This window comes from Coptis chinensis, chromosome 4 (genome assembly GCF_015680905.1).
Source record: "Coptis chinensis isolate HL-2020 chromosome 4, ASM1568090v1, whole genome shotgun sequence".
NCBI classification, from domain to species: Eukaryota; Viridiplantae; Streptophyta; class Magnoliopsida; order Ranunculales; family Ranunculaceae; genus Coptis; species Coptis chinensis.
In genome coordinates this window covers 6,683,020-6,755,108 of record NC_141459.1, presented here as the reverse complement: position 1 = coordinate 6,755,108, position 72,089 = coordinate 6,683,020, and the positions used below count along the sequence as shown (strand labels likewise).

The 72,089-nt window shown below is 35.6% G+C and overlaps 4 protein-coding genes and 4 long non-coding RNA genes across 8 annotated transcripts in view; 4 read left to right on the top strand and 4 right to left on the bottom strand.

Moving 5' to 3' along the window:
* Window positions 1-826, bottom strand: part of LOC147501532 (cytochrome P450 CYP82D47-like) — a 2,387-nt gene extending 1,561 nt beyond the window's left edge. Inside the window, exon 1 of the mRNA XM_086606587.1 lies at window positions 1-826. This exon is cut by the window's left edge and continues 388 nt beyond it. Coding sequence (XP_086462713.1) covers window positions 1-563 — 563 coding nt within the window. The 5' untranslated portion in view covers window positions 564-826.
* A 200-nt stretch (window positions 827-1,026) lies between these two features.
* LOC147501531 (uncharacterized) lies at window positions 1,027-3,229 on the top strand. Its single transcript, XM_086606588.1, has 2 exons — window positions 1,027-2,372; window positions 2,632-3,229. Exons 1-2 carry the CDS (start codon window positions 1,679-1,681, stop codon window positions 2,667-2,669), a joined length of 732 nt encoding a protein of 243 aa, XP_086462714.1. The 5' UTR covers window positions 1,027-1,678; the 3' UTR covers window positions 2,670-3,229.
* Window positions 3,230-12,450: 9,221 nt separating this feature from the next.
* On the bottom strand, window positions 12,451-13,387 carry LOC147501530 (uncharacterized). The gene is made up of 2 exons (XR_015219828.1): window positions 12,888-13,387; window positions 12,451-12,697 (listed from the first exon to the last, which is right to left on the bottom strand). It is a non-coding gene; the product is annotated as an uncharacterized LOC147501530 (long non-coding RNA).
* A 7,330-nt stretch (window positions 13,388-20,717) lies between these two features.
* Window positions 20,718-21,293, top strand: LOC147501529 (uncharacterized). Its single transcript, XR_015219827.1, has 2 exons — window positions 20,718-20,800; window positions 20,929-21,293. It is a non-coding gene; the product is annotated as an uncharacterized LOC147501529 (long non-coding RNA).
* Window positions 21,294-24,376: 3,083 nt separating this feature from the next.
* On the bottom strand, window positions 24,377-24,850 carry LOC147501528 (protein FAR1-RELATED SEQUENCE 7-like). Its single transcript, XM_086604330.1, has one exon. The coding sequence runs from the start codon at window positions 24,848-24,850 to the stop codon at window positions 24,377-24,379; it is 474 nt and encodes a 157-aa protein (XP_086460456.1).
* Window positions 24,851-34,383: 9,533 nt separating this feature from the next.
* LOC147501527 (uncharacterized) lies at window positions 34,384-36,530 on the bottom strand. Its single transcript, XR_015219826.1, has 3 exons — window positions 36,344-36,530; window positions 35,975-36,263; window positions 34,384-34,686 (listed from the first exon to the last, which is right to left on the bottom strand). It is a non-coding gene; the product is annotated as an uncharacterized LOC147501527 (long non-coding RNA).
* Window positions 36,531-36,831: 301 nt separating this feature from the next.
* LOC147501526 (uncharacterized) lies at window positions 36,832-43,278 on the top strand. Its single transcript, XR_015221405.1, has 2 exons — window positions 36,832-37,385; window positions 42,663-43,278. It is a non-coding gene; the product is annotated as an uncharacterized LOC147501526 (long non-coding RNA).
* A 21,925-nt stretch (window positions 43,279-65,203) lies between these two features.
* Window positions 65,204-67,136, top strand: LOC147501525 (protein PIN-LIKES 6-like). Its single transcript, XM_086603803.1, has 4 exons — window positions 65,204-65,343; window positions 65,718-65,770; window positions 66,189-66,377; window positions 66,821-67,136. The coding sequence occupies exons 1-4, from the start codon at window positions 65,264-65,266 to the stop codon at window positions 66,940-66,942; spliced, it is 444 nt and encodes a 147-aa protein (XP_086459929.1). The 5' UTR covers window positions 65,204-65,263; the 3' UTR covers window positions 66,943-67,136.
* The last annotated feature ends 4,953 nt before the right edge of the window (window positions 67,137-72,089 follow it).

The window sequence follows — 72,089 nt, the reverse complement described above, 5'->3', positions numbered from 1 at the left end:
TGTTTCATCTCCACCAAAACCGCTCCATTTGCTTTGTCGCAATTTACTTGCCACAATTGGTACAACTCTTTTATGGAAGTGCTCACCTCAGAGATCCGAACATGTCTCAGCGACTGAAGCCGTTGGTTTGAGAGAAGCTCAAGTACAGCGATTTTGCGTGCTTCACGCCAATACGATCCGTATGGTCCAAAGGCAAATAAGGCATAGTTATAGCCCATTATCTTTGCTGCAACAGAACTAGGACGGGTAGCAAGGACTTTGTCATTGGTAGTGAAACACTCCTTGGCCACCTCCCAACTACTCACCACCAATGCTTTATGCACACCAAGCCGAATAGTGAACGCTGGCCCGTATTTGTCAGCCAACGCGCCCAGTACTATATGGGGGATTCGGGGTTCGAATAACATAGGCAAGTGACCTATGAAAGGCCATGCACCAACTGGTTCAGGTGCTTCTGTTTTCTTTGCTTTCAGTTTTCTCTTCCATGGTATGCTATAGAGGAGTACGAATATCGCAAATACAGTACCCAAGAAAATTGCAAGATACTTTTGAATTGAATCCATAGTCTTTAACTGTTTGTGTGTTATTACACAACGCCATTCCAGGCCAGTATATAAAGAGTTGAAGTGAGACCGTGATAGTTTTGATCATCTGTCTAAAATTCAAGTTTCCTTGAAATTTTGTGGCTGGCATTTTTTACCCAGTCATTCTATTCCTCGATATTAATTGTAGTCTTCAAGTAGCATTTAAGATTGAGATCGGATTAGTTCTCCCTCAATTATTTCCGTTGAATTTAGATCGGATTAATTTTCAGTAAAGGTGTCAACAACAGAACACGATGTAGAAAGCTGTATATATATTAGTTTTTATGTATAGAGCGCGACCTGCGCTCAGATAAAGTACAAATGGAGTGCGACCCGTGCTCGTCTCAAGTAACTCACTACACATTTAAAAAAAAAAGACAAAGCTACCGACACTTTTGTTTTGTCTTTTTGTGAGTACGCCCACCACGTGTCGTTGAACTCCCCTAAGCGTCGGATCACATTATCACATTATCAGATAAAGTACAAATAGAGTGCGACATGCGCTCGTCTCCAATAACTTGAGCGCGACCCACACTCGTATCTAATGTAAACAGAGCGCGACCCACGCCCTGTGTTTCTCAAGCCACCGACTATTTTGTTTCTATTTGTGGTAACCTCTATATAAACCAAATTGTAATCTCTTAGAATTCAATCAAGTAAATAATAAACTGAATTGAATCTCTGAATCTACATGGTATCAGAGTCAAACCATTGAAATCCGCTGCATTGAATCCTTGAATCGCGAACCCATTATTGAATCCTTGAATCTTAAACCCCTCTCAAATCAGTTTTATTTTTTATTTTCTTCAAAAACCTAAACCGTTTTTTTCTACAATGGCTGAATCTGACAACAATTCTTCAAGCATCATTCATCACCACTACACCCCACAAGACAACTCAGCGTTCCTAAAAACTGTTCCATTAGATGAGTCCAACTATACCATATGGGCTCCTCTCATGCGGATGCGGATTGGAGCAAGGGGAAAGCTTGGTTATTTGACTGGCGCAAAAGTTGAACCGCTTATGAATTCGTCCGAATATGAAATTTGGCAACTTGAGATAATGAAAAGGTAAAAAGCTGGCTTATTGATTCTATGGAGATTTCTCTTATGAACCGTTATATTCGTCTTCCTACTGCAAAAGATATTTGGGAGGCTGTGGAGAAGACCTTCTTTGATGACTCTGATGAAACTCGAATTTTTGAATTGAATACGAAGTGCTTTGAAGCGAAGCAGAATGGGAAACTTATTCCTTCCTATTACAACGAGTTAGTGACTATGTTCCAAGAGATTGATCAGAGGGTGACCTCCCAGAATAACAGTGTTGAAGCTGTAGTCCATGAAACGTCCACGATGTCCAGAATGCGTGTTTATATGTTTTTACATGGACTAGATCAGGAGTATGATCAGGTGCATGGAGAGATCCTTCGGAAAGAACCTAAATTTTCCTTGGAACAAAGCTATGCTTACATTCGTAAGGTACAATCTGAGAAACAGGCTATGGGGCGCTCTGTATCAACTAAATCCTCTGTCTTGGCTGTTCATAGCAAGACAACTCCTCCATGTTTTTCTGGTCCTCCACACCATCCTAAAGGTAAATCAAATCCTTGGGCAGATAAAAAGTGCGGTGTTTGCGAAGATTTGGGTCATAGCAAAGAGAGATGTTATGAACTGATTGGTTATCCTGATTGGTGGGACTTCTCGAAGAGGCCACGAAAGAATTTAAGCAAGGCCGCCATTGCTAATGTTGTGAATGGAGACAATGCTTCGGCGAGTGTCGCACAATCAGGTATGAATGGTAAGGTTATTTCGAATAGTACATGGATAATTAATTCAGGTGCATCTGACCATATGAAAAATGACCCTAACTTTGTGAAAAATCTTAGAACTTCACCTCAGACCAATGTTTCTACTGCTGATCTAAAACCCTTACTCTTGAATCTGTCTTAGTTGTTCCATCCCTTGCCTATAACCTATTGTCTGTTTGTCAAATTATCCTCGCACTTGTATGTATTGTGACATTCTATCCATCTTTCTATGTTTTTCAGGACATTCTGACTCGACAGATTCTTGGTTATGGTGTTAGAAAAGGGAAAATGTACTACCTGGATTTGATAGAAACTGGCGAGAAACAAAAGAATTTTCTGGGGCAAGTTATTCAGGTCAATAGGGTCGAGAATGCAAAAGAAGTTGTGTGGTTATGGCATCGTAGGTTAGGTCATCTATCTTTTAGTTATTTGAAGAGGTTGCAACCTCAGTTTTTTTCAGTTGTTAGTGAGTCTGAGTTTCATTGTGACATTTGTGAACTAGCCAAGAGCCACTGTATTTCATATTCACCAAGTATTAATAGATGTCATGTTCCTTTTATGAAAATTCATTATGATGTTTGGGGTCCTGCCAAAGTTTCTTCTTTTTCTGGAGCTAGATATTATGTGACTTTTATTGATGATTGCACTCGCATGACGTGGGTGTCGTTACTGAAAAACAAAAGTGATGTATATAGGCTGTTTACTGATTTTTACAAAATGGTGGCAACGCAGTATCAACAATCTATCAGGGTCTTTCAGTCTGGTAATGGTGGAGAATTTGTGAATGGCCTAATGTCTGAATTTTGCCGGTTAATTGGAATTCGTCATCAAACCTCCAATTCTGGTACTCAACAAAATAGTTTAGCGAGCGAAAGAACAAAGCAGTTGTTGGAGGTTGTTCGTGCTTCCTTGTTTGGCATGAATGTACCTCAATCCTATTGGGGTGAAGCAGTGAAATCAGCAGCCTATGTTATCAACCGTACTCCCTCACAGGTAATTGAGTTCCAGAATCCTTATCATAAACTCCATACACTTTTGTCCATCCCATCTATGCCTAACTTGGAGCCTCGGGTGTTTGAATGTACAACTTATGTTCATATCCCACAACCAGAACAAAGTAAACTTGATCCTAGTGCGAAGAAGTGTATTTTTGTGGGTTATGCAGAGTTTCAGAAAGGGTATAGGTGTTATGATCCGATTACTGCGAAGATGTATATATCTCTTGATGTCTCATTCCATGAATCAAACCCGTATTACTCAAAGGGAGTTTCCCAGTCTTCCCTTCAGGGGGAGAGTGGCGGTGAAGGGAATCTTGATGTCTTTGGAGAATTGGAACACTTGGAGGAACGATTTGAAGTTCCTGAAGCATAAATTGATCCTGTAACAGTAGAGACAGAAGCACATGATCCGGATGTATCTGAAACTGTAGTACACGACATTTCCCCTTCTACATCAATAACTGAAGATCTCAATCAGAATGTTCCGCCTCAGGTACCTCCTATAACCTTTAATGAGTCTGTTGGGGTAGAAAGTCTTGAACCTAGACAATCACAAAGAGCTAGTAAGGGAGTTCCTAAGAAACAATATGAACTAGACATTAAAGACAATGCTAAATACCCTATAGCTAACTCTATGTCTAACCATAGCCTTTCTGAAACCCATGCACTTGTCATAAATCAATTGTCTACTGTATCTATTCCTAGTAACGTGCAAGATGCTTTGAAAGATTTAAAATGGAAAAAAGCAATGAATGAAGAATTGGAAGCCCTTTAAAAAAATGTAACATGGGAGGTAGTTGATATGCATGTTGGAATGAAGACTGTTGGATGTCGTTGGGTGTTTACCGTGAAGCTTAATGCAGATAGAACTATTGATAGATATAAGGCGAGATTGGTTGCCAAGGGATACACACAGCGTTATGGAATTGATTATGAGGAGACTTTCGCACCTGTAACGAAAATCAATACAGTCCGAATTTTAATTTCACTTGCAGCAAATAAAGATTGGCCATTGCACCAGCTTGATGTGAAGAATGCATTCCTGAATGGGAACTTGGAGGAGGAAGTATACATGGATATGCCTCCAGGTGTGAAGAACCATCCCAAAGATGTTGGGAAGGTGTGTAAACTGAAGAAGACTTTGTATGGCCTGAAATAGTCTCCAAGAGCTTGGTTTGGAACACTTACACAGTCAATGAAAGTTTTTGGGTACAAATAGAGCAATTCTGACCATACCTTGTTTATCAAACACAAGGATGGTAAGATTACAGCTCTAATTGTGTATGTTGATGACATGATCGTTACAGGAGATGATCCGAAGGAAATAAATGAATTGCAGAAGTATTTGTCGAAGGAATTTGAAATGAAGGATCTAGGACAACTGAAGTATTTTTTGGGTATTGAAGTTGGAAGGTCTAAAAAGGGGATTTCACTCTCACAGAGGAAGTATGTCCTTGATTTGCTTGCTGAAATCGGGATATTGGATTGCAAACCGATGGAGACACCCATTGAGATGAATCACTGACTCACCATTCATTCTGACCAAGTTCCTATTGATAAAAACAGGTATCAGTGTCTTGTAGGAAGGTTAATCTATCTCTCTCATACTAGACCTGATATTGCTTATGCTGTGAGTGTGGTTAGTCAATTTATGCATTGTCCTAGTGAAGAACATATGGATGCAGTCTTTCGTATCCTGAAGTATTTGAAAAAAGCACCTGACAAAGGTTTACTATTTGGAAAGTATGATGCATTGGATATTGTCGGATACACAGATGCAGATTGGGCTGGTGATAAAATTGATAGACGGTCTACATCAGGATATTTCACTTTTGTTGGTGGAAATCTTGTAACTTGGCATAGTAAGAAGCAGAAAGTTGTTGCCAGATCGAGTGCAGAAGCTGAATTTCGAAGTATGGCATAGGGAGTATGTGATTGTTATGGATCCGTACTGTCTTGATGGAATTAGGCTTTGAGTTTCAAAAGCCTACGTATTTACATTGTGATAATAAAGTCGTCATTCAAATTGCACATAATCCAGTTCAGCACGATAGGACAAAGCATGTGGAGGTTGATCGTCATTTTATTAAAGAAAATCTTGACAGGAAGGTTATTCGTTTTCCGTTTGTAACCTCAGAGGAGCAATTAGCTAATGTTCTTACCAAAGGTGTATCCCACAAGGTGTTTGACAGCTCAGTTGACAAGTTAGGCATGATTGACATCAATGCACCAACTTGAGGGGGAGTGTAGAAAGTTGTATATTAGTTTTCATGTATAGAGTGCAACCTGCGCTCAGATAAAGTACAAATAGAGCGCGACCCGCGCCCCGTGTTTCTCAAGCCACCGACTGTTTTGTTTTTATTTGTGGTAACCTCTATACAAATCAAATCCTTAGATATATATTATAGCTATACCCTCTTGGCTCTATTTTTCAAGGCTTTACAGAGTCTCAAACTTTTTCTAAACTCTAATACTAATTACAGGAAAAAAAAAATCCAAATCTATTTTTTGGAGCACTTTAGAGACTCCAATTTTTTCTAAACTCTATTACTAATTATAAAAAAATAGAATATAAATAAATAAACAATCTCATCTAGAGTTTTACAGAATGTCCAACTTTTTCTAAAACATATAGCTAATTACGGGAAAAAAAAACTAAATTGCAAAAAATAATATTTTCAACAAAAAACGATTTTCCTAAAATCCTTACGCCACAAAGAATAGTTTCCACACTAATCTCAGATGAAGTTTAACATAACAAAATTTATTTCTAGAAAATGATAACGAAACAATGAAAGAACAAAGGAAAAAATGAATTGAGTTGCTTGAACATTTACTTTATGCATTTGTTAACCACACATGTAACTGAAAAAAATAGAAAAAAAATAAACTAATCATAAAATAAGTAATAGTGTACACCAAAAACAAATAAAATTGTATTGTATGCAATATATATATATATATATATATATATATATATATATATATATATATATATATATAACAAATAAAGTTGAATCAATTTGAGGTGTAAAATTTAGTCATAGTTAAGGATTTCAAAAACCACATGCCACAATAATTACGATATATTCTAATTTAATTTATGAATTTTATAATTTCCAATTTTAGCGGAATAACGAGATTCAGTTAAAACGGACGTTGACTTAAATAAATTATATAACTATTGATTTAGTTAAAATAGACGTTGGGCTTAAATAAATTATATACCAAACCAAACCAAAACAAAACAAATTACACGTGGAAAATTAAATTATATAAAAAATAACATCACAAAATATATAATAGCAATTGAAAAAAAAAAACCCCAATAATAACAAATATTTTCAAAAATATATAATATTGCATGAAACTAACGTCAAAGAACAATTACCGAGAAACATAAAACTATATGCAAATGCATTGAACTAACTTCAAATAATATTTAACAGGAAATCAGAAATTGGATGCACATGCAAACATTAAACTAATAAACTAATCTTAAAAATTAATTAATAGACAATCAGAATATTGATACAACTGCATTAAACTAACCTCAAAAAATAATTAACGGAAAATCAAAACTTGGATGCAAATACATCAAACTAACCTCAAGAAATAATTAACAGAAAATCAGGAATTGGATGCAAATTCATTGAACTAACCTCAAACAATAATTAACGGGAAATCAGAAACTAGATGCAAATACAACATCATCGAATAATAAACGAGAAATCAGAAACTGACCGGATGCAAATGTATTAAACTAATCTAAAAAAATGATTAATAGAAAATCGGAAACTAGATGCAAATGCATTTAACTGAGCTCGAAGAATAATTAGCAGTAAATTAGAAATTGGATGCAAATGCATTAAACTACAACAAAGAATAATTAACAAGAAATCGGAAACTAGATGCAACTACATTGAATTAACCTCAAAAAATAAATAACAGAAAATCAGAAATTGGATGCAAATGCATTGAACTAACCTCAAAATATAGTTGTGTTATATGTTGTGGGAATGTCTCGATAAGTATAGTTTTGCATTTAAAACGGTGTTTATCTAATCTTTTTTCTTATAATTGGGAATACCTTAGCTTACTATTCAAGTAGCTTCAATATGAACTTTATCTTATTAGATAATTTCATAAAACTTCAATCAAATTTCTATTATTAAACAACAAATGAAGTTGAAGGGTTTTATCAATGGCAAGTTATTTTTTTTTAATAGATAGTACGTGAGGTTTTCATGTTATAAGAAATTTGGATGAGTGAGCAATATAATATCTGTATATAATAGTTATGCATATACAGTTGAATATATTTTTCAGAATAATTAATATGACAGGACTCATTCGTAGATAATCTTTGAAGATCCCACATAGTGAGTCAGGTATATAATTTAAAGAATAATTAACGGAAAATCGGAAACTGGATAATGTTTGATGATCCAATATAGTAAATCAAACATAATTTATTTTTATGTCATGTTTGCAAGGACACTACATATGGATAAGTAGAAAGTTGGTATTACACACCACATTGGATAATTAAAAGGAAATCGAAAACTGAATTCAAATACATTGAACTGAGCTCAAAGAGTAATTAACGGGAAATTAAAAACTTTATGCAAATGCAATAAACTAAACTCAAAAAGTAATTAATTAGAAATCGGAAACTGGATGCAACTGTATTAAACTAACGTCAGAGAATAATTAATGGGAAATTAGAAATTGGATGCAAATGCTTGAAAAATATTTAACAGTAAATCGGAAACGGTATGCAAAAATGCATCAAACAAACCTCAAATAATAATTAACGATGAATCAGAAACTGGATGCAAATGCATTGAACTAACCTCAAAATATAATTAACATGAAATCAAAAACCAAATGCAACTGCATTGAACTAACCTCATAGAATAATTGACGGGAAATCAGAAACTACATGCAAATACATTAAAATAACCTCAAAGAATAGTTAACGGGAAATCAGAAATCGGATGAAATTACATCGAACTAATTAAAATCTCAAAGCATAAATAATCATAAATCATAAACTAGATGCAAATGTATTGAACTAACCTTAAAGAGTTATTAATGAAAAATCGAAAATTGTATGCAAATATATTGAACTAATCTAAAGACTAATTAACGAATATAGAAACATAAAAAAATGGATGCAAATGCACTGAACTAACCTCAATGAATAATTAACTGGAAATCATAAATTTGATGCAACTGCATTGAACAAACTTCAAAAAATAATTAACGGAAAATCGAAAACTTGCTGCAAATGCATTAAACTAACCTCAAAAAATAATTAATAGAAAATCAGAAATTGGATGCAACTGCATTGAACTAACCTCAAAGAATAATTAATGGAAAATAGAAAATTGGATGTAACTGCATTAAACTAAAATCATATATTAACTAACAGGCCGGGAAATCAGAAATTGGATGCAATATCCTTGATGAATATTTAACGGAAAATCAGAAACTGGATGCAAATGTATTAAAATAACCTTAAAGAATAGTTAACTAGAAATCGAAAACCGGATGTAACTACATCGAACTACCCTCAAAGCATAAATAACCGGAAATTGATTGGAAACTAGATGCGAACTAACTTCGAAAAGTAATTAACAGGAAATCATAAACTGGATGCAGATGTATTAAACTAATCTCAAAGAGTAATTAACGAAAAATTGGAACCTTAATGCAAATGCAATTAACTAATCTCAAAAGAGTCATTAACGAAACATTGAAAACTAGATGGAACTGCACTGAATTAATTTTAATGAATAACTAACGGAAAATCATAAACTTGGTGCAACTACAGTAAACTAACCTCAAATAATAATTAACGGAAAATCAAAAATTTGATACAACTACATTGAATTAATCTCAAAGAATAATTAATGGAAAATCGGAAACTATATTCAACTACATACATTGAACTAGCCTCAAAGAATAATTAACGTAAAATTAGAAATTTGATGCAAATACATTGAAATAACCTCGAAATATAGTTGTATTATATATAGGGAGAATATAATATCTCGACAGGTATATTTTTGCATTTTAAGTAGTGTTTATTATAATTATTTTATTATGATTGAGAATGTCTTGCTATTTAAGTAGCTTCAATATCATCTTCGCCACATTGAGCATTCTCACAAAATTTCAATCAAACTTCTATTATTAAACATAAGAACCAAAATAAATCGACGGGTTTTACTAAGATTTGGTGTTTTCGTTTGATAGAGAGTGGTGCAAAATATTTAAACAAGTGATTAATATAATTTTCATATCTCATAGCTATGAATAGTTGCTAATATTTTTTAGAATAATTTAATATAACGACACCCGTTCGTAGGACGGGTTCGAAAGCTAGTTGTAATCTCTTAGGGCATCTCCAATAGAGAGTGTATATATACACCTCCACATAAGTGCCACATAGGTGCCATTAGGATTTTATGGCCCCTCTTACACATTAATAGTTTCCACATCCAAAATGGTATCCAATGCAACAAAGTTTAAGAGTGTGTAAAATTAAAAAACTGAGAAAAACCGACGGTCAAAGTCCGTCGCAAGGGGTTTAACAAAAAAAAAACAAACCGCACGTCACTTTGAGTAACGTCCGAAGTTTATTAAAACTGGGCCAACCAATAAATGACGGTCTTTACCCGTCATAAGCGTTACAATTCTAAAAAAAATAAAAGCAGAGGCGTGAGTTTAAGTGGCGTCGAATTTCTTTTAATTGGGACGTTACTTCAAGTGACGTCCGAAATGTTTATTAACTAATAGCCGGATGGGGAATTCCCCACCCCCTCTATTAGCTATTAGCTTATCACCTGGGATTTACACCTCCCATTGGAAACATGTTTTTGACATTTAGAGTATAAATTTTACATTTTAAACAATTTACACCCTCCATTGGAGATGCCCTTAGAATTCAATCAAGTAAATAATAAACTGAATTGAATCTCTGAATCTACACACGACAGTAATATTGTCACACCCCGAATTTCGACAGAATTCGGAAAAACATTATTTGTCCCCGACTCCTCGATCTCCGAGGTGTGACGCACTCTCCACTCCCAAAAACCCATAAACAGTTTTAAAATATGCGGATAATTAAAAACCAATAAAATTTTTAACTTAAACAATAGTCATCTTCATTACCAAAAACAATTTACAAATGAAAATGCAAATAACTTTATCTCAATTGAAAATCTATATCACCTCAAGGGAAAACAAAACTTATCCTGAGATGCAACGCTAACGCAAACCACAAGCAGCAACCGATCGTCTTCAACACTAAACCTGTCAAGACTTATCAACTATGTTCATATAATGAACACACCCGATAAGCAAACATGCAAATCGGGTCAGCATTATAAACAATGCTGGTGTGAGTAGCCCTTAAAAATACAAATATACTTATACATATATATACACATTACATACGGCAGTTAGTTCCTCCATCGAGGCGCCTTAACTTTCAACGACTAATATACATCCTTAAATATAATAATTAAGGCAGGTAGTTCCTCCACTGAGGCACCTTAACTTCACATTAACCACACAACAAACTATACACATAATGAATAAGGCATGTAGTTCCTCCATCGAGGCGCCTTAGATTCTAACTAAACAAATAACCAAACAAACGTATTATATACGTACCTCATTTCATGCTCAATCACAGAGTGGGTCGTCTCTGCCCAAGTAATTAGTTTGACCCACCCTTCTGCAAAACCATATATAATCATCTATCTAAAGATATATCATTAACAAACATATTACCATAATGATATTAATTAAGGTTTTCTTTGCGTGTCCCTAAAATCACGTCGTATCTATGTCTTACCTAGTTTCCCTGGCTACCACAATCGCTACCCAACGCCGAACATGTACATCCACATACCTCCCCTTACATAATGAACCACTCCGTGCGTAACCACCCTGAGCGGGATGCCGCACACCAGGTAAATCCTCACACGGAAGCAATTATGTAAGTACTGCCACTATTCGGCATAAAATATTGCGCATCATCGTTCTATTTTGCGAACGGAATAATCAAGCCACTATTCGGCTACGCCAGGAGGGCAGCCCGAAGGCCATTCAGATTAACTGAAACGCCAGAAGGGCCGCCCGAAGGCCATTCAGATTAACTGAAACGCCAGAAGGGCCAATCACATGAGTTGTGGTAGTCAGGTTCTAGGATTTTCGTTCGTAATTTATTCCGGGTGTCATACATTAATGACTCATAATCATATCTACTATATCGTGCGGGTCAATTGCCTTATTGCACTAAGCCACAATATATAGAAATATCTCAATTATATCTCATAGTCACTTTCATTCTTTCACGTGCCAATATATTATTGCACTACGCCACAATCCCGTGGGCAAATATTCACCGATACTATATTAGCATCTCACATATAAAATAATGGAGTGTATATACATTTCTCCAAGATATTGCATTAATATAACTATCCCAGCATATTATATCATGTCACAATGCTTCAACGTATCGCATACATCTTTATTATAACGTATTAAGAATATAATGTCTCCTAACATCTCAATATCATCACGTGTCAAAAATACACAACATCAATGTCAAATCTTTCTTAGATAATGACAACCAAATATATACTAGCTTCCACTGCATTTTATTACTATATGTGTCCATATAATATACACATAAAATGTAGCACAAATAAACAGTCCACAGTCCACAATCAAAGCCCAATATATATATATGTTTTACACACTACTCACGTCAAATCTAAATTAGATAATGACCAACCAAGTTATATAATCTCGACAATATTTTATATAATCAAATATGTGAAAAACTAGAAAAGTCAACCTTCCACAGTCAAAGTCAACGGTCAAAGTCAAAAGGTCATGGTCAAAGTCAACGTCAGTATGGCCTGGTCAAAGTCAAAGTCAACATGCCATGGTCAAAGTCAACAGGTCATGGTCAAAGTCAAACTGTCATCGTCAAACTGTCGATGGTCAAAATCAAACTGTCGTTTCCGTGTTCGACAGGTTTAGGGTCATAGCCATGGTTCATGGCTAAGGTCAATGTGCATGGCTCATGGGCTCATGACCAAGGTAATGGTTCGGACCCAACTGGCCAAGCCCAAACCTTAGAACCCGGAAGTCTAAACATTGGAAAACCCATATAGATCCATTTTAAGTCCAATGGACTGGCCCCAAGCAATATTAGAAACGGGCCCAAAACAGTTAAGTGGTTCGGTCCAAAAATACAAATGAAATGGGCCCATAGACTAATATTAGAACTGGTCCCAAAACTTACTTAAACTGGGCCCAAACTAAACTTAATATGAAACTGGTCCGAAACAAAGAATTAATCCGGCCCAATAACTAACTAGTGTTTAGGCCCAAAAACTGAAACTGAACTGGCCCACTACAACTAATTAGTTTGGCCCAAATCCGGAATAGAACTTCGCCCCCAACTAACTAAACTGAAATTTCGGTCCAACCACCATTGAAATTTCGGCCAAGCCAATAAAACATTTCGGCCCAACAACTTAAAATAGAAATGGGCCCAACACAACTTAAAAATGAAATGGCCCAACCAATCAATCTAAACCGGCCCAAACAAAAACCAAAAGGTTTTGGCCCAAGGCCCAAACCGAAATGGTTACTGTTCATCTTCCCCTCCACCAACAACCACCAAAATCCGGCCACCACACCTTCTACACAACCACCCATTTTGACCCCGCGGTTTTACTCATTTCAACAACCCATACAACTTTAATGAAACCGAAAATCACAAATCCTTAGATCCAACATCGCCAAAACTAGATCCGGATCTAGAAGCGCGCCTTTATTGATGGAGCTTCGAAGCTTCAATCGACGACCCCAACCATCCCCACTACCACCAAACATCACTCAACCAACCCACCACAACAAAACAGTTTAAACAATTTTAAACAACACATCAAAACAAAACCTCCAAGAATACACGGTAATGGGCGTTGGCGCCATGGACACTGTTCAAGGCTCCCAATGTTCCCCGTACTCCCTCAAACCCCCACTCATCCATTCTCACACCACATCACCACAAAACACAACAACCAATTTAAACCAAAACCACATTGAAAAACGGCGCCATTAACGCCTCCAAGCTCCATCGCCCCCACTCGACCCTCATTGATCCGCACCACCAAACACCAACAACAAATCTGAAAGTTCAACAAGTCAAAACACGATTTCGATACTAGTTTTGGGCGACGCCATTGATGCTATGTCGAAGCTTCGACAGTTTACCCAATTTTAACACAGTTTCGACAGTTTAATGACAAAAATCCGAAATATAACAAAGTTTAATAATACAAATGTCACTTAAGTCCAACACAACGATTATAATGAAGCGGTATTAATATTTTGAAACCTTAGTCGGTATACTCCGATACACGGAAAACCCGGTGAAATAGCAAAATAGCTACTCACCTGCATGAACAGCTCCTACGAATTTCTCCGAGTCCAGCCGCGATGGGCTCCTCCCTCCGAAATCTAGCTTTTCATCTGCCTCCATTTTTAATATTTTATTATTCTCACGAACCTATTTTCCGAACAACAATGTGTTTATATACTTGGGTCTAAAACCCAAGCCCAACACCGACTTCGGGCCCAAAACCGGGGCCGCGTATCCGAGTCAATCCGGACGAATTTTGAAAATAAATAATTAAATAATTAATTAATAAATATGTATTTTAAAAATACGGGCGTTACAAATATTCTGCCTACTAGGGGTGGGCAATGGGCCGGGTTGGGCTAGCCCGTCCCTAAACATTTAAAAGCCCTTTAGATATTAAGATCGGGTCGGCCCAGCCCTAAAGTCGACAGAGGGTCGGTAGGGCGGGTCCACAAGTCTAAATCTCAAGCTACGACCCTACCCTAAGCCCTCTTTAAAGGCTTTAGGGCCGGGCCTATATATTTTCTTCGTTTTACAAATGTCATTTTTCGGATAAAAAGTTGTTTTGGGTTTTACGTGTTACAAATGTCCGCTTCGTATTTTCGCTTTAATAGTGTGGGCCGGAAACCTTTAGTTAGACTTGGCTTGGATGTGAATAAAAATATAATTTATAAAGTAAGTGGGAAAATAAATTGAGAATAATAAGTTCTAGACTTTGATTTGATGATCAAAGGAATAAAGTCTTATTTTTTATTAGGCTAGTGCTCATTGTTGTTCTTCGTAGGTACATTAGATAGGTTGACAAGTTTTTGTTATATAAGACAAGTTATTGGAAGTACTCTTGGGTGTAAGTGATAAATTCCAAAGGACATTGTTATTTTAATTAAAATATTTAACAAAGAGTCGGACAATTATGGTACGTGTATTTATAATGAAAATGTAAAACTATAACTAGGGCTTGGTTAGGGTTGAATTAGGGTCGGGCCTATGTTTCAGAACCTTAGCCCTAGCCCTGCCCTAGAAGGCCTTAGGGTCGGGTCGGCCCTGCCCTAAACTCTGTGAGGGCTTTATAGGACTTAGGGTCGGGTCGGTCAGGGCCGGATTAGGATCGTTAGGGCCAAATTCCCACCTCTACTGCCTACAACACAAATTTTTCGAAAATACCAGACCCGCACGTATTTAAAGCTGAGTGGTGAAGAGGGGGTCCATTTTCTTATTTTATTTTCAATCTTGAAAATAGTGCAAGAGTGGACAGGGTTATCCAAAAATAAAAATGCATTATCTTCTTTTTTTTGGTAACTGCGGTTTATTTATCTTATGTTTCTATATGTACATACAGCAGTTTTGTCGTTAAACAAGATAAAAGCAGGACACAAAAGTAGGTGCTATATTGCACCATACCGATGTATCTCGAGATAACTCTGGTAGAATCTTTGCCGAGTGGGAGTGGGGTTTAACCACCAATTATGATTAGCCTTTGATCTGATCCAAATTTAGCAAACTTTGTCACCACAAAATTGCTCTCTCTGTAGCTCCAAACAAAGTTGAAAACTTGTGTGTTTGCTGCAAGTAGCTCCCCATGTCCGTGATAACTGCTTGAATCTCCCAAGGGATTTGGTGAGAAGTCTTCACAATGCAGTTATCAGATATTGTGAGTCCGTCTCAAATATCACATTTTCCATGTTTAGCTTATGAGCTAAATATAAACTAGTTCTCAAGGCGATCGATTCAGCTAGTAGAGTTGATCCTCTAGAGATTGGTGTAGCGAATCCTAGAAGGAAGGCACCATCAGTATTCCTTAATACACCTCCTGCTCCTGAGGGGCCTGGATTACCATAAGGCGATCCATCCACATTGAATTTTAGGTGTGTAGAAGGTGGTGATTGCCAAGAGATAGCAATAGGTGATACCTCGATCATTTGTGGTGGCGGATGAATGCACTCGATAATCTCGGTTTGTAAACTTTCGTGCTTTTTGGATAAGCTCCGAAGGGTTGGGTGGTCCGGTTGTTGGATGGAAACGATATTTGTTTCTCTCTAGCCATATGAACCACATAATCGAAGTGAAAAGCGTTTGCAAATACTCCGCCTCCTTATTATGGTTTACATACTGGTATATATGTAACAACCAAGACTTAAAGTGGAGTCTTTGAGCTGAATTAATGACTTGAGATAAATTGGCGCCATACCAAACTGCCCGAGTAAATGGACATTCGGCAAATAAATGGAAAAGTGACTCATCTTGTTGAGCACAAAGATAGCAGATAGGATCAACCAGAAAATTTCTAGAGGCCAAAAAATCAGCAGTTGGGATAACAGCTTGGGTACCTTGCCAAATGAAGAACGTAGCTTATATGGTACCTTCATGGACCATAATCTCTTATAAAAGGGCGTAATGAACATCATCATTTTGAATCGACTTCATGACAATGGTATATCGCTCTTGACAAAGTGTAAACTCCATGTTTATCCGGTGCCCTTAAGCGGGTATCTTCTTGTGGTTGGAATCTTAGAGGCGAGAGAGGGGATTTGCGAGCATAATTTTCAGGCCAATTGTTAATAACAAGCTCATGTTTCCAACAACGTTGAACGAGGGGTCAATAAAATCAGCCACTTTCGGTCAAAATTACATTCGGTGGTTGAGGTAAAAAGTTAGTGGGATTGGGGTATCGGGGACCCATGAATCAACCCATGCTCGTACCTTCATTCCATCCCCAATCTGCCGGTGAATGCCGTGAGCCAACAAATGCCTCGGTTTATATATGGACTTCCCGCAATAGATGCACTTTTAAAGTGGGCTCGAGAAAGTTTTTATTTGGAAAATATTTTGCTTGCATGTAAGTTGCCCACATAGTGCTTGGTTGTAGAAGAGACCAAGCTTGTTTTCCTAACAAAGGCAACATTTTGAACTTCTAGATCCTTAATACCCAAACCTCCTTGGGAGACCGCCCTGCATGCCAATTGCCATGAGAAGTAATGCATTTTGCGGTGATTCCTCTCATGATTCGGAAGAAACACTTTCGTACCTATCAATTCTTCTATAATATACTTTGGAAGGCGATATACGACATCACATGAGTTGGTAAAAGCTGTTAAACAGAATTGATTAATGTCTCCCCTTTGATAGTAGTGCTGATTTCCATCCGACAAGTCGAGATTGAAATCTTTGGGTTAAAGGAGCAAAATGATCTATAGACGCTCTTCCCGAATGGATGGCACTCCCGGATAAAAAAGGGAACTTTGTGGTACAAGGTACATGATGCTGGAACTATGTAGGCGATGTATAAGTTCTCGTGGCATGGCTTTGTGATGTATTAGTTGAGATTTTGATCTATTAATCTTCTGTCCAGATATGTTACAATATGGTGAATGGCTGTATCAATCTCATGAGACTCTTTAAAACTTTTGCAAAATTAAGAGATCATCTCAAGATACATCAAATGGCTTAATGGCTCACAATTTTGGGCGATTTTGAGTCCTCTCCTTTTTAAAAAGTATATTTGGTGTAACTTTAACGATAACACTTCCGCACAAAGGATAAAAATATAAAGGCGATAAAGGATCTCCTGGGCGGATGCCACAAGTGGGTGTGAAGAAACCCGAAGGTGTACCATTAATCAGGACCGCACAAGAAGGAGTGGTAATACAGAACATCATCCGTTGTACCCATTGGTCATGAAATCCAAACCTTGCTAACACTTCTTTGATGAAATTCCATTCCAGTCGATCATAGGCTTTTTGCATGTCAAATTTTAGAGCATAGTGGTGATGCTTTCTATTTGACTTGGCTCTAATCTGATGAAAAGCCTCATGGGCAAGAAGAACATTGTCATGTATTAATCTTCCCGGTAGAAAGGCACTTTGATTTGGGCTAATCAGAGCTTGCAGTATAGGTCGCAGTCTGTTCACCATTATTTTAGAGATGACCTTGTAGGTGACATTTATAAGGCTGATTGGACGAAAATGTCCTGCTTCAGTTGGGTTGCCAATCTTCGGGATCAATATAATATATGTCTGATTAATCTCCTTTGTAAATGATCCATATAGAAAGAATTCTTTCACCATAGAAATTAAATTGGGGCCTGCTTCTTTCCAGAATTTTTTATAGAAAATAGATTGGAACCCATCCGGACCGGGTGATTTGAAGGAGCCAATATTCTTCACTGCATCCCATATTTCGCCCTCAGTCACTGGGGCTAAGAGACTTGCATTGTCAGTAGCAGTGACCTTAGGAGGAATTAATTGTAGAATATCATCCTCCATTGTCGGTGTTACACTGAAGTGACTGAACTACAAATATGATCCACAAAAGCGACTTTCGTTGTCAACTGGTCGTCTGTCACTCACTTTTTCCGCAAAACTACAAATTTGTTCCTTTTCCTTAGTGTTTGTCAGTAAATGAACATAAATTGTTATAGTTTCTGTACAATTTCACTGCCCTATCTCTTGAAATCATCAAAATTTCGGCCAAATATACCATTTGATATTTGAAGCAGCTGAAAAACTTCCCATTTATAACTGTAGTTTGGCTGGTTTTCAGTAGTTTTGGTCATGGACCAAAATATCGCCGATATATCCGATATATTGCCGATATATATCGGTGTTTTAGTACACCGATATCGATATTTCCGATATATATCCACCGAATATAGAGCCTTTTTTTCCCGATATATATCGGAATTTCCGATATGAAACTTTATATTGCCGATATAATCGATATATATCGGTTGACTTTTTGACTATTTTAAAATATAAATCCGATATTTCTAATATATTTCCGATATATCTGATATTTCTGATATTTTAAATAGTTTGGACTGGTTACCAAAAAAATAGATATATCCGAAATATCCGATATATCCGATATATATCGGTTTTTGGGTACACCGATATATTCATCGATATCGATATTTTGGGCCTTGGTTTTGGTTATGAGTGTTGGAGAATTGTTCAGAGATGACGATTGTTGAATCGTTTTCTGGAAGTTCGGGGTATTTGGATTCATCTTCAAAAACAAAAATTTCCTACTTTAGTAATTCATACGTACTAAGGTTGATTATCACAGCTGGTATTGGTGGGCTATTGTTCGGTTACGACACAGGTTATATCATAATCGGATTAGTTCTAATCCGATCTCAATCAAACGGAAAAAATTGAGAAAGAACTAATCCGATCTCAATCTTAGAGTGTTTTGTTTGTGGCCCATTTTCTTTTATTTGCTTGGTTTTCTAGAAATAGATATAGCAATTAGATTTTGTTTGATTTGAGGGTCGGCTAGGCATGTCAAGATAGTATGTTAAAATAATATGTCAACGTATCCGGTCAAACATACAGTCAAATCTAGTCAAATATGTTGACTAACGGCTTTAGACAAACTTGTTAACCTAGTGTGACTAAAATCAAAATTTTAAACTTCGTGTGACTAAACTCAAAAGCACACTAATATAGTGTGACATACTATAAAAAGACCTTAAAATTTAAAATAGAAGCAAGAATATAACTGTTTAGAAAAAAACGATTAAAAGTCACATTTTTTTTTATTATAAATTTACTATTGTATTACTGTAGGTGGAGTGGGAATGTGGAATTTTTAAAACTAGCATAATGCATATGCTCCGCCACATATATATATATATATATATATATTAGAGGCTGGCTACCTTGACAGCCCCAATTGATAGCTTATCTTGCCATCTCGTCATGTCCGTTCGATTACATCTAATCCAATGGACAGATCACACACCCCAAACAACTAAAGAATAGAACGGGGGTAAACTAGTCATTTAACTTTCTTGTTGAATAAATCAAAAAAACACAAACCTCTTCCTTTCTTTCTTTGTCTCTCTCCTCACACCAACAATTGAGCAGTGAAGATGACGAAGTGGCTTCCTCCCCCTCAACAACAAAAATGAAATCCACTACCACTACAGAGAAATGACCAGAGAGACCCACCACCACTACAGAGAGAACCACCACCACTACAGATCGAGAAACTCATCGCCACTACAAAGAAACCCACCACCACGTTTGATTAACTCAAAAGATGTAAGTTTTTTTTTCTTCTATTAACTCTCTTTTCTTCTATTATGTAGTGTTTGAGATGAATGTTGAGTTCTAAATTGGATAAATTGATGTTTTGTTATGATAAGCGGTGGATTTCAATGCAATTTAATTTGATAATTTAATTTTTCGATGCTATTTAATTTGATCATTTTTTATTTTTTCCCTCTTTGATAAACAATGAATTTAAGTTGTGGGGTCTTGAAATTTTTGCATCTGGCCTAAACTAAGGATCTCATATTTCAATAGAGGATATTGACCAATGAAATATATAGCACCCGTCTGCATCCACACTATCCTAGGTAGAATGAACTATAAACCGTAGCTTTGTAGAGGTGCATATAAGCATATTATAGGAGCTTATAGATTTCTTCTTGCTAAAATAGTACTAATTGCAAACTGAAGCATATAAGCATATGGAGGTTTGAGTAAAATAGTACTAATTGCAACATTTCATCGCTGATAATAATAACTTGGTCAAACTTGTGAAGAAGCTACCGGATGAGCGTTTTCATGATGTAATGGTAAGTCTTCTTTACTTGACATTTGCACTATATGAAAATGAAGTGTTATGCATATTTGGTAGGTTCCCTTTGGCAAAGCAAAGCATTCTTTCCCGAAGTGGACTAATACACACGAATGAGTTTTTGGTAAGTTGTTCGTTTCACTACAATTGCTAAGTGTAATTTTTCCTTTTGTTCTTATATTATGTCTCGAAGGTTACGTTGGGAGAAGGGTACTATGATGAACGAACATCCAAGCAAACTGTTGATATATTACAAAGAAGAGGAAAGGCTTTGGACTCTTCAAGTCGATTTCCTTAAGGCTATAATGTTGGACCTTAAAAAACTTTTTTTTTTTTTTTTGGCACTACAGCATCTAAAGCTGCAGTAAGTTTCATTCTGACTTAATTTTAATGTATTACTTCACTTAGTTGTAACACTTGGTCATTTAGCTATTAAACTCACCGATGAGCCCCCGCCTCACGTAAGGTTGCTAAACTAACTGATCTACTCAGGCGCCGCTCATTCTTGGCTCGAGCAAGTTCATTTGTGCTGTAATATGGGCCGAGTCTGAACATGCTGAAATTTGACTTCCCGACAAAGTATTAGTGAACTTCGAGCTACTCGAGGTTCTACTCGTTTCTAGCTCCTTCAAGCTTGTTTCATGTTGCAATTTGAGCTGAGCTTAAATAACTTTTTTTTTTATGGGAATTAAGAAAAAGCAATGTTTGATTAAGAAAATCTAGCCATTTCTTGGTTTGTATTTTGTTACTGTTTTTGTGTAGCTTCAAGTATTTGATCAAGGTGTGTTAGTGTATACATTGAAAGCTTTGTAAACTTAAAGCTTTGTTATCAGCAATGTAAAAATAATTCAATGCTATGTTATTGTTTATATGGGTTCATTCATTATTGTTGTATTTGAATGCCAATTGGATCTGGTCGAAGCATGTTCTTTGTGGACTATGAACAAAGAATGTTCATAGCTCATGACTATGAACAATCAATGTTCATAGTCCAATTGTTCATAGTCACAAAGCCCACAATCTACTCACGAAAATAACAACTGAAAAGTAAAACCCAAATAGGCGCCCGCCCTCTTATAGTGCTTGGGATATAGGCTCACGCCCCTAAACCCAAATAGGCGCCCGCCCTCTTATAGTGTCTGGGATATAGGTGCACCCCTAAACCTAAATAGGCGCCCACCCTCTTATAGTGTCTGGGCTATATGCGTACGCCCCTAAACCCAAATAGGCGCCCGCCCTCTTATAGTGCCTGGGATATAGACGCATGCTGACAATATTGCACCAACTCATTGTTTGAATGATATGAACAAAGAATGTTTATAGCTCATGACTATGAACAATCATTGTCATGAGCTATATCATTGTACTATGTTCAATCATTGTTCATAGTCCAATTGTGATATGAACAAAGAATGTTCATTGCTCATGACTATGAACATAAATTGTTCATTGCTCATGACTATGAACATTGATTGTTCATAAGTATGGACTATGAACAATCACTGTTCATAGTCCAATTGTGATAAGGGTCCGGTTCCTGGGACTCAGGAATTTTTTACTCAATTTTAACTCAATTTTTGGACTCTTAGATCATCTCAATCTAATGGTTCCAAATATTAGCATGATAACATTTTTAAAACATGACATCACGTGGGTCCCTTATCATTTATTTAATTTTTTTTCCCTTTCTTCTCAAGTTTCTTCAACGTACTCTGATACTCCACACCAGCAAATCATAGAGGATCCCCCTTTTATCAAGGAAGAGCACCAAATGTTTATAAAAATATCCATATCTTGAAAGCTGAAATCTTAGCACGGTAGGACAACATTCTCAAACACAAAGGGGAAGGTGGTCAACCGAGTTTTTCGATCAATAAAACATCGTCGACCCATATAAAAGAATTCCATCCTTTAAACAAGTAGCCTTAGCCCTTCGATTTATTTATGTGGGTCTTCTAACCAGCATATGATTCCATATATAAGGTTTCCAATTTTTTTAATGATAACGACATAGATCCTTGCATGCAGTGATGTGGGTCGTTAAGCCACACGCTGAAAAGAAACTCACCTTCCATCTAGCTGGTTGTATATTCTTGACTTCACATAAAGCCAGTCAGCCAGATAGTAACTTTTATTGGATATATTAACATTCCCACTCAAAGGAGCATTGGTGAGGATGTAAAATATACCATCATGACGTTCCGAAAAAAATTATGTGCCATGCTCACGCTTCCATGCTCTCTGCAGCCCACCTGTTGGGTTGTTTGCATATATCTATTATGTAAACCTGAAACGAAAAAAAAATGGAAATGAAGAAACTAGAGAAGAAACAGTGGAGGAAAAAAAAATGAAAATAACGATAAAGGACCACATGATGTCATGTTTTAAATTACTATCATGCTAATATTTGGAACCATTAGATTGAGATGATCTAAGAGTCCAAAAATTGAGTTAAAATTGAGTAAAAAATTCATGAGTCCCATGAACCGGACCCTTGTGATAAAAACAAAGAATGTTCATAGCTCATGACTATGAACATTGATTGTTCATAGTACAGTATGGACTATGAACACTCATTGTTCATAGTCCAATTGTTCATAGCTCATACAATTGGGACAACAATTTTACTAATAAATTGAAAGGAAATAACTAAACCAGAGAAAGAACTCTTACAATTGGGACATCTTCTGGTTTCTTCTCTGAAAAAAGAGTATGGACAAACATGTTCAATGAACGATTATTCTGCACCAATTTAATTTGCAGATATTTTAACTTTTGAACTCACTACATAACATGGAAAACTCTGAGCACAAACCGAAAAAATAATTATAGTCTACAAACCATATCGATTATCATGGGCAAGATCAACATTTGAATTCAGGTTCCACACCAAATGATTTGGATCGTTCCTTGACAAGGAATTAAGTAAAAGGTTCTTAATTTTTCCTTGTGAAATATTTTCCGAATTGCTAGGTTTTAGACTCCCACCAAATCTTGACATACCACATCCGCTTTGTCCAAATTCAGCTACCTAAGCAACAATGTACATCCTCAAAACCGAAATTTCCCAAAATTGTGTCTACCCGTTCGGATCGGATGTTTCAAAATTGGGAAGTCCCATTTCTTCCAAAGCTACAAGGAAATTCCTCACATTCTCAAAATACTGATATGCAGACAAAGCTGCTCCATCAGGAACAACAATCGAATCACTCGGACTTTCTACAACCTAGGATCAGCTGCCTCATACCATTTTTCTAGTATCAATTATCCGACATAAAAAAAAAAAACCGAAATCATTGGTGTAAGCTCCCAAAAAATTGGATAGTTTTATAATTCTTACAATTAGAAAAAAAAAACACCCAAAAAAACAAGACAGTAAGAACATAACCAATGGTCTTTCCACACTCAACAAGCATGTCATTCCACACTATTGTTTTTTAATTTTTTGGACAATTTTCGAGTCGTGCTTAGCAATCTTATTACAAGATTTACACATTCTTCCCGGATTCTCTAAGGCTTCCTCCCCAGGGCCTTTCATTCTCTCGTTTTCTTCTTCCTCCCCTTCGTTTGAGAAATGTTGGGATTTAAAACCAAGAGCTGAAAAGAAGATTTAAGAGTTAAAATCAAATAGGATTTTTATCATTGCAAAGATAAAAAAACAAACTAAATAAATTACCTGTGAGGTATCAACTATAGGCTCTTCAACTGGAGGTGCTTCATTATTCATTGCATCCGTTTTGTTGATAGTTTCCTTGAGCTCGAAACTCCAATAGACATTTCACTCATCTTGAATAAAATATGCATATGTCTCAACACTAGTTGATGCATCATAAGCCAATTGAGTAGCAACCTTGATACAATGGGCAACTCTTAATGGCTCATGGTCTTCATGACCGCCACTAGTCCACCATCAAACACCGCTTCTGTATGTGTTTGCCTTTTAGGCCCACCGTTTCAAAATAAAATGATCCGGAATCTCTTCGATGTCATAACGCTGAAAAAGCTTTAAAATGTGAGCACAAAGTAATCCTTCGAACTGAAAATTCTTACATTCACAATCACCCTCCAAAGTTCCTCTATTAAAAGTCACTTTCCAAATTGAAGTTTGCTTAATGTCTCTTGTCTTCACCGTATAAATTCCTGTTCCATGTATGTCTATCTCTTCTCCAACAATTCTATACTTCATCTTAGCCTTTTCTAAATGTTTCTTGAATTTATTGAAAGCACTAATGGTATAAACTTTTGCATGCTTGAGGAGGAAAGCATCCTTAGCCACAATGCGAGAAGTATGTTCGGTACGGTAATCATATTCCCTTTCATTCCTGGCTATCGATTCCAAAGACCTCTCATTACCATGGACAAATTCCATAAGTGTAGTCGTCGAACTAACGAATTGATCATAATGAGAATTCATTGATTCACTTAAGCCCGGTCGTATGCATACCACAAAAAAATGTCATTGTGATAAGCGGAACCCAAGGCGTCACGTTTTTATATATTTGTCAACCAAGTATTTTCGGTCAAGTTATACTTCAACAAAGAGTGCGGACCACCCGCTTTCAAAATCAACAATCCTATATGACTTCCAAATAATATATGTAAGCTCGAACACAAAGCATCGAGCCTATGGTAGACAAATGACAACTTTCTCGAAAATTTCTGCATAATGTGCCAAAGACAAAATCGATGTCGAATAGTAGGGAAAACTCTTCTAACCTGCCGCAGATCATCGCTAAATCTTGGTCGATTAAGTATTGAAGTTGGTGGGGACCACCACCCATAGCTGCAAGCCATGTCCGAAACAACCACACAAATGTCTCTTTCGTCTCATCAAGTAGCAGGGGCACAACCAAACTGAATGGATGCATGTGGTGGTTGACTCGATAAAAAGGGCAAACGGCATACCGTAAACATTAGTTCTATATGTTGTATCAAAAGATCGACATCCCCAAAGTACTCATATTGGACGGGACCTTCCATCAACCCCAAAAGAAATTTACTACTACACCTTTTGTATCTAATTGAACGGCATAGTAGAATTGAGGATTTTAGCACTCTTACGCCTAAAATAGTGAAGCACGGCTGTTGCATCATTATCTTTAGGCATTTTTTTCGATCAAACCATAATGGTGGTTCCAACAATGCTTTCTCCGAAACCCAATCTCATCCCCATGGAAAACGCCTACCACTTTCCCCTGGGTATACCTTTGTCATGAAAAACCTCTGTCAAACTCTTTGCGGCTTCGGGCATATTTTTGTTACCTTTCATATATTGTCTCTTTGATGGAGTGATGAAACCATGGCTATGGCGATTTTCAGCCAAACTCACATCATATATATCTTCAAGTTTTCTTTTTGTAACTTCGCATTCTAGCTTGGCAACCACATCTAATAGTGAAGTACTTCTCGAAGCTACACCTTCAATTTCTTCTTTCTTGTTATGAACCCCTCGGCGTGAGCAAACCAATAGACAACTAGAAGGCAATTCCACACTGTTTGTTTTTATCCGTAGTCGAACACGAATCTCAAATCCCTCCTGTTTACCAAACTCTCGTAGTAAGTCTTTGCTTCATCAACACTATTAAATTTCATCCCTAAGTGTGGAGCAACTAATTTATTAACGTCATTACTTTGAGAATCAGTACAACAAGAAGAAGTGCCAACAAAAGCTCTAACATTTTCTTCCATTTCTAGCAAAAAAAAAACAGAGAAAATATCAAATGACCTTAAAATAGATATTAATGACTCCCATATATTAAATTGACAATTTTAACGTCTATTCTAATTAGCAAAAAACGATTATGGTATAAAAAGAGGGCTATAGAGCAATTCTTCGAGAACAAACAACTAAAAATTCTAATTCGAAAAAGAAAGCACTTAAGTTCAAAGGGACAATATCAAAGCAAAGAATATTAACTTCTTACAAATCGGAAAAACAAAAAAGAGCGATAAAATAAGATTAACTTACCTTGGTTTACGAGAGATGGCTAATTCCAAAAAAAAATAGTATAGTGATTTTTGTGAAAAGAAAGATAATGGGCTCCAATTGAATAGTCGGGTGATCTTTTGTGAAGAAGAAACCCGTGAGTTTTCTGTAGAGAGTGAGTGAGGAAGAGAGAGGAAGAAGAAGTCTCGGGTGTTTTGTTGGGTTTTTGTTTTTTTATGAATAGAAAATCAAAATGACCATTATACCCACCCTGAATTCTTTGTTTGATAAGGAATAGTTCTTGGGCGTTGGATGGGTTGTGATCAAACGGACGTGACGAGTGTCAAGATAAAATGTCAATTGTCAAGTAGTATATATATATATATATATATATATATATATATATATATATATATATATATATATATATATATATATATATATATATATATATAATTTTGAATCTAAATGACATATTTGTCTTTAATATTAATTCAAAATTTACTTTTAAACCTTTTGACTTGAGTTTGTGTAATCTATCTATTATAATAAAACAAAATGGATAGACAAAGAGTGGTCGGGATCGCGTGGGAATCTGAGTTAGATGTGTGTGGGAATTTGTATAAAGAGGGTTTTTAAATACAAATTCAATGCACACCTATGGGATAATGTGGACATTTGAAAGGTCTCCTAAATAACATTTAAAGTGTTTACTTAACACATTAAAATATATATATATATATATTACCTTTGACAAGTCTTCATCTATATTATGTATGATTTTGAAATATATTAAACCCCGAGATGTAAACTTAAAATACGCTCCAGTATTAACCAATTTAAGATTGACAGTTTGTAACCATGGTGTGTAAAGTCTACTAAATCAGACCGCTGCCAATCTAATTTGTAAAGTCTACTAATAGGAATTTTTATTTAAGGGATTCTAAGGTAACCACTATGACATTATTACACATGTTCACATGATGTTCATATGGATTATGGATTCTACTTAATCATTCTTTATAATGCGCATCAACAGGGTACTCACATCCATGTAGTGCTGCTTAAACTGAAACTGAAAAAAAATTAGGGCCTTACATCTCCCTCAACCCTAAAGGCCTTCCAACTTCATCTCTTTAGTTAAATTTATGCGTAACAACTCCACTAAAATTCAAACAAATCATGGGACTCTTCTCCTTCTTCAAGCACTGTAAATATGTTTCTACCCCTTGCATGGGCTTCTTTTATTAAAACACTTAATGATTTGAGAAGGGTGTGATTGAGTCTTCACACATTATTTGTTTGGATACAAATTGATTAAACTCATATTTAAATGTTACATAGGGTAAACACACAATGATGTCAATCAGTAGGCAGATGAGAAGGTGAACATTGTGTATGAGGGTTCAGTATTAGTGAAACGGTTGGGTTCATAACAATTGGGTTTTTAATTAAACCTATCATTCAGTTCATTCTAATTCAATTCCCTCCAAAAATTGCAAAACACTTCCAATACTTAAAACCTTCAAAAACGCATGACCTCTGCAAACCCCAATATCCTCTCTCTTCTTTACTACCTTATTACATAACTTCTCTCTGAAGTCCAAACCCTTTTGCACTCACGTCCAATGTAGTTGATATTATGAAGAGGATAAATCGAAAGGCTAAAGCTAACATTAGCAATCCTATGCATATGTAGCTTCAATTTTTATAACAACAGGTGAGTTGTTTCTCTCTTCTTTTTACCATATATGCATGTCATCTTTAACTGTAGAATTTCTAGATCTGAGAATCTAAATCTATTATAATAAAACAAAATGGGTAGACATAGAGTGGTCGGGATCGCGTGAGGATCTGAGTTACATGTGCGTGGGGATTTGCATAAAGAGGGTTTTTAAATACAAATTCAATGCATGCATTAGATGCCTAATGTAATCAATATTTCAATTAATTAAAAATAATTTGAGTTTAATGCATACATTGCTTATATATTGGATTCCTAACCGTAATTAATATTTTAATTAATAAAAATTTAATAGAGAAAAAATATTTTGTGTTCAATACATACATTGAACGTTTTTTTACACCTATGTGGTAATGGGGACATTTGAAAAGTCTCCTGAATAACATTTAAAGTGTTTACTTAACACATTAAATACACTTTTGACAAGTCTTCCTCTATATTATGTATGATTTTGAATTATATTAAATTCCGAAATGTAAGCTTGAAATACGCTCGAGTATTAACCAATTTAAGATTGGCAGTTTGTAACCATGGTGTGTAAAGCCTACTAAATTAGACCGCTACCAATCTAATTTGTAAAGTCTACTAATATGAATTTTTATTTATGGATTCTAAGGTAACCACTACGACTTTATTACACATGTTCACATGATGTTCATATAGATTATGGATTCTACTTAATCATTCTTTGTCATACGCATTAACAGGGTACTCACATCCACGTAGTGCTGTTTAAACCGAAACTGAAAAAAAACTAGGGCCTTACATCTCCCTCAACCCCAAAGGCCTTCCACCTTCATCTCCTTAGTTAAATTTATGTGTAACAACTCCACTAAAATTCAAACAAATCATAGGACTCTTCTCCTTCTTCAAACATTGTTAATATGTTTCTATCCCTTGCATATGGGCTTCTTTTAATAAAACACTTAATGATTTGAGAAGGGTGTGATAAATGACACAATAAATACTCGAAACTCTTGGGTTTTAGAAAAAATGCCGTACAAAAACAATCGAGATTGAGTCTTCACACATTATTTGTTTGGATACAGATTGATTAAACTTATATTTAAATATTATAGAGGGTAAACGCACGATGATGTCAATCAGTGGGCAGATGAGAAGGTGCACGTTGTGTATGGGGGTTCAGTATTAGTGAAACGGTTGGATTAATAACAATTGGGCTTTTAATGAAACATATCATTCAGTTTATTTTAATTCAAACCCCTCCAAAAATTGCAAAACACTTCCAATGCTTAAAACCTTCAAAAACGCATGACCTCTGCAAACCCCAATATCCTCTCTCTTCTTTACTACCTTATTACATAATTTCTCTTTGAAGCCCAAACCCCTCTTGCACTCACGTCCAATGTAGTTGATATCACGAAGAGGATAAATCGAAAGGCCAAAACCAACATTAGCAATCCTATGCATATGTAGCTTCAATTTTTATAACAACAGATGAGTTGTTTCTCTATTCTTTTTACCATATACTAGTAAATGGGCACGTGCGTTGCACGTGCTAGGAAGGAAAATTGGGGTGGAGAAAACTAAAAGAATGAACGCATGTATAGGGTTTAGATTAATATAGGTCAAGGTCTAACAAAAAAATTGCAATAAGGAAAAAACACTTCAATACGCTAGTTGTATTATTTGTATGATTCGATATTTGATGCTCTTGTATGTTGCGAATAAATATATTCGAAGATGTATTTAACTGCTTGTAATTTAGTCAATATATAATTATTAGAAAAAATATATTGGACACTGTTAATATTTGTTCTATAGATCTATTAAGTCTGATGTAATAGGTGGAGTGAATTGAATGTGTAAATAATAGATCTCCTGGAGATGCCTATGTGGCAAGAGAACCATTTCAAAACTATCCATATAATGTATAACTTATTTTATGTGTATGGAGATTGAATGATTAAAATGATGGAGTGTTATTTTATTTGTCTCACTCTATTATTAGTTGCACATTCCTTTGATGTACATGCATAACTTTGGCAGGTTTCTGGTTTCCACTTGATTAAGATAATGAAGAAGGTGCAGAGTGCATGTTGAAGGAGTGCAGTTTGTCAAGTGGCTATACTATTCGTAGATGAACAACTGATGCATAGTAAGCAAATAGAAAAGCCATCAGTAAAGAGCAAGAAGTGAATATCTGTGTGGATTTCTCAATTTCGAGCATTTCATGAATAACTATAGTCAACGGTTTTCATTTGTATATTTGTATGCCTCCCTAGTCCCTAGATTGAATAACTATTTTACGCACTTTTTCAAAATAATAATCAGTTGGTCAACCATATATTAAGCATTTCATGATGGACTGGTTTGGGCCATTTTATATATTGTTCTGGGATTGAGTATTGTAAAACAATTAGTTGGTTTGGGCCATTATGTACTAACTCATTATTGAAAGATTGTTCACCAATGGCAGGACATATTCGATTCATGGAATCATGAATCTACTTCATTCTTAAGAAATGCAATTTATGTCAAAGTAGAATACCATTCAACTGACTGCCTCGGGTACCTCCTTCTTTCCTTGTCATGGAAGTCTACTCCATAAAGACCGAAATGAGAAGTGTAACCACCCGTTACTTGAAAAACATCAAGAAAGGACCACAGAAAGTATCCCCTGAGGTTTGATCCATTCCTGCAATAAAAATTTAGAAATTAGAGCGTGAAGGTCTTGGATTATGTCTTTGGTATATGTTTTTTTATTGACTAAATAGATGTAACTCTTTGTATAAAATGGTAATAACTCAACAGTTTATCGAATAAATATGCTAAGCTATAAGAAAATTTTGGTTTGGTTTGATTAGTGAACAATTAAGACGTGTTTGTAACTTCATGTTTCAGACTTTCAGCAATCTACCAAGGTACCAAATTTTATGCTTAGGAAAAGGGTAGTACTGGATAATGCTTCAGTTTTGTCCATGCTTCCAGCTCTCTAACATCCATAAAACATAAACTAAGGCAAATTTTTTTTAAAGGAAGTGAGTAGGTGTGTTAGTGTGTAGCAAAACAAAATTTATACCTTATGGATGGATGCAAATTTTTTCTATATATCTGTAACAATTTAATTCTTACAGTGTCATTGCAGGCTGTTGGATTAGATGAGTCATCGCTAGTCATTGGAAGTCCTGCAATGTTAAAAGGTGCAACATCTGAAAACTCAATCTGGATCCACATAGCATATTAGTGTTATTAAGCTGAAGCAAAAAAATTCAAGGTTCAGACGTTGTGGGGGAAGTCTAATGGTATTACCATTTTCATGGATTATAGCTGCAGGATTTTTGTAATTCAGTTTTACATAGTCCAGCAATCTTTGTTGTCCCCATCCTACAATTATTCCATTAGCTTTCAGCCTAGCAGGATCCTCGTCATGAGATCATATACCAACTTTTTAGTTAGGATGAACATATGTTTAGAGAACCAAAATCCAACAGATGGCAAGTAAGCAGTTCATTCATTATCTTACTTTAAATAAAAGCCCATTTGTAGCTGCGAAGACAATCATGAATGCCGGCATCCATTAAATGACATGGGTAACATAAAAGTCGGTGGAAATCGAAGAGTTCTTCCTATAATACAAAGATGAAAAATTGTACTTGGCATGTGTGGCGTTTTTTAAGAGATTGATGGATAGATTCACTTAGATGCTAGTTTGACAAAGATGTCTATAGCGTAGCCACTGCCATACTCATCTGAGGTTCTAGGATGGTCCTGGATGTAAAGTCTACAATAATAGTTAAAACCAATAAATTAAAATGATCCCAGAAAGGGTTTTGTTTATTCTAAGAGTAAAATTCAGTTTGTAAAGTACAGTGTGATTATGCAGAAGTTTGTGAGAGTGAGTGTGAAGGAGGAGAATGGAGTTTAAAGAAGGGCAAGAAGTAGAGGTTTTACATGAAAAGAATGGGTTTAAGGATACATGGTATCTTGCAAAGATTTATCGACTCTATTCTGCATAGGTTATGATGTTTTACTGGGTAGTTTATGTTATTCTCATAGGAATATGTGAGCATGTTTTACTGGTTTTAATGGGCACGTGCAACTACGAAATAAATATAAGTAAAGGGATAAACAATTTTTTTTTCTAAAGAAATGTTGTGGATAAAATAAAAGGAACGCAAGTACATTGGAATAGTGACATTGTTTGTCTGTATATATATTACATCTATTTGTGTTCAATAAATTTCTGTAGTAGAAATCTAAAACAACATTACTTCTATGAAACAATTGGGATTCAAAAAGAAATGAAAGTGTAAATTGATATAACTATTATCAAATTTGTGTTGAAAAAAAATGTAATTTATTCATCATAAACCAACTTCAATACGCTAAGTGTATTTTCCGGTGTTGAGCTTCCTCTTGATCAATTTGAGTTTAGTCAGCTGTTTGACGTTTCAAATAAATAATATATTTGAATAGTATGGAGGCGTCAACTGTCATTGTTTCAGTAGGCCCAAGATACAACTTGAGTATGCATACTATAGTTGCGGTTCTTGTTCCTCTATTTTGAACCACGAATCGAGAAGATTCAATCCATTCAGTTTCACCTAGATTATCAAAAGACAAATGCGTAGATTAATTAGCTTCCAAAACATTGGACCTGAGAAGCATCAAATTTCAACAACCATCAAGGAACTATGCATTAATTAATACTGTTGATAAACCTGTTGAACATTACTTTCAGGTACATACTCAAGTTAGAATGTAGCAAAGGAGCTTTACATGTTTAAGACAATAAATTACATGCGTGGGTGAATGTGAAAACCAGTTCGAAACTTCAAACAACATTTAGTAATATGAGGTTCTAGAAGACAACAATGACTTCCTGACTTCCTATTGTTCTTTTGATTTATTTGCTTGAGAGGGCTCCACACGAAATGTCTCCTGTGCAATGCAACCATTGTTGGGTGCTTTGGTTTCCATGAGCCAACTTGCATTGATGGACTTTCTAAGTACTTGCTTCTCTGCTGGTGACAGGAGTAACCTCTCCCTCTGGTGTCGCCTTCAACTCCGGTATTGGTGGGAATAGCTTTGATATCTTTCTTGACTCCCTTGCAAATGATAGTTGACCCCTTACACCACCAGTATCAATATGAGATTTTAAGGTGTTCTGTGGTGACATTGTAGGGAATAACTGTGACCCTGGATGCTCAGTAGCAAGAGAAACCCGCCTTTTGCGCAGTGGAATCAAAGTCCGGACAGTTGCATAATCAATTGGTTTCACCGTGGATGGCATGTGTGACTCTGGGCAGAGGGTAGCAATAATTGAGAACCGCATTTTGGGTTGGGGAATCAAGGTCCGAATAGTCGAATAATCAACCAGTTTCATTGTAGATAACATGTGTGAGTCTGAGTTGAAGCTTGAGGAGGCCGCACTGAAATTGAGACTCGCCTTGGTTGCATCAGAGTTTTGGTGTTGCTTGTTCTCACTGTCCCAGAAATATTCTCCTTTTCATCTGTTGATGGTGAGGTACGATTGGCAGTGCCTGTTTTACAGGGGATCGATCTTAGGCATTGAAGGAAGGTTAGTTATGCCCTTCAATGGAGGCCTCAACTTGGAGGGTCCAAGTGACGGCTTTTTCTGTCCACAGATATCGGATTTTGGTATGAAAATGCGAATGAAGAAGATGGTTTAGATGAAGCAGCAGCAACTCTATTTTCATGTTGGAGTCTAGCTTTCATCTCCTTAGCCAATTGACTCTCGAGATCCCGTGTCTGTCAAAAATGCAAGAACACTAGTTAAATTTTTAGTTAGATCACAAATAAAAAATAATTTCATTGATGTTCTGAAGTCGTTATCTTTACCTTCTCTTGAAGACTTCTGCAGAGTTGTTCACGAGCAGCAAACCTCACCTACAATGATTGCAAGCTATTTTGTAGTTTCATTACTTCCCATCAAGAATAAGTACCTTCGATACGAACAACCCTTTTGATATTGTTAGTGTAAAGATATGAGAAGCATACCATCTGCTTGTACCTGAACAACTCCTGAGTATCCTGCTTGTTTATGTGCAGGTTCATGCTCAACTCCTCGAACTCAACTCATAAAGATCGATTGAACGAGGGTCTCTACCGAAGTCCGCAAAACTTGGGCTGATTTGAACAAACATACTTGATCTTGCAATCTCCCCTTGTATTTCACAAAGCAGTTTTTAATTCCACTTTCAAGGATATTCTCAAGGAACCTCAACTGATTTTGACTTTATACACTTATGGTTGATGGAAAATACTGCTAGAAAATCTATTTTTTGGAATATTGAAAGCAATATTTTGAGTTTTGAATTGATGTATTTCAAAAAAATGTTTCCCAAAATTGAAGCACACCCTAAAACTGTCAAATATACACAAAACTTCAAATAAAAACATATCTTAGAGGTCTCGTGACTAAATTGTTTAGCTCCACAGTTGTCACAAATTATGGGTTCGGGCAACATGTAAGGCTCGAAGTTTTGATCCATAACAAAACCCCTTGCGCAGCTGTAAAATCCAGTGCTTATCCTTGACGATCTTGTGGATGGAAAAGGTGTTAACATTATATGCGTGATGGATCTGTTACTCCCTGAAACCAGCATATTGTTAGATTGAGTAAAGATGCATAATCTATTTAAGCTTTTAGTCTTAAGTATCAATTTGTTATGAGCAATCAAAAGGGCTGGTGAAACAAAAGGAAGCCAATCAAAGAGATGAATGTAGAAGATACTAAAAAGTGTTTGACACACATGCTATGTAATTGTTTTCCTCAATTATTAAAAACTTTAAGGAAATAAAAAGATGTTATCCTGTAAATTGCAGCTACTCCTATTATATTAAGCTGAAACAAATGATAGTGGTGAAAAAATTACTTATTATTGTCTTCAAATTTCACAATTAGAGCAAACTAATTCAGAAAATCTTGAGAAGAACAACTCATTTTATTAACATTTCACAACTCAACCTCAAAGGACGAATGTAGATTATGATATGTATAGAAATGACAAACAACAAAATCGACTTGGAGCGGTATAACTGAAACAAAAGAGCATCACCATCGTTGTTACAAAGTGGCATATATATACAAATGTCATTTGCACAAAGTGATGTATATATCCATTCGTCATCCGCAGATTTAATTTTTGAACATAAAGTTGTACACTTGTGAGAGAACATGGGCGTAAGAACCAGGAGATATTGGACATTTTTTTTTTATATTAATATGACGTATATCAAGTATGAAATCAAATGCACATGGAGGTGTATTCAATTGTCAGCATCCACGGGAACAATGACTTGATATTGAAAAAAAAAATGGCTTTGACGTTGGACCTAAGCTCGAGATTTTGAGGGTTTTCTGACTTCAGATTGTCATTGTCAACTGCAATACTTTACTCTGACTTACTAATGAAATCGATGAGGACCATACATTTGGATTTCAGAGCCTAGAGCAATTATGAATAAGAAAGATGTGCATACCAATAGAAACATTCTAAGTGTATGAACAATGTATGTTTACGTAAAAAGAAGTTGGAGAATAACACAACAGTTAACCTTAACGGCGGTAAACTGACATGGAAAAATAGATAGCTTCATCCCATCTCAATGCATAAAACCTTATAGTTCATGAGAATAACATTGATGCCGTTTTTTGTGAAAAAAGATTTCGCAAGCAGTCCTTTATTGAGATGTACAGTTACAATAAGTTAAGTGTACTTAAAAAAGAAATTGATCGAATAGTTCATTAAACAGTTGTAAAATATATTATCATATGCATACATATATAGTTAAAAACTTTTCCATGCTAAATGTACGTGATAATAAATAACCAAAATTATAATAAAAAAAGTGTCCATGAAAATGGCAGTAAATGTCACCTAAGTTTACACGATGGTGAGGAACATCAAGAATTCTGGCATTCTTGCTTCCGTTTCTAGCGTATTCGTGGGAATAGACTGTTGATGGGACTCTGATTAAAAAAAAATGTAAGTTAAAATGGCCAACCAAACGGAGGAAAAGAATAAAGTTTCAAACAAACCTTCATTAACGTAAGGAGATAACTGTTTTGATAACGATTTCTCTATGATTAATACAACGATTCTGTCTTTGCTGTTCATTTTCTGAAACATTTCTTCTACGCCCGTTTCCGTGCGAAAGATTTGGGTTCTGTAAAACAGAAAAACGAATTGAAGTGTGAAAAGATTTAAAGAAACTGATTTAATTCAACCCAAGAATAAAAAACGTACCTCTGACATTGCGACTGATGTAGAGTGTCTAAATCAAAAGGAATGTGGATAAATTTGTTTGTCAGAATAAGAGAGTTGAGAAAGAGAAGTGATGGAGATTCGTTGCCCAAACATTATTTTTTTTCTGGGTGAGTGAGTTTTGGATGAGGAGTGTTGGGTCGACGATGAAAAAGCGTTGAAGATAATTTGTGTGTGAGAGAGTGATGAGGAGAGTTGGGATGAAGAGTTTAGAGAATTTGTGTGCCGTTTTTTTTTCGTTGTAATTTATGGAGAGATGGAAAGGTGCGTCTGTTTGGGTTTTTTTTTCCGTTATAAGTTTAGTGATGGGAGAGAGAAGTGTATATACGATTTTACCCTTTTCGTGAATAGCAAAAAAAAATGTGGCTGTCTAACTTTCCGGTACCCTTTCTATTTAAAACTTTGGTGTAAAACCGGAATACGGAAACTAATTGGAAAATCTGGTATCCGCTTTATATATAAGATATACATGCCATCTTTAACTGTCGTTTCTCTATTCTTTTTACCATATATATACATGCCATCTTTAACTGTCGAATTTCTGGATTTGGGAATCTGAATTTGGAAACACGGATTGTTGATTGGATTTTGCTTTCCTCTTTCTAATGGAAAAAACTAAAAATTACTTTCATGTTTCTAGCTTATGTTGTGAGACACGGGCTTCACGAATTTTAATTAGCAGTCTTATATTTGAGAAATTGGGCACCTTCTTATACAGCTACAACCTTTGCCATCTACTCCAGTGTATATGTATGCATAAAAGCATCTTAGTAATAGCATGGCGTTTTTTTATTTGGGTCTACTTCATTGTTAGATGGAACATCATCATATTTAGAGAGAGTAGTATTCTAAGGAAAGTACTTGCATTAACATTTATCCTATTCATCACATGACTGCTATTCCAGGTAGAATGTATATATTGGGTCTGCAGAAATAGCTCACTCTACTGGGTAATGAAGCCACAAGTGATTCTTATGGAAGCATCACTGACGAAGAATCTCTAAACTTGGCCACATCATATAAGGTTGGTTATCTTTTCGTGATTATAGTTGCATCCAAACATCTATGTTGTCAGTATTCATTTCACAAGAAGATGGGAAAAAAATTGTCTTTCGTTTTTTCTTTGAATAAGAATTTGTTAATTGTTCGAATTAATGTACTCTTTTGTCTTATTTTTGCTCCGCTCAGAGCTAGAAGGGTTTAAACTGGTATGCACTCACTCTCAATTAAAATCGCCTTTCATTCATGTTTAGCTTCCAGAGTATTGCGTAACAAATACTTTTCTTTTTGTACTTTTTAATTAGTCAATACTCGGTTTTCACTGTTTTTGTGGGTAGATATTTGATAATTTTTTAGTAAATTGTCTTTAGAGTCATTATCTTTTCTTTACGTTTTTTGGAAAAGCTTGCTGCTTCTTTTCCACTCCAACAGATTGTTTTATTATTGTGATGATTTTTTTGGCTCTTGAAGAAGTATCAATACGTAAGGTGTCACACCCCAAATTTCCAGAAAAATTAAAACTGATATTCAATCATCTGAAAACCCGGGGTGAAACAAAACCCACTAACATATTATCAACCATGATATTAAAATCTGAGATCAAATTAAAACTGAAAGAACAACGCTTCATTTACAAATAAATTTTTACTAACCAACTCTATTACATTTGTTTCAATTCAAAACCATACACTTTCGAAAAATTTAAACCGAAGAGACTCAAGAGCAAATCTAAGTCGCGTGTCTTCATCGCTGCACTCCACCATCTATGTTCCCAAGAACACACCCACGTTGCAAAACAAAGCAAAGCGTAGATTGACAAATTGAATTTCTTTGGTATGAATAGACTAACAACAAAATATATATAATAATCTTTCAAATGAATAAATATAACATTACCAACAATTTCAACTTGGAAGACAATATAGTTCCGTTTTCCAAAATGGCATGTAGTTTCTTCCCAAGTAAGATTTCACCCCTAACATACAAATTCCAAGAATCTCATATAACAGTACTCGTCATTCCCACTTTCCAAAATAACTCACAATACAATACTACTTACATTCCATTTATTAAATGCACATATGATAACCTAATTAAATATGAGTTTGGTATACCTTACCTTTAAGCCAACACGTCGTCTTAGGGTAGGATATTTACGTCCCTGCAGAAATATTAATAGATCCTACCCTCCTGCAAAACAGAGTTAGACATCACAATAAAATGATTTATCTCAGCCAGTCAAATTTCCATTAATAACCAAACCTTATTTAAGACATTTAAGTTTAATTGATATAACCTGGTTTGTCCATCATATTCGGGGAATACCACTTATCATAATACCTATATCAAGGGTAGTCATTCATATGACATCATTACGTCATAAAGTTTCTGCTTGCATACCCATAGATCTCAGACTATCACAAGCATTAATAGTTTCATAATAATATATCAAGTTATAGTCAATTCACAGTCACATAGAACTCACAATCATTTACTAATATTATTCACCGTCACACTTTATATCCATAACATCACACAATTCATATACTTTTACTTTAGTATTACTCGTCTACTTATAAGAACGAAGAAAAGTCACAACCAAGGAGTACATTCATCCCTTGTGAGTATCAACTCATACAAACCACGTATATATTTCTCATAAGAAATCATATACATCATATGTAATAACTCCATCACACGAAAAATCAATATTTTTACTTTGCTTATTAATTATCTTGTTGACTCATTTATTCAAAGACACAGCCCAACGTTTAGTTCCTATTCCACGATTTACACTACACACATTTGCCAAATCACACATATCCGTGTGCCTCACTCACACCGAGTACCATTACAAGACATATGTCCCAAGCGGGATATCGCCTCCAGGAAACATACTTTCATCTTGTAAACTCGTAACTTGTGAGTCACAACCATCTCTGGGCTTTCCATACACATAATCACAAAGCCTCCTTTGGGCATAACAAAATATCAGGTCATTCATGGCACATTCAATGAATACCTTGGGTCATTCCCGCCACATTCAAGGAATACCCATCATAACACTAACAGACTATTCATGGCACATTCAATGAATGCCCTGAGTCATTCCCGCCGCATTCAAGGAATACCCAAACCTACATTCCCATACATTCAAGGAATACGACCAACCAGCAAGGCGAATACCTTAGTTCATCTCTAGGGCAGTCCAAACTATTGGGTCATTCATGGCACATTCAATGAATACCCATCTATCACATGACATCACAAATCATAATATCTCATTGCCAAATCCTGAGGCGTGGAGAGTTCTAAAGATGTGGGCGACACATTAAAACATTATTATCACTTATAATTATACTAGCATTACTCATGTCAAAATAGACCACACATGCAGAGAGTCATTTTCGCGCGTCAAGGCAAATCAAGCACTTAAATATCATTGAATGTAAACAAACTTATAATCAAACAAATACAATTTACATAACCATACTCATATACATAATATCGTAAACAAATAGTTCATTAGCCCAAATTCAAGTCCACACACACTAATGTCCAAAACAAATCCACATATACTAAAGTCTATATTCATATACAACTTCTATCTCACACATATATATTTATGTAGTCTCAAAACAACAGTAATTTCTAACACAATCACATAGTTATCACACAAACTAATATATATATTATAGATATAGTGGTTGCACTTTTGTTCAAAATTGCCTACGTATCCAAATCTTTCAGGATTGGAATCAAGCCTTCGTAGTTCTTAACCAATAAATATCAAAATCCTTGTATGTACCTTTAAGTAAAACAACAATTTATACTATATAGAATCATATACAATAAGTTTCAAATACTCCCACAATCATATACGTAAAGTTTCATACCTAGAGATACACTATGAATATTTAAATCCAAAAACTCACAAATGGATATTTTTCTACTTTTGATTAAAAAAAAACAATCTTATGAACCATGTCGATTCCAAATAAAACAACAGTCTAAAAGTAGACTACAAACACTATATAATACATCCAAGAAAAGTTTAAGAGACTCTTAGTTCATTACTAAACATATTTCCCAAAATAGGTTCATGCACATAAAAGATAACACGGTAGGTTTTCTAGCCAACTTGTCAATGCTATAGTTTTTCCTACATTCATCGAAATGACATGTAACTTAATTGTTTAGAAACTAAGGTATGTAGATATACTTTTTCATGTAAAGCTCGAAGTCCTAACCTCAACCCATCTAGAAGAAAACGGTAAAAATCTTAATTTTCAGCAACCTAGATCTCTGACGGACTATTTTCCGAATGACACAACTCTTTCCACAGGTATCCAAATGCATCGAGGCTTTTTGTGTTGAAAAGCTAACACACAAAAATTACTTTCTTATCTTTTACAAAAATACTCAATCTCATTTTAAGTGTACAAAAACTAGGTTAGAACACAGTGCACAGAAACTGATTTCTGACGCACTATTTTCTGCCAGTCAAACTTCCAGACGTCATAATTAATTCCACCGGCCTCGGAATGTGATGAGGCCAATTGGAATAGAAAGAAGACTTCCAAATATTACTCTTTTATGTTTTATAAAAATCTAACTCTCACCCTAACTATTTTAAAACTGGATTTGAACACAGTGCACAGAAACTGATTTCTGACGCATTATTTTCTGTCAACTAAACTTCCAAACATTATATCTACCACCACAGACCTCGGAATGCGACGAGGCCAATTGGGTTGGAAAGAAGACACATAAAACTTATTTTTTCATGTTTTGACAAGAGTTTGAATCTGACTCTAACTAGGTGAAAACTCGATTTCCAAACCAGACACAGACCGGATTTATACAATCAGAAAATTCTGACATGCTAACTTACGAACACCGTAACCATATCCACAAATCTCGGAATGCAACGAGGTCAATTGGGTTGAAAAGCAGACTTCCAGACCTTACTTTTTGTGTTTTCTAAAAAAACTAGTTCAAAATCTAACTAAACCAAAATTGAGCTCGAAATCAGACCAGCGCTAACCTTTCTTAAAATTTCAGCAAATCTATTCTTACCTTCAATAATGTTTTCACATCAGCTATAACTATAACGAACTTTTACATACTCATAAGAATCAAAGATTCAAATATATATTAAGGGCTTCCAAATAATCAATGCCCTACAGACCACCAACGACAATACAAGCAAACCCATATACACCAGAGTGTAGAGAGAATCCATGTCAGACCAGAAGTAAAACTATACTCACATGTAATCAATTTCTTGGATCTATACGGACACACTTTTTCTTGGATTTTATAACTGTTTTGTACTTTTGTAGAATCTATATTATGACAGTCCATTTATGTCAAAGAGCATTTAAACTATAACCAAAAATAGTGATTCCACGAAGAAGAAATTGAATTGCTTGATAAAACTTTCAAGTCTGTAAACACATAACTAGAATAAACAATTACTGTCAATCAACTGTGTATATAAAGTCAGTCTACTCACCCGTGATACGCTCCTGTTGCCAGCAAATCCCCTAGCAAGAAACCTCCATTTCTTCTTTTCTCTTGTACGTCTCTCTCTGTTTTTCTTTTTCTTTTTTCTTTTCAAAAAACCAGAAAAAAAAACCAACAAAAAGGGAGAGTTCGGTTGTAACCAAACCCCTCTAACTCTCCAACGTTTTTATCTTATTTTATTTTATCTTTATCCTTTTATTTTCTTTTTAATATTATTATATTTTTTTAAACCCTAATAAATAGGAAAACAAAGAAAATAAACGGGATGTTATATAAGGTTTCATTGTAAACTCAAGGGGAAGTTCTATGTTGTTTTCTGCGCGCTCTTGATAGTTTTTGTTGTTAAGTGAGGTTAAATGTTTGTTCCAGATTGTGGAATGCCAAAAGGAATGGTTTCAAGCAAGAGGCTGAGTGATCTCAGTCGCTAAACATGTAGGCTAGGGTCACAAAAAAGTATTTATGGAGCAATATGGTACACACTGAGTTGTTGCACATCTGACATTGTAATTTTATGAATATTTTCTTATAATGGCACTTCAAATTGTTATGTTGGATCTACTAAAGTTTGACGCCAAGATACCATGCCCAGACAATTTCATTCCCTTATGTTGTTTGAGATATTCCACATAATCTTTTATTGCATTATTTTACATCTTTTTTTTGTTTCAAGAATCCGTGGTATTGAATATATCTTTAGGATATCAATGACATCTGCATCTTGGAGTTGCTTTATGGAAGAAATTTATTGTGTTTGTATTGTTCTGGCTTTCAGGTCATGTCACCTTCTATCTCATGGATGTTCAGTAGAATAAAATCCAAAAACCTTTTAATCTTGCTGTTGGAAATGGAAATTCATCATAGAATAAAGGCATATATGGATTCTAGACCCTCCTTAAGGCTAGAGACACTTGCTTAGAGGAGGACGAATTTTCAAGGGAGGCAGTTTTCTGTTGCAATTGCAGCTGCCAGGAAGGCTACCATTGCTTCTCTTTGCAATAGGCCCCTTAATCGTAACAGGATGGCTAATTGGAATAAATCGAGGTATTGCAAGTAATCCATATTAAAGTTGCATGAGTGTTTGGAATTTGTAGTATATTATATAATTTGATAATACCATGTAAATTGTCGGTCTTTTTCTCTGACTTATATTTGTTATGTATCACTTCTCGATTAAAGAGCTTTTGGACCATCGTGGTTGGGGCGGACCAAAATCTACAAATTGGGAATGTTAATCACTTTAGAGAACGTTTGAGAAGTTGGGATAATTATACATGGGTTGGTGGCATGCATATTATTTACAAAGATGAACAATTGTGTCGCACATAGTGTCACAGGTGAGAATTTTTTTTTTTTTTTTTTTGTGAATTTTGTGATTTTGGATATATAAATGGAAATCAGTTGAGATTAGTTCCTAGAGTCTTTGTCGGGGTGATGTAATTATTGATACGAAATGTATTCATAAATGGAAATCTGAGTTTTTCCTTTATATATATATATGATCTTTGGTGTTCTGAAATTCACCTCTTAAGAATGTAGATAAGTTATTTCAAATATTTATTCTAATGTTGTATTGGTTCAAAACATTTTTTTGTGTGCATCACTCTATTGTTGAAACCACATGTTTGGGGTCAATATAGAGAGAAAATCAAGGTACAATATAATTCATGGAGTCGCCCATTTAAAAGTTAGGTGTTGATACAATTTATGTAGCTGAAAGTATGACCATAGCACAGCCTTGCTAAAGGCTATTTAAGTAGGTTGGATTAAATTATGGATTGTCTCATATCAATAGGTGCAGTGGAAGCATTTTGCTCAATCAGTGCATTAGAACTTCTGGCTCTTTATCACATTAGTTTGGACAGGAAGTCAACTTTAGCACTGAAAAATGTGCAACAGCAGGAGCAACACTTACCTCTTGGCACTGGGAAGTGGTGTGATAGCAGACCAAACTTCTTAACTTTAGTGGAACAACCATAATTGACCTATCATTGATTCTCCTCTTAATGTATTGTAGTTGGTATGCTATTACATAACCAGCTAACTCTCAATTCTCAATTATATTCTTTGTAATGTAACTCTTCTCCTTTTGTTAATTCAATACAGTTATTACCTTCTAGCAAATGTAAGTGTGCATCATCACTGTAAAGGCAAAAATCATCAGCTCATGAATAGTCGATCACTCACCTTTTTGCTAAGGTCTGCAATCATTTCCACTAAGAGAGCATTATGTATATGTATAAAGTTTTCCCTATAACCAAGGATTTAGTATCTAACTAAAATGTTGTTGTACCTTGAGTCAGTTTTGCTAGGTTAATTTGGGTCGTGATTATGATTCATATAATGGTTTAGTATCCAACTAAATTATGGATTGTACCTTGAATGCTGCTCACCGTTTAAAAACCGTGTATAGATTGAATATGGATTACACAATGAATGAACAGTGAAAGCTAATGTTAGGATTCTTCATAGTAGTTCCTTTGCCTGGATGGGCATATTTAGTTCACGTTGCTATTTTGCATCTAGGGGACTACATTCGGTGGAATAATTTCTTAGATGTGTTCTGCAATGTGGAATTCTAGAATTGCTTTCTTCAGCAATATGGAAGTAGTAAAGAATTAAACCAATTTTGATAAGGAACAAGTTTAGCATAAATCAATGAAGTATATATGAAGTGAGGTATTTATCTTCTTTTCTGTAAATCAATTCTAAATTTCTAATTGTGTTTTATGCTAAAACACCAATGATCATCTCACCAAAAATTTCACGGCATTTTTTTTTTTAATTTTTAATTTTTTTATTGCTTATCATAGGGAATAAAACTTTTAATTTTGGTATTAACATGCAAGTGAAATTTTACGGCAACTCTCCACATTTGGCCATCTGTTTGATTGTTTGTTTTTTGTGGTGGCCAGGAACCCTCAACCGAGATGTTATTGTATTATCTCTAGTAATCTCCTTCTGTTCCCTCATGCTCTATAAATTTGCTAAACTGTTTTATATATGCTTTATATACAATAATGCTTTATATGCTTTTTGGGGGCAATTGTTTGGGCTTTCTTTGTGAAGCAATGGATGATTTCCAAAAAAACTTAGTAGTTTATCGATTGGCGACACATCATTATGCATACGTTGTGAAAGCAACTACCGACATCCACACTTTGCCAATAGTAAGTTATGTTTACCGTATATTCAAGTAAACGTCTTTTTGTTTTTATTGTTTATGCCCATGTTAATTGAATTTAGTTTATTGCTATTGGAATACTAATTGCCTTAATGCCTGTCCATTGAACAATTCTTTATACTGATCAATTGGCGTTAAACAAAAAACTTGGTGAGTTTTCAAAGTCCAAATTGATGCATAATTAAACCATATGTGTGTTCCATCTTACTTTTATAAACCACATGTCACCGAGATGTTAAATATTATGTTTGAAAGTGTTCCCAACTCACTTTCGATCACATATTATCTATTACTGATGCTTAATTTTGATATTTTCTTTGGTGAAAATGTTTCATTTATCAAAGAGAGAGTGTAACAGTCGAGACCTGTGCTCCAGTTCTATGTGAGCCAATGGACATCACGCCAGATCTGCAATGGTGCTAAAGAAATACCAACTTTACATAATATTTTAGTTATGTCTTTCTATAAAAGAAGAAGTGTTTTAGTGGGGATTAACCCGTTAATAATGGTTGAATGATTTTGTAATGTTATTAATTTTGGGGTCAAATTTTAAGGGGGTCAAAGTTTCAGTAGATATATCTAACAAAAGGTTTTACATGATAATTGAGTTGAGAAGTAAACTCATGTGTTCAATATCATAGTCTACTGTTTTTGTTGAAACGTTTGCTTGGCGAAAAGGCTTTATTATCTTAGTTACCAAAGAAAGATAAGACACGATGAATCTTCACAATTATTTTATCCATGGTTAATTCAGGAATTTTTTTATTTTATATGTTTGCAACATTAGTACGGCATGTAGTCTTTTACTTTGAGTACACACATTTGAAAACATACAAAGAAAAGAACCGATTCCGCTAATTCAATATTTCAATGAGGTCCAGGCTACGAAGACAAAGTTGCAATTACTAGATTTTTTTTCTCACAAAAATACTATATAGTTCTTGCTAAAGGATAGCCTTGAAAACAACTAAACAAGCAAGCTTCCTTTTTAAGTCCTAAGGTTTTGGCTTAATCAAGTAGTTTATTCATATCTATTATTTGGTTATGTGAGTGTGTCATTTTACTTGAGAATATGGCTCACAGTGTGCTAAGACTACTCAATGTAATTTTATTTTGAAGATTAGAAGATTGTCTTAAAAATCAATATTTATGTGTTCATCGCTCGTGAAAGCAATGATTGTTTAACATTTTTCCACGATTGATGTACTGGACAATGTTTCATATAGATTAAAAGATTATCAGGTTATGCCTATTCTTCCCTCTTTTCTTCATATAATTTTAACATTTTCATTGTGCAAGAATTTTAAAGGACTCAAACCAAGTGAAGCCCTTAGGTAATCCCCTCCTCTCTCATGCTCTCTAAAATTTTAAGTCTTAATTTCTTCTACTATTCTCCTGGGTTTATTGGTGAATGGGCTAAGAAAAGTGGAAGCATCAATCTCTAACATATACTGCCAACATGACATAATGTGCTAAAAACTATCATGTTGAATTTTCAGTTGTGCGATATATTAGATTTGACTTTCCCCTTCGTAAATAATTCTGCCTAAACAAAAAATAGACAAATAGGATATCAGGAAGTTTTGGTGAGTCTTCTATTTTTTATATATTTTTTAGTATTGATTCGTTTTATATCTTTTCATTTTGTTATACATTTCCATATTTCTATTTAAGTGAGCAACATATATCAATATCATTTGCATAGATCTTCCCATAACTCACTAATACGAAGTTACTTATGTTTTTCTGTCATTCCATTTATTTAATGCAAGTTAGATGGTATTCATGTGCGACCAACTGATTTTACAGTTTTGTTGTTATGTTTTTGGAATACATTTGTTAGTCATATCCTTATGTTATGAATAGACTCTAGGCATGATTTAATTAGTGAACATACTTGGTACACATCTAACATATGATATGATTTAATAGTTGATATGTTTTCTTAAGTCGTTGTTTATCTTAGAATAATTAAATTCATAAATGTATTTTGGTTAGGTAATTATAGTGGTCGGGATACTCTACTGTTGGGATTGCAATAGAGTGAGGACAAAGATAAAACAAAATCAGTGGTCAAGATAGAGTCTTCACACATTTATTTGAGGCCAAGAAGTGGGACCGATGATAATGTGTACATTACATTTGGGGTTAGTATTAGACTATTATTCACGAGTGCGTTTTCATAACGTTTGAGCTTTAAAACCACTAATTAAATCCCTTCGAAAAATGCACAAAATGCTTCATCTTCTTCGCTTAATGAAACCCACGACAGGGGCGGATCCAAGAGTTGGCTGTAGCCACCCCGCCCCCCCCTATTGGATAATCATGCATCCGCCCCTGCCCACGACCCTATGCAATCCGGAAAGAGAGGACAAGATAAAACAAATTATGATGTGTGAAGACGCTTCATATTCTTTTTTTAATGAAACCCCCTATGAATCTAAGTCTCTACATCAAGTGGCTTAGATAGCCAAATGACAAAATTAATAGTGCTTTGGAGACTTAGATTGATGAAAGCAAGTTAATTTGAATTGACTATTATGGAAAGTTAGTTCTTTGGAACTTACTAATTTCTAAGCGCAATTATATACTTGATTCTTTTCTTCAATCCAAGCTCTCTTTAAGGATTTTTTTTCTTCAACACTACCTCCCATTCTTCATTGATCCAAAGCTTGCAACAATTGGAATTTCTTTACTTTATTCTCTATTTGATTTCATTTGGTTCACCTTTAATTTTCAATTTGCTTAGAGGTCCGTATCTTTCTTTAAAGGATTTGTTAGGTTTTGGGTTTCTTTAAATGATGGTGGACATTGTAACAATGCTTACATTAAAGGAATGATGTGTTTAAAGGAATGATATCAATAGTAATTCCCCCAATAATATATTAGCTAAACGCCTACCAAAAGAATCATGTTTATGACTATTGTAGTTATTATATTATAGGATACTATGTGAAGTTTTCACTAGATTGACTAATATGTCTCATAAGCCTGAGTAGGTTGATCATAGCATTACTACGTATTTAGAATTAAAAAATGCAACTTATAGAATTCTTGAGAAGTTTCTTTCTTCCATTCTAGAACTAATGGTGTCATTAGCAAAATGTCTGCTTGATGCCATTATTTCATTACAAACGATGACTATCCTTTTCCATTTGTTATACTTTTACTATTTGCCTAATTTTATTATGTGGAGTGTGTCGTAGTTTAGCTTAGCCTATATTTATATTCTTGAACTTTGCAGCTAAAGTTCAATGTTGAGCGTAAATTATGCTACATCGAGGGTTCAAATCCTGTAGCAATTCGTTGGGCATGGGTTGTCACGGAAATCGATAACTTTCATACATGAACAATTTCTTCAATTCGATCATTTCATCCATTGTGCCATCTTTGCGGTACTCTCCTTTATTATTTGTCCAATTTCATTTTGTCGAGTTTTGTTGTTTGGTCATTGATTATTTGGCTATCTTTTTTGTTGAGTCATGGTTAATTATGGGAGTCCTGTGATGAGTTCAGAATGCTAAGTGCATAGTAAAATATATGAAAATGTAAGGATTTGTAGGCTAATCAAACCACACTGGGGCCTTAAAATTGGTCAAGGTGCTATACAACCTTGGGCCTAGAATGTTAGCTGTAGTGGATTTCTCATGGGGTTGTTTGCTAAGTTGTTAAATGAGGAGTTCAGAAAGGTGTCTAATGAGGATTTCATTCAAATGTAGAGAGATTTCATAAAGATCTTCCTGGATGCATGAGGCGTTCTAAAACTTATATACTATCATATCCTTCTTGATATTCTTCATTCAGTTGGCATATAGACAACGTAAATGTTGCTTATACAAAGTTTTTTATTTGTTCTAATGCAAAATTATCATAATTCAATTGCTTTCATCACGTTATGAACTTTTCCGAGTAATAAGTTGATGGTTTGTTTTGGATCCACTTATTACATTGATCTATATGTATTATACCCAACACCAAAAATTAATTACAGTACACCGACCTTTCTCCTAATTTGCTTTGTAGCTAGATTTTGTTGTTACATTATTTGTGAGATTTTTTTTCTTTTGTGAATGTTGAGCATTGCAATAAGGCATAGATTGGACTACATTGTAATTTAAGTGATCTAGGTTGGAGTTTTTAATAAGCACAAATTACATTAGATATGTTTGGATGAAAGTAGTGTGGGACAAAAGCTTTTGTAGGCACATTCCTTCTAAAATATTGGAACGGTAATGTCAAAGCCCGAATTTCTAAACAATAACAAAGTGAATATTTGAAATATAAATATCTCAAACATCACTATGTTCACTTGTTTAAAAACCCAGACTATGACGAGGTGTTATAATATACACACCTTAAAAGAATCTCGTCCCGAGATTCAAGGTAGAGTGTCAGAGAAGAGCTCAGGATACATCTGCCTTATCTTATCTTCAAGTTCCCAAGTCACGTCATTTTCCCTTTCACTCCACTGCACTTTTACCAAGTTTACAATCCTCCTCCTAAGGTGTTTCACATCCCTATCTACTATCGTGATAGGCCTCACTGTAAAAGTTACATTGTCGTTCAACTCTAGCTCTGCTGGCTGAACAACCTCAGTAGGATCTTTCACACATTTCCGTAGCATAGATACGTGGAAGACATCATGAATCATTGCTAAGTTAGGTGGCAAAGCAAGACGGTACGCCAAACTACCAACGGAGGCTACTATCTCATATGGTCCAATATATCGTGGACTCAACTTTCCTTTCATGCCAAACCTCATAACTCCTCTCATAGGGAAACCTTCAAAAACACAAAATCGCCTACAGAAAACTCAACCCGTTTTCTCTTCAAATTTGCATAACTTTTCTACCTACTCTGTGCTATCTTAATCCTTTCTCTAATGACTTTAATATGTTCAGATGTCTCTCTCACTATCTCAGGCCCAAGCAATACTTTCGGTCTCCCACATCCGCCAACAAGCGGTGATCGACATGGGCGCCCATACAAAGCCTCAAAGGGTGCCATACCGATGCTTTCGACCGAAAGCTGTTATTATATGCAAACTCCACCAAAGGTAAATGCTCCTCCCATCCTCCACCAAAATCCATTACACAAGACCGTAACATATCTTCTAATATCTGATTCACCCTCTCCGTCTGTCCATCTATCTGAGGATGATAAGCAGTACTCATCGCCAAACTAGTACCCATAGCGCTGAAAACTCTTCGAACTTCGAAGTGAACAAAGGATCTTGATCTGAAACAATACTCACTGGAATCCCATGTAACCTTACCACTTTCCGAATGTACAAGGAAACCAACTTATCTATATTTCTATGCACGTCAATAGGAATAAAATGAGCGGAACCGTTAAGCGATCAACAATAACCCAAATAGATTCATTACCTCTCGGAGACTTAGGCAAACTATCAATGAAATCCATAGAAATGTGCTCCCATTTCCACATCGGTATCTCTAATGGTCGCAATAATCCGTAAGGCCTCGATGTTCGCCTTAACCACCGACAAGTTAAACACTGAGAAATATATTCTCCTACATCTCTTTTCATTCCTTCCCACCAGAAGGTCCTCTTCAAGTCTTAGTACATCTTCATTCCTCCAGGATGAATTGTAAACCGAGAACGATGAGCTTCATATAATATCTCCTTCTTTAACTCGCATCATCATCGGTACACACAATCTCTCATGAAATCTCAATCCTCCCTCGGAATCAATTTGCCCAATCAGACGGACAATCATCTAAAATATCAATGACTAGATCATCTAACCGACTCAAAAGAAATCGGTCTCTGTGCTGCATGGCAATCACTAACTGAAAATCACCGACCTAACCTCCAAACCGCATATATACCCCATCGTATCGGTGTAGTCCGGACGTCATAAGCTGCTATAGTCTCTAAACTCTTCCACTTTTGCACCATAAAAGTGGTTAAAACACCAGTGCAATCGACTAAGTGCATCCATGAACTACATTGCCCTTGCACGGGTGATCTTGAATCTCGAAGTCATAACTACTTATGAACTCCATCCATCTCTGCTGTCTCATATTCAACTCCTTCTATGAATAAAGATACTTCAAACTCTTGTGATCTGTGTAAAGCTCGAACTTCTCACCATATAAATAATGTATCCACACCTTCAAAGCAAAAACCACTGCCGCTAACTCAAGGTCATGAGTAGGATAACGTCTCTCGTGTATCTTCAACTGTCGTGAAGCATACGACAGCACCTTCTGGTCTTGCATTAACACAACCCAAACCAGTTCCACTAGCATCCAGTAAAACCACTAGTTTTTAAGCCTCTAGTCGGGATTACTAGAATTGGAGCTGTAGTCAACCTCTGTTTCAATTCCAAGAAAGCCTTTTCACAATCATTAGTCCACATAAACTTCACATCCTTCCTAGTTAATTTCATGAGTGGAGCTGCAATAAGCGAGAACTTCTCAATAAATCTCCGATAATATCCAGTTAACCCCAAGAAACTCCTAATCTCTGTAACCGTGGTTGGTTGCTTCCATTCTTTCACTGCAGCAACCTTCTCATGGTCTACAACAACCCCTTCACTAGATGCCACATGTCCCAAAAAACGAATTTCTTCTTCCCAAAAATGGCACTTGCTAAACTTAGCATACAACTTCTGTTCTCTAAATGTCTGCATCACTATCTTCAAATGCATCTTATGTTCTTCTGTGTTTTGTGAATACACTAAAATGTCATCAATGAAAACAATCACAAATTTATCCAAATAGAACCTGAAAATACGATTCATCAAGTCCATAAAGAATGCAGGTGCATTCGTCAACCCAAAAGGCATCACAGAAAACTCATACAACCCATACCGAGTTCTAAATGCAGTCAAAGAAATACTCTTCTCTTCAACTCCCATCTGATAATAACAAGTCCTTAAATCAAACTTTGAAAATATCTTAGCCCCTTTCAACTGGTCCAACAAATCATCAATCCTAGGAAGCGGATACTTATTTTTTATAGTCACCTGGTTCAAATCCCTGAAGTCAATACACATCCTCAAAGTACCATCCTTCTTGGAAACAAAAATAGTAGGCGCACCCCATGGTGAGTTGCTCGGTCGTATGAACCTGGTCATACACACCTTAAAAGATTTAGACCCATATACTCGATCAAAAGACATGGTTAAGCCAAAAACAAAATCACTAAACATTAAACTCTTACCTCTTCCTGAGTAATTCCTCGACTTGCACTTTCATTTCGTCCAAAAGCTTAGGTGCCAAACGGTAAGCCGACTTTGAAACTGGTGCAGTCCCCGGTAACAAGTCTATACGAAACTCCACCTCCCTCTTGGGTGGCAACCCTGGAATCTCCTGAAAAACATCTTCGAAGTCTCTTACTACTTCCACATCGCTGATATCCCTCATGAGTATCTCTATAGAGCACAAGAAACTAGACATCACCGAGTCCTCCTTACTAACACAGGTGTGAATCAACCTCGGCGTGCCAGGTGCATTCACTATAACCTCCCTCCTCACACAATCCAAGGTAACATGATAACGCGTCAACCAGTCCATACCAAGTATGAAATGGAAACCCTCAAACCCCAAAACGATCAAGTCTACCATAAAGACACGGTCTAAGAAACACAACTTAAAACCTTTGCACTCGTCATATAAGGTAACAAAACCTCCTAACGGTGTCTTAACACACAAGGGCTTAGACAAAAGGGTAGTTTTAAAACTTTCTTTCTCAACATACTGACGAGATATAAAGGAATGTGAAGCACCCGAATCAAACAAAATTCTGAATGTAAACTGAGATGAACTAAAGGTACCTTCAACATTCCAGTCCCGGCATAGGCTGATAGGCTCTAGCACGAGTAGTCTTTCGTGCCGGTGCTCTCATATGCCGATTACACCCCGCTTGGTAGGGTAATAACGAGATAAACGACCCACCGCTACACTCCCCAAAGAAGCCCTTTCAACAGAACTATGGCTCGAAATACCGGTGCCGGGTGCGGTAAAAGCAATTCCGGGTCGATCTGGGAAAGCGGAGCTAGACCCCTAAAGCCGGGGACCCCCGCCTCGACAATCGATTCCCCTGAGGTCTATAGCCTCCAGGCTGCCTTGGTGGCCTATAACCACCCTGCTGTGCAAATCCTCCCTGGGGTCGAAATACACCCTGCTGATGAAATCCTCCATGAAACCCCTGGGATGGTGGTCTCTGAAACGGACCCCTCTGAGCAATATCATAAGGCCTAAACCTATTCGGCTGCCTGCTCTCAAAAAGCCTAGGACCAACAATTGGTATCTCACCAAACTTCCTCTTCCCCCTCGACTCTCTTAGGGATGCATTCTGCTCCTCATATCTCAATGCCAAGTCCAACACACGATCAAAAGTGTCCCCGTCAAAAGGAATCAACTTGCTGGACAAGTAACTCTCTAACCCACGTATGAACTTTTGGTTTCTCTTCTTGTCAGTATCCACAAGATAGGGAGTAAACCTCGATAACTCATTAAACTTGGTCACCCAGTCACAGACTTCCCGTCTTGAGTCAACTCAGAGAACTATTGAGCCAACTGCTCTTTTACTGCCTCCGGAATGAACTTACTCTCAAATCTAACCTTGAAGTCCTCCCAAGTCAAAGTTCTAGTGTCCAGACTAAGGGTGAGAGCTTGCCACCAAATGAGAGCTTGCCACCAAAATGAGACTAAGCGTCAACAAGTTTGTGAAGTGCCAACTCCCCGCTTCGAACCTCAATGTAAAGGTGATGACGCCAAATACATTTTCACAATTTTGAATCCAAGACTCATTTTGCAATCGCATTCCCAACACCGGTAAATCATCGCCCACCAAGAGTACCAAACTCCTTATTAAGGGCTTTTAGCAAAAGGATCTCTGTGTCCCGTGATTTTTAAACACGATTTTTTTATTTTATTAATTAATTAATTATTTATTTATTTTCAAAATTGGCCTTTGGACTCGAAATACGTGGCCCTGGTTTTTTGGGCCCGAAGGATGTTGAGGGCAGGTTTTAATTCAAGATATATAAACACATTTTTCTGTAAAATAGGGTTTGGAGAAAAATAAGATATTAAAAATGGAGGCAGAGAGAAGTTCTGGTTTCTTTGGGGCGTTGGGCCGGAGAATTTAATCGGTAGGAGGATTCGTCGAAATGCTCAAGAGTATTTTATTTTTGCTATTTCACCGGATTTATAGTTTTCGGGTATACAAACAAGATTTTTACTGTCTAAGGTTTCGTTGATTTTCTGTAGTTATTCTCTATAATGTCCGAGTGTTAAACGGGCTAATGTTAGCATCGTGTTGTTTTTTTTTATTATTGATTCGAACTGTCAAAGGTTTGAAGAGCAAAGCTTCGAGGAGCGGCAATGGCGGCTCCTCTGTCCTTTTGCGTGTCTGTTAAACTTTGATGGGTTGTTGGGGGTTGGAGTACGGTGGTTGGGCTGTTGGGAGCCTTGAACAGGCGTCAATGGCGCCGAACGTCCATTACTGCGTTACTGAGAAATTGTTGGTTGTGAATTTATTGGTGCGGGTTTGAGCTGTTTTTGGTATGGTGGGTTGGTCTATGGATGGGTGTGGATGTTGGAGTTGTGGGAGGGCTGTCGGAGGTGGTTGACGCCATCAATGGCGGACGCCCAGACGTCCTCCAGTAAATCGTTTTTTTTGTTTATGTTTTGATTGTTTTGTTGATTGTTTTGGTTAGTGTTGGTTGGGGTTTGATGTATGGGTGTGAGGGCTGTTGAGTGAGGGCGGTGGGGAGCTTGAACCAAGCTTTAATGGAGATCGAAAATTTTAGATCTAGATTGAGGAGTATAGGAATTGAATGATTTGGGTTTTTTGTGTTTGTTAAAGTTATAGGGTTTGTGATTTGGAGTCAAACCGCTAGGTTATTTTTGGGTGACGATTTGGAATTTGGGGTGGTCGATTTGGGGGTGGTGGTGGCTGTTGGTAGCTAGAAGATGATGAACAGTAATCCGAATTTGGGCTTGGGCCGGACCAGTTTGGTTCAGTTCAATGGGCCGGTTTATTTTGGTTTTGTTTGGGCCGATTTTGTTTGGGCCAGTTCTATTATTTCATTTTGGGGCCGAAATCTAATTTAAGTTGTTATGGGCCGAAATTTAAATGTTTGGTTGGGCCCGGATTGTGTTTAGTTTGGGCCGGATTAATCCTTTGTTTCGGACCAGTTTCATATTATTTTGACCAGTTTAATTAAGTTTTGTTTAGGCCTTCTCCAATACGTTTTTGGGCCAGTTCAGTAAACGTTTGTGGGCCCGTTTAATAAAACCGAGGTCGGTCAGGACTTAAAATAGATCCAATTGGGTCGAGGTAGAATAAATAAGTGACTTCAGAGTTTGGGTTAAGGTTTGGGCTTGAGTTAGGTCGAGGTCAGGGGCCAGTCTACGGTCACGACTTAAAGGATGAATGTAACTGTCGCAACGTATTAACTCATTTAACCTTTGTCGAAACGCTTGCCAGTTTGACTTTGGACAATGATGAATTGACTTTGACGGGGACACATTTGACTTTGACTAGGACGGTTTGACTTTGACCATCGAATCGATTGACTTTGATGGTTGACTTTGACCTTTGACCGTGGACGGTTGACTTTCACCTTTGACTTTGACAACGACGGTTTGGCTTTGACCATGACATGTTGAGTTTGACCTTGACCATGAGGTGTTGACCTTTGACCGTTGACCATTGACTTTGATTGGCCAGATTGACTTTGTGGATTGGTATGGAATGTTGACTTTTCTAGTTTTTCATATGTTTGATTTAGATGGATAGATATAGTAATAAAATATTGTCGAATATTATATAACTTGGTTGGTCATTATCTAATTTAGATTTGGCGTGAGTAGTGTGTAAAGCATTTTATATATCGGAACTTTGATTGTGGGTATGAACTGTTTAATTTGTCACGCGTTTATGTGTATATTATATGGATAATATATAGTAATAAAATCTTTGTGGAAGCTCAGATAACTTTTGGTTGTCGTTATCAAGAAAAGATTCGACATTTATGTTGTGTATTTTTGACGCGTGACGATATTGAGATGTTAGGAGACATTATATTCCTAATACGTTATAATAAAGATGTATGCGATCACGTTGAATCATTGTGACATGATATAATATCTTTGGAATAGTTGTATTAATGCAATATATTGGAGAAATGTATATACACTCCATTATTTTTATATGTGAGATCTTAATATAGTATTGGTGAATATTCAAAGTGTGGTGTAGCAAGAATAATATATTGACGCGTGAAAAGAATGAAATATGGTTATGAGATATATTGAGATGTTTTATATATATAGTGGCTTTAGTGCAATAAGGTAATTGGACCGCGACGTGATATAGTGGAACATGATTATGAGTCATTAGCGATGATATTTTGAATAAATTACATGGTAAACTACCACAACTCGTGTGATTGGCCCTTCCGGCGTTTCAGTTAATCCGAATGGCGCCCGGTACCTTCCTGGCGTTCGATTAAAATTTGAATGGCTAGCGGCCCCCCTGGCGTCGAATAATGGCTTGATTATTCCGTCGCCAAAATAGAACGATGATCATAATATTTTTTAGAATAGTGGCGATGCTTACATAGATTTGGCTTCCGTGTGAGGATTTACGGTGTCGCGATCCCATTTCGGGGTGGTTCGCCGGAGTGGCTCATTATGTAAGGGAGGCATGTGGATGTACATGTTCGTTGGGTTCGCGATTGTGGTAGCCAGGAAACTAGGTAAGACATAGATCTGACGTGATTTTAGGGACACACAAAGAAAGCCCGAAATAATCTAATTATGGTAATATGTTAGTTAATGATGTATCTTTAGATAGATGATTGTATACCGGGTTATAGTTTAGTTAGAACCTAAAATACCGATGGATGGGAACTACATGCCTTATTTATTATGAGTATAGGTTGTTGTGTGGTTAGTGGGAAGTTAAAGGGCTCCGGTGGAGGAACTACCTGCCTTAGTTATTGAACTTAAGGATGTTGTATTAGTCGTTGAAAGTTAAGGCGCCTCGGTGGAGGAACTAACTGCCGTATGGATTATGTATATATATGTATAAGTATATTTGTATTTTAGGGCTACTCACACCAAACATTTTATAATCCAATCCGATTTGCATGTTTGCTTATCGGGTGTGTCCATTCAATGAACATAGTTGATAAGTTTTGATTGGGTTTAGTGTGGAAGAAGAGTGGTTTGCCGGGGTTTGCGTTAAGCGTTACAGATCTCGGGGATCTGTTTTGTTATCCCTCGAGGTGATATAGATTTTAGTTGAGATAATATTATTTGCCTTTTCATTTGTAAATTGTTTTTAATAATGAAGATGATTGTTTAAGTTAAAATTTTTATTGGCTTTAAATTATCCAGTATATTTTAAAACTGTTTTATGGGCTTTTGGGAGTGGAGAGTCGTCACACCTCGGAGATCGAAGGATCGGGGACAAATAATGTTTTTTCCAAACGAAGCCGGGGGTGTGACAATCTCCCCGAACTGGATGGTTATTCTCCGCATACGCAACAACCGATTCAACTATCCTCCGACATCCAGTCTTGGAGTGTTCACCGCAGTCCGAGAGTATTACCATTTGTCTCAACCATAATCTACAGTTCAAACAAAACTCCCGTTAATATTCACATATTTCCAAAACTCTCAACACTATAACCCATATTCCACATTCAATGATCACTTAGACTTTCTAAATCTAAGCTAATCTGGCTCTAATACCAAAAATGTCACAGCTCGAATTTCTAAACAATAACAAAGTGAATATTTGAAATATAAATATCTCAAACATCACTATGTTCACTTGTTTAAAAACCCAGACTATGACGGGGTGTTATAGGTAATTGTTTTGATCACTTGGCACACCCACATGCCCAAATTTGGTCTTCTATGGAGTTTCTCCTCATTATGGGTTTGTTTGAATTTGAGGTACTTTATAAACTTTTCTACAAATTTTCATGAGTGCAGTAAAAGTACTCATGACTATTAACGAGTGTTAAAGAGTGACCTGAGATCGCATAATAAACTTTCTTTGATATTTTTTGATGTCATTGTATTCAAACTATTGTGGTTATTTGGTAGATTTGATATCCATAAGCAACAAACAGTGGATATGTGTGCATTTGCTTTGAGAAATTCTTAGCTTAGGACTTAGGTTATTTTTAAGTATCTATACATCAATTCAATTTTCGCATATAGAGATGGTTGTTCAAACTTACATTTGGATTTATAAAATTATATTGTTATATGCTATAAGTTTTTGTTGATTCATATGTGTTTCATTTTTCCCTTTTGGTTTTAATTGGCACCATGAACGCTACTATGCCATTGTCCCAAAATACTTTTTTCCCTTTATAGTCTGTTTTTTCCCTCTTGGTTTGTCATTGGTGCCATCAACATTATGAAAATCTTTTTTTGTGTGCAACCGTGCAGGAAATACAATCTAAAAGAAATAAAAGGAAAATGAAATATAGAAGAATTAATCCTCAACAACTACCCAACATTATCATTCGGGCAATGAAGACTTGCAGCAATTCATTATATTCAAGATATTGAATAAACATATGAACTTTATGAAGTCAAGGTTCTAGCTAAGTCATCTCCGTTACAATATAAAATCAGCTCAATGGTGATAATGGATTTGACCAGAACTTGGGGGTTATGTACCAAACACAGATGGAACAATGTCGATCAATGGCTATGGATATAGAGGACAATCAAACACTTCATGCTTATGCTGACAACTCTAGAAATTAGTTAGTTGTGTTCTAGGAATAGCAACAAGTATCTCTTATAGGTATATGACATTATGGTCAGAATGCAGGTGCCGACTAGCAAAGTCGGTAAAACCTTTGGGTGACGATATCAAAGGTCTGGGGGTCAAACCCCGCCAACATCAAAGAGTTAGTGATCTCATTTAAAACAGACTTGCCAATCAAAAAAAAAAAAACATACATTATGGTCAGAATCAACTCCTAAAGAGTGGTTAACACTTCCAACAAGATGGACAAACCACAATGGTATTATATAATAATATGGTAACAGATTATACATTAACTAGATACACCATGTAAATGTTATGCATTTTTTCAGAGTTCACTTAATATATATAAATTATTTATGTCTTAGAGTAGTGTATGTAATTGTACATCTACTGGGTTTTAAAATGAATTGTGGAGGACTTATGAGGTACGTATTGTGTACTTGAGAGTTTAATTTTATGCAAGTTAGGGTATGCCAAAACCTTTGATAATTTTTTTTAGAAAAAAGTAATAAATAATTAAATTACTTAACACTGAATTTTTTTCGTTTATTTTCCATTTGTCCATTTTTTCTTATGTTTCATTTAATATATACTTACTCTATTTACTCACCAAAAATCATTTGCAAATGTAAATTAAAACTTGAAGATGAATATTGAACCAATGCAACAAAGATTCTGTAATAATTTGCTTCAATTTTGTAATAGTGGAGCAACTGGTGGTTAGTGGGTGTAGACGTGTAGTGTTTTAATTTGATAATAAATTTAGTATGTGAAATTAGAATGATAGCGGAATTGTGTATAAAATTGAAGCGTAATACAATATGGATTACAATATCTGATATTTGTCACCTATATAGTCTTTAAAATGTGCTCTTCTTATCTAAATAAAAATGTGTCAACCACAAGAACTCAGAGTAATATAATTAAAAATAATTCAATTAAGAAATAAATTGCCCCATGTTAAAATTGACGTGTCTTGGGAGTATATGTTTTTTTCGTAAACACTAAACAAATGATATTGAGTGAATTTATTTAATTATATATATTTACTTTTTTTTTCCCTAACAACAATAATGTGCATCAAGAAATATAAAGACAATCGTGCCGAAAGCACGGGTTATACCTAGTCTATATAATAAAACAACTTGGTTTTTAAGTGGTTTGTGTGAAGCCTATATCGGATGGCTAATAGTTAATACAATCAATACATCTGACGGTAGACCGACACAAATTAAAGAGTAAGTTGATTCCAATTAGGAAACAATCTTTATGAAATCGTACTCAAAGAAATTACTACTAACTTATTTAGAATTTATGAAACTTATCTAAATAACTTATCTAAGTTATCTATATAATAAAACAGCTTGGTATTTAAGCGCTTTGTGTGAAGCCTACATCCGACGACTAAAATTTTATATAATTAGTACATTTGATGATTAATAATACAACTAAGAGTTAAGAGTCAAGAGTAAGTTGATTTTAATTAGGAAACTAAGACCCTCACAAAAAAAACCCTTTGTTTGAAACTTATGAAAACGTACTCCTCAAAAACCCTCACAAAAAACAAAGGGTTTGAAATAAATGTACAACAGACTCCAACACTAGAAACTCAACAAGGGTGTTTCTTCTCCATTGCTCCAAGTTCTCTCCACCGCTCTAAACTTCTTCAACAGGTGTAGTGACGTGCTTTCACATATTAAATTGTATTCTCCACTAATTTTTATTAATGTGTATGCCTTTAACACTCAATCTTCTCTGCATATTGCTTATGCAAAAAAAAAACCCCAAACAATTACCGAAAAAAAAGACCAAACTCTTCAATAAACTTCATTAGCCAAAAAAGAGAGGCCAAACTCTTCAATAAACTTCATTCGTTAATAGTTAATAATAAGTTAAGAGTGAGTTGATTCCAATTAGGGAACAATCTTTATGAAAAACCCTTCGTTCCTTCACCTTCGTTCCTTCATATTATTCATACTCGAAACCCCTACTTTTCCCTCTTTGATTCTCTCCATAGCCTTCTCTAGACTACCCAACACCTCCTCACTAATAACAAATCACAATCACAAATTACTTTCTTCTCCATCACAAATCACTAATAGTTAATAATGAGTTAATAGTGAGTTGATTCCAATTAGAAAACAATCTTTATAAAAACGTACTAAAAGAAATTACTACTAACTTATATAGAATTTATGAAACTTATCTAACTTATTTAAATTCTAACTTATCTAAATTTATCTGAAGTTATCTAAATTCTAACGTACTGATGATATTAGCCTTCTCCAAACTGCCCAACACCTCCTCACAGATTACTTTCTTCTCAATCTCGATTAGTGGGCTTTTTAGGTACAATCACTTTCTTTCTTCTTCGCAAACTTTCTATAGAGTATTAGTGCGATTGGGAAACTCCCAACACTTACTATATAAACTCATACAACTAAACACGAAGGGTTTTGGAATTACGTACAACTAACTTATCTAAGAATTTTTCATTATCAACGTTAACTTATCTAAGAATTCTTCGTTATCAACGCTTATTAGGGAAAGTTTATTATATTACATTGGCTTTTCATAATTCCAATTATCAACATTGGCTGGCTTAGTTGACTAAGCAAACACCAAGCAATTAATTTTTCCCTCGCACACATAGAATTTTCCCTTCGCACACATAGAATTTGTGTCATTGAGCGGCATTGTACACCTGTATAAACACTGGAACCATATAAGAGAACACTTCAATTGATAAGCCTGAAACATCAAAATAACTTCTAGAATGGAAACCGTTACTTCATAAATTCTTTTTACTTATTGATTAGATAGATTTTTCATAGGAAAGAAAAAAAAAATGTGAAACAAGTTAACATTCCCCAACATATGGCCCTTGAATTTGTTGTTAGTGATTAGTATTCAATGCAGTCATATTTATTTTGTTTTTTGTTCAACAAGTTATTGATTATAAATATTTTGTAGTCTGTCATGTTCTCATAAAAATTTGATTGTTTTCCATTTTCTCCTCAGCATGGATAAGACACAAACTACTTCTACCAGTGAGCGTGCTGTATTTGATGAGGTATTTTATCAAGTTTTTTTTTTTCTTTTATTCTTACATGAATTGTAAAACTCCACAATCTATACAATGTTTGTTTTCTGCTTATGTTAATATTGTTAATGTATTTATATTTTTGCAGGTGGGGAGAGAAGTACGATGGGCACGGTAGCAGTATAAAATACATTGACAAGTGGGCCGAGCGCTTAGAGGGTGATGAATGGACAAAATGGGGTGACAAGTGGGATGAGAATTTCAATAAATACGACCAAGGTGTCAAGCAAGGAGAGACGTGGTGGGAAGGAAAGTATGGGGAGCGGTGGAACCATACATGGGAGGGGAAGGTCACAATGGATTTGGTTGGGTGCACAAGTACGGGAAAAGCAGCTGTACGTGGAGAGCACTGGAACACTCATGTTCAGCAGGACACATGGTATGAGAGGTACCCGCATTTCGGTTTCCAACATTGCTTTGAGAATTGAACTCAGTGCAGCTATGAGAAGTTCACAAACCACCACTCGAAACATCATGAACCCAAACATCTTCGTTCGATTGTAGAATACTACTTCTTACAGCCTCAGGTGGAAGCACAACCGTAAAAGTAGCAATAAAGAATTTTACTTCATTCAGACTAAGTAGATGGATTCTATTCCCAAGTGGTGGTAATGGTAGTTAGGTTAATTACCACTTAACCACTTATGGTCTGGCTCTGTGGGGTTCAAAAGGAAGTCTGGATACCGCAGTAATGAGAGGCCTATCATAGGCATCACTTGATCACCATGATCAATTGTTGCTCGATCTATTACTTGGCACACCATATCTAGGCCATCCAGTTAAGAATCTTTAATTCATTTTTTTTTCTTGGATTGTGTTTCCTAAAACTTATTGGCACCCTATTTTGCATTTGTGAGTGATGGCAAATGAATCTGTAATATTTTATATAATTTTGTTTTCTACATATCTTGCAGGTGACATTGTCTATGTAGTTAGTGACCCTAATTTTTTCAGTTGCTTGGGGAATGGAGACTATGTCTGCAACAAATAGTTGAAGTCTATATATATTAATATATGGAAAATCAGGGTTGCAACAACTGAATGTTTGATGGTGCAAAATATTCTGCATTTTGCCTCCTTGCATGTCATTAAGTTATACTAGCATCAATGAACATTTGAGCGTTGTGAAATTGGATTATATGTGTTGAAGGATATGGATACTTAATTATATTTATCTCAACATTTAGACATTTTGTGGATACTCAAAATTTTGCAGGAGCATGATACGAATAGGCAATGGTACTTACTTTTTACAACATGTTATCCTTTAATTCGTGTAAGCAAATGTTCAATATGTTGATCTTATTTGCAGTGCAAGTGTGCAGGTAGGTGTTTGATAGAGAAAGTAAAATGATAATCCATGTTAAAATGATTTGCTACTTAAGGTTTGGAGACTTAAGATGCCTTAGGAATCAATGCTCTCGATCGGGGTGGGCTAAGATAACTTAGTTCCATCGGCTGTTATCCATAAAACTTTGTGAGCTGAGAAGAAAAAGGAAATGAATTCCAAAGTTTTATACTACTTTGTTAGATACAAAATAAATGGTGAGAAACAAAATCAAATGGTGAGAAACAAAATCAAGAATCATTCAGGTTGAAGACAAAGGTAATTTCTAGATCACGTTACTATGCATTCATATTGTAAAAATGTCATTCAAGTTAGATCAATTTTGTTCGATTATTTGGAAAACCCATAATAACTTGAGTGGCGTAGCCACGGGTTAAATTCTAGTTTAATTAACAGAACAAAGATAAAATTGTACATAAAAAAAAATGAAGAGTTATATATAAACAAATAAAGGGTGATCTTGGACATACACAACAAAACACTCCCATACCCCATAACTAACATAAAATTTTGTCATACCCCAATAACTGCCTAAATCCAATAATATCTCCCATATATTTTTGGAGTATTTTCCATAAGGGCAAAAAAAAAAAAATTTAAAAAAAACAAAATAACACCACGTTTATTTGTACCGTTTTATTAGTGAAAGTTTCTATTCGCATTCTTCTTCGTCCTTCTATATCTTCTGCCCAGAGTGAAAAAAAAAAAAAAAAAAAAAAGATGATGGAACAAAAAGTCGATAGCAGCGGTGTAGTAGTATTAGCCAATCATAATACTCCAAATAAACAACTAGGATTATTATTACCACCTACAAATCCCATAGTTCAACTCCAAACAAAATTTAAAGTCTTAGAATCCGGCTTCCGTGCATGGCTCGCTAAACAATCATTACCGGTCCGAAGCATTTGTAGTCACGCCACGAGTGCAATCCAAGGCATTGTTATTGGTGGATTTATGGGCACTCTCACTTCGATGTTACATCGGCATTTCCAACTCCTCCGGAAGGCTGCTCTTAATCCTCAAGCCATGGCTTCACTTCAGACAAGCCCGTGTACTTGCTACTTCTTTTGGTTAAAATCAACTAGTTCGTGAATTTTGAATATAATTGATGGGTTTGGGTTATTCGGGCTTTGAGTGGTGGACCGATGGTGTAGATAAGTCATTTAGGTAGCCTCACTGATATAAAGTATGAGCTACTTTGTCTCCTGATCTCTTGACCCACTTATTAGAACATTTTCTATAGTAGAAAAATTACCATTGGATAATGTATTATCTAGGTGTGTGTAATTGAATTTAGGTGCTCCATTGGTTGCTTGGAGCATCCCTCGCTTTCTGCTTTAGTTGTGAGGTCCCGTCCTTGTTCAGGTTCCCCTTGCGGTAAAATCACCATTACAATCTCTGTTGGTATAGCCATAACTAGAAATATTGCAATGTTTAAAACAAGCATCGGTTTTTAAGTTCATAGAATTATTTTTTACGGTGGGATCCAATGGACTATCTTGGTGATAGTTGCCTGCTGAGAATTGAATTTCAAGATTTATGATGCACAAAGAACTTGTTTGCCATCTTTGAAAACAAGTTCGGTGGTCTTTGTTGTGGTACCGAAGCATCTTATAAGCCAAATGTTCCAAACACAAAAAAAAATAGGCAAGATTTAGTCCAAATAATTCTATCAATGAACCACCCGGTTAGTTGATTATACCATAGATCAATCCATTGCTCGACCTGCAAGCTTTGAAATTGTGTCAGTCTTATTTGCCAGGGAATAAGATACCACATTGCTTTCTAAAATGCCAATTCAAAAGAAGATGATGAATAGATTGATTAATGGATTCTATGGCTTTGCCACACAGCATGCATGACTTGTCAGAAATAGAAAATAGTTGTGCAAGGTGTTCTCTTGTAGAGACAATCTCATAGTAGCATTTCCAAGCAAAGAGGGAGGCTTTGGGGTAGTGAATGTTGTGTCAGAATGGAAGATTGGTGTGGACTGATGATGCCCCACTCTTCTTCTTCACTGACAGTTGCATAATTCTCGGGTATGTTCTATATTTTCCAAAAAATAATTCATGCGAGCTATTGTACTTATAGCTTGGTTTGTTTTCCAAGTTTTAAATTACATATTGGAACTACAGTTATAGTTTAAGGAAGTGAAAGTAAATCCCTATGTGGTATACTTAAAAGATTTCTTTTGAAAATTTGGGGGTACTTACTTGGTGAATCGTAACTTTGTTGTTAAGTATGAACTTTCATTCGTCTTTTTTAAGGTGCATAAATTTTTTGTCAAAAGATCCTTCTGCATTTGTCAATTAATCGATTTCTCAAAGCCAGTCTCAGAATGATATCTAACATTTATGTATTTTACTGGCACTTGTATGAACATTCATTTATCTAACTCGTAACTTTGTATCAGGGAAGCGATGATTCCATGCATTTTACTGGCACTTGGCGGCAATCTTGTAGATGGTAAGTTTATCTCTATGTTACATGGACACGCCATATTTTCAAAATAATCTGCCCGGATCACGTATCCATTGACACACGACCGGAACGCATACGCACATATTGTATGTGATATATACCTCAATTTTTTTATATTTAGCGTGTCGGATTAATTTGGTATCCGTGATCGGATATGGACACACGTATCTGTGTCAATGTAACATAGGTTTATCTCTACTGCATTCATCTTATTGTATAAAGAGGGCAAATGATGCCAAGTAAAAGTATTGTTTCTGCAAACATTAGAATCACAAGCATGTATAAAGAGGGCAAATCGATGATGCATGCTATTGAATTAATGGAATAGTTGTTGTATGAAAATACTTTAAATTTAAGAATCCTGAGAGTTCTTGTGACGTTACAATGAATGATATTGATGTAGGTCCAGGAAGCTCAAAGCTTGGCCTGAGAACAACCGCTGCAATCATTTTTGGACGGTTGGTTTTGGTTCCACCGGCAGGGCTTGGAATTGTTATGTTGGCTGACAAACTTGGTCTCCTTCCAGTTGGAGATAAAATGTTCAGATTTGTCCTCCTTTTACAGCATATGATGCCTACATCTGTGCTTGCAAGTAAACCTGGGCTCCGGTCTACCATCTTTTAGAGTAAATATCTTTTGTATTTTGTTTTTCTTTTTGTTTATGAAATTATTTTTCTACATTTCGTTTTTTATGACCTATATCTAGAGGTTCGAGGTTTTTGCATCTTCAATGTCATATTCTCTATCATTGTATTCATAGGGTATGCTTGTCAACTAGGGTATCCTAGCTGATTTCTTATACAGTTTTTACTTTTACCGTTATCTCATTTTATATGTTTGTCCAATATATATTTACTAATTAAAAGATGTTGTGTTTTATAATTGTTAGCTTAATAAAAAAGGTTGTGGTAGTATAAGTATTGATTACCTGGAAGGAAAGAAAAGAAAAGAAAAGAAAAAGTTAGGAAGAAGTATCTTTTGTTATGGTCGTTATCAAATGCGTCTTCTTAGATAATGTTTCTTCGTGCTCTGTAGGTGCTTTAGCTAATTTACAAGGATGTGGAAGAGAGGCAGCTGCAGTTATGTTCTGGGTTCACATCTTTGCTATACTATCCATGGCTAGATGGATTGTTCTCTATCTTCGTATACTTTTCTGAGGCTAGACTAGTTGCACATTCCAACATTTTGTTGATAAGTTGTATAGAGTTGTATGAAAAGGGCACCCAATTTGTAAGGACTGTCTTGCAAATCCCGGAGGTGGAAGGCACCTGTCAGTGTCTATGATGTGTAAATTGATGCCTAGAGAAGCCTTCTGTCATGTTTATTTATTTATTTATAAAATATTCAGTTATTCATTGTGATTTTACTTTTTAGCTTTATTTTGTGCGGACTTTGCATTTGGAAGGTTCCAGAGTTCTATTCACTGGATTAAGTGATTCAAGAACAAAGCGGTAACTCATACTGTCTATAGGGACTCTGAATTTCCTACAAATATTAGTCTTTTGAATGTGAAATCATGAATGCGTTATTTTGACGAAGGGACTGATGCTGGAGTAAGTACAAAGTTCAAATCTCCCCTCACCAAGTGTGTTGCATAGTGGACAAAAGAGGGTTGGTACAGGGTTAAGCGTTTCTCTTGGTATTATTGAGTTTCTGTGCATCTTGAGAACGTCCACATGTTTAGTCACTAGAACCCCATGTCTCTCTCCCAGATTTTTTTCTCTGTCCCCATTATTGTTGTTTGATTTTCATACAATTTGGTTAGTAATCCAAAGTGTAATAGTCTTCTGCGTTCTTCCATTCCCATTCGTCAAAATTTGATTTTGATTTTTTTTTCTTCATCCTCATTCGGTTGGTATTCATCCTCATTACTTTGGTATGATTGATTCAAATCAAAAGTGAGTGTTTACATGTTTATTGATGAGATAAAAGAATAAGAGGTTATTGGAGAAGAAAAAAAAAAAAACGCCGTCTTTTTCTTCTAAATCACGTAGAGTAAATGACTTGCTTTAGTCAATAAATATTTTGGATACGTCTAATAAAAAAGAAGGATAATTTAGGAAGCTAAATGTGTCTAAAATTATTTTATTTATTTATTTTAAAGATAGAGTACGGGTGTGTTTTGTTGGGTATGTCCAAAATCACCCCAAATAACCACTATTGCGCGGGAATGTAGATATTTTTAAGGGTGAATTAGCGATTTCCCCACTTTCGAAGATGATTAGCGATACCCCCACATTTGCGGTTTCCGTCGGTCAAACATTAGTTGACTTGGTCATAGGGAAGTCCCACAAAATTAACCCCATCACCTTTTAACTACAATTTTGCCACTAAAATCATATCCCATTCCACTTAAGTGAGTCACGTGGCATCATGTGAGTCATTCATTTTTGCCCATGATCAACGGTAAGCACATCATCTTCTTCCTTTCACTATCTTCTCCTACACCTCCACCCACCTCCAGCATGCCGGACCACCACCAATTAATAGGCATCAACAATTTTTGGAATTTTCATGTACGTGTCGCCTCTAAAACCAACAGCTAAATTAAAATAAAAACTAAAGTGTACAAACATGTAAAAGAAACATGTTTACAATCACTTATTTGATTCTCCACGATTCACACCTCCATAACCACCAGATTCTAACCGTTTGATCATTTTCACATGCAAGAGTTGTCTAGATATCGCCACGTTAACAAAATTTGACATAGCCCTTTGGAGTTTGGAGAAAGTATCATGTCTCTTGTTCATGTTCAATACTTGATTCCTAGAAATTAGTTTCGTCGAAAAGTACAAATCCCCAATGAAACTTTGGTCTTCCAAATGGTATCAAAAGTTTAAAACTTGAAAGTGGTTTGAAATGAGAAGATTGGTGAAAGTGTGAAACGCTGGTTTTCAGTTTCATAAAATTTGTAATTCGCTCTTGTATGTGGTTTGATCAATGATTTGTTCCCCTCTTTGCCACCTTGACAAACATTTCATGCAGCACACATGGACACTTGTGCACCCAAGATATCAAGAATAATGTTTTTTCAATTCTTAACACACTAATTATTCTCATCCATTGATTTTAGTTTTTCTAAATTGGTGGTGGTGGTGCTGTGGTGTTGGGTTTGAATGTGGTAAAAGATGAAAAGAATGAGAAGAAGAAAAACCACCATTAGATTTTTCACAATATGGACGACCAAGATCACCCAATGTAAAACTTTTGCTTTCAATCTATGTTTAGTGACTTTAGTCCTAACCGTTTGATCATTTCACATGAGTCTCTAGATATCGCCACGTGTCTCCTAACTTAAGTTGGGTGGGCTTCTTGTTAAGTGGCAGTTTGGTGATTATATGTGTATCTTTACTAATACTATTCATTTTTTCTGTTTTTAGCTTCATGCATCTGGCAGTTTTTTGGGCAGTGGTAATGCTGTAATTGTTCACAAAAAATGAGGGCAATGTTTCAATTTGAAAAGAGGAGTCCTTTTTTTTGTCGGCTTTTTGGACGGTGGCAATATTGTAAATATTTGCAAAACCGAGGATAATGTGCTAAATCAAGGGGAAACGTCTAAATTTTACCGGTCAAATACCGGTCTTACCCTTCCATAACATATCTTATTTACGTATTTACCTTTTAATAATAATTGTAATAACCAAATATGTTCAGGGGTATAAGAGGAAAATATCACTGTTCACGAGACAGTTTTCTTTAAAGTAGTTAGATAGAAAAATATGGAGGTCGATGAACAGTATTTTTCACGTACGTCACAAGGACATTTTTGTCTTTTATCTTTATTTAGGGGTCGTTTTGGTCTTTTTCACTGTCAAAGGGAAATTAAAAGAAAAGAGCGAGTATTCTCTGCCCTCGGTCTCTCCTTCATCTCCCCTCTTCTGTTGAAGCTTCGATTTCTCCTCCTAAATATTCGTCAGTTACTGTCAGAAATTTCGTAATTTCATCACCTCCACCTCTACCTCCTGGCACTCACCCCAACAAATCTTCCTCTTTGCACGATAATGTTTCTGTTACAGTAATCTATTTCGACAAAAACAATGAGATTTTATGTTTTTTTTTTTATCGTTTGTTTAATTACTTACTTTGACTTTATTATTATTTGTTTGATTTTAGTTTAGTGGTGTTTATAATTACTGTTCAGATTGGATGCAATCTCCTGCCCACTATATAATTCAAGAGTTTGTTTTTAATCATTTATTTAATACTTACTTATAGTTGTTTAATCGTTTTTATAAGTTGTTAAATTTGTTTGAACATAATTTTGGTGTATGTTAAATTTCAGTAGCAGAAGTGAGTGCTTGATGAGATACAGAATAAACAACAACTAAAACTAAGAAAGTGAGATGAAGGAGACTATATAGTTCAGTTCAATTAGTAACACTAATTGTTAGTTGGGCCATTTCTTTCTTCGTCTGCTTTCTTTTACTATTCTGTTTTACAACTCCTGTTCACCACTTATATTTATGAGATTTGGTCGATTGAATAAAACACGACCCAAATTTGCAAATCCCAAAACATAGGTGTTTCTTAGTGGCGCTTGTATGTTTTTATTTGCTAAATGTTGAAGGTTGGAGTTAGGCAGATATATCTTTACCATTATTTTGTAATCATGTGGTCATGCTAATAATAAATGTTTATTTTTCTTTCACATAATTTCAAATATCAATCCGATATTGCAAGTAGTTTCACCATATAAAGTTATTATCTCTACGGTTCTCGAACATTCCTCTCTCCACTTTCACTTGCGATTAGAAAACAATCAATTTCTCTTCGACATAATCACGCATCAAACCAATTGGAAACCCAAACGTCATGGTGTTCTCAGCAAGCTTTTCAAGGGATATCCAGTTCCATCATTATTTTCGAAGGTAAGTTTGGTTTTTACAATTTGGGCATTGCGCAGTAAGCTTAAATTTGAAGATAAGTTGTGATTTTCAATTCGTTTTGGTCGAATTTTATTGAAATTTATGTTGTTCTATTACATTTTGATGTTGGGTCCTTGAATTATTGCATTTTAGTGTATGTTTGTTGTACTATTTGTGTAAATTAGATTTTTGGTTTGATTCAGGTGGTGAATGCCCTGTAGAATGGTTGGAGAATAGGATAATAAGGAATTGGTCAACAAGTATTTCTCTTTGTCTCTCCTTCTTCGTCCTCTTGCGTTAATTAATGTTATATCATTTTGTGATTCATTACAGTTAGTATGGTCTATGGTAAGTTCTCACCACTTTGCTTTGTATTAGTGATTCGTAGTGAGCAAGTTGCTTTGTACTTGGACAATCTACATTAAGGTACTTCATAGTTTATATAAGTAATTTTTTAGGCTTTGAGCTAAAATCAATGTCAAATGTACTACGCATTTAGATTAGCTTTGGCTTGCAATTTTTTAGTAAATGGAAAGAATTTAAGAACATAGATTACTCATAAGAAACATATGGCATGATTAACCAACTCAACAACTCCGACGACCTTCATTGGATGAAGTACTTTATGCAACTCAATGTTATTGCAACTAAAGTATACATGCCAATATGTCACACACAAATAGAATATAATACAATTGAGTGTTAAATCACCTCGATCTTTGCCCCCATTTAGTCTTCTCTTCCTAGCGTAAGATGTGGCCTCCTTTATGAGAGTTGTAGAATTAGTTCTTTAAGAAGGTCCACCTTCTTCTATGAGTGTTGAGTTAGGTAAATTCCAATAGCATCTTAATATTTAGTTCCTGCGGGTAGACCCCAATTGTTAAGAACAATATCGTCTCTAACATCATAGTTATTACTTTTAGAGATTCTAAACATAATTAATTAACTCTTGGTCATTTGGGAGTTGGATTCGTATATTATTATTTTGTTGGCACCTTAGTTATACATGCATGCTACATAATATAATCATATATATATATGCATGCATCATTTGCAAGATCGGGAACGATACGTGTACTAAAGAGCATGAACATTATATGCCTGATGAGGTGTTGGGATAGGCGATAATGAACTCACACAAACCTCACTATGGAAAGAAAGCAAGATCGAGGAATTAAGGTATTGAGAAACTTGAAATGATATGATGGAGAAAAAAAAATACAGTTAGCGTTATTGCTAATGCTGATGAGACTATCTTAAAACCTATTGCAGGTGCCCATATGACTAGAGCTAGTAACCTGGATGTGTCTTGGTATGTATTCTCTTTGTCCTTGAATCTCTACACATGTGTATTATATCTTTTTACAAAGGTGTAATACCATTATATGAAAGCTTTGTAATATTTCCTTGACGCTGAATTTGATACGACATTCTAT

Excerpts from the sequence above, each read along its gene's own strand:
- LOC147501531 (XM_086606588.1), top strand. The coding sequence starts at position 1,679 with ATGGAGATTTCTCTTATGAACCGTTATATTCGTCTTCCTACTGCAAAA. Across the intron at positions 2,373-2,631 it reads GGCGAGTGTCGCACAATCAG|GACATTCTGACTCGACAGAT; the intron begins GTATGAATGGTA and ends TATGTTTTTCAG.
- LOC147501528 (XM_086604330.1), bottom strand. The coding sequence starts at position 24,850 with ATGAATTCTCATTATGATCAATTCGTTAGTTCGACGACTACACTTATG.
- LOC147501525 (XM_086603803.1), top strand. The coding sequence starts at position 65,264 with ATGTTGTGTCAGAATGGAAGATTGGTGTGGACTGATGATGCCCCACTC. Across the intron at positions 65,344-65,717 it reads GACAGTTGCATAATTCTCGG|GGAAGCGATGATTCCATGCA; the intron begins GTATGTTCTATA and ends ACTTTGTATCAG. Across the intron at positions 66,378-66,820 it reads GCCTACATCTGTGCTTGCAA|GTGCTTTAGCTAATTTACAA; the intron begins GTAAACCTGGGC and ends CGTGCTCTGTAG.